Source organism: Miscanthus floridulus, chromosome 16 (genome assembly GCF_019320115.1).
Source record: "Miscanthus floridulus cultivar M001 chromosome 16, ASM1932011v1, whole genome shotgun sequence".
NCBI lineage: Eukaryota > Viridiplantae > Streptophyta > Magnoliopsida > Poales > Poaceae > Miscanthus > Miscanthus floridulus.
In genome coordinates, this window is record NC_089595.1 from 110,994,743 (window position 1) to 111,060,012 (window position 65,270).

Here is a 65,270-nt window from a genome sequence, read left to right on the forward strand (position 1 = left end):
TGTGCTTGGGAGTTGGTACTCTAGAAAATTATGGAGATGATTGTATTTTGTGTCGTTTTTTATTCTCTCTACTATTGACAATTTCTAAAAAGTTGTAGGTGTCCATGTGTTGACAGAATATCGTCGGCAGTCCTCCGAGGGGTATCCCACGAAGGTAGATTGATCGACAGAGGTGCGCGTAATCACGAACAAGAAGGCAACAGAGACATAAGAGTTAGATAGGTTCGGACTATGTACAGGATGTAATACCCTACTCCTGTAGTCGGTTGATTTGTATTGGCTATCGTATGATATTGTGTGTGATCAGATCTGCCGTCTAGGGGACCCCTACCCCTCCTTATATACTCTGTAGGGGTAGGGTTAAAAGGAAAAGAGGTATATGCATCGTAAGCCCTTGAACTTGTCTCGGGGTGCTATTTAGGTCCACAAACTCTCAAATCGTATTTCTGACACCCTAATGTTGTTTAAGTAAGCCACTTAGGTCCATAACTCATCGGATCAAGGTTTTGGCCGACGTGGCATGGACAGAGCACACGTGAGCTGCGCGTGAGCCTGGTTTGGGGCGTGCAAATAAGTAGAGAGCCCCCCAGTTCTTTTCATATCCTCTATTTCCCCTCATCTTACTCTTCCCTTCTCTGTCTATCTCTCTGCCCCAAACTCCAAGCCACCGCCGCCTTGTCGATCTACTCCATGGCGCCATCAGGGAGCACGTCGTGCTCCAATAGGCGCGACGGGTATAGCTAGAGGAAGTACAGGCAGAAGCAGGTGAAGCACAGTGAGTACCCGTGGAGCTACTTCAAGTGCACGCATCCCAGCTGCCAGGTGAAGAAGAAGGTCGAGCACTCGCTCGAGGGGCACATCACGGAGATCATCTACAAGGGCGCGCATAACCACCCGAAGCCCACGCCGAGCCGTCGGCCAGGCGTCCAGCAGCCCATGCACCCATTGGGCGACGGTGCATAGGCGGACGCAGCCTACAACAACCTGGGGTCCATCATCAAGGATGTCCACCTTGCTCGTCGTCTGGATCACCATGCGAGGCTCGCGAACAGCTGTCGACATAGAATTTTTGTCTCCGTGCCGAGGACACACGCAGCAAGCCGGAAGGGTCCGCTCGATGGAGCAGATCCGCCTAGCTTCAGCGCAAGGGTGGTAGATCCGTGCAATCCTCACGAGACGTGCCAGTCAATTTGACCCTGCAATTGACAAGGAGAGAAAGCTCATCAGTAATTAAGGGCGAAATATGCCGGTGTTGCCAGACAGCCCTGAATGTGCGGCTCTGAGAGCCGATATGAGAGGAGATCACTAAATAGTCGATTCCAGTATATTTATAAGAATAAATTGATTAAAGCTCATGGGTCGTATAAGAAGAATCGGTTATCATTCAGGATGAATATTATTTAAGTAAATATTAATCAATGACAATAAAATATCAATGATGATCTGTTTATCCTGAGCTAATGATTACAAGTAACCGAACTCCTTTCTATATAAAGAGACAATTCAACATCACTTAACCATTTAATAAAGAAAAATCTAATGAACATGTTAGATCTCATTCATCGCCATGACCAGTGGGGCATGAGGCAGAATCATGCAGGCCGTAGTAACAACAATAGACTCGACGACCCTAACTCATTACTAATATTAGTGGGGCATGAGGCAGAATCATGCAGGCCGTAATACAATAATAAGATCATGGGGCTAACATATCTTTCAACTTATCTTTATTTCAATGATCTCATAACGTAAACTATTCGTGAAAGCGCTCGATATCGGCTAAATAGCTGATTCAGGCATAGCGCATAGTTAATGTCATGCCTTCTCAGGAACGGGACTACCAGCTAACGATCCTCACTCCACGATGCCAACAGTGGGGTGAGAGGCAGAATCCCACAGGCCGTGATGACGGGCCATGGAATGGTTTTCATTAACTAATAGATCTACTCAAGATCGGACATGCCTTAACCGCACGCCATGTACGATTAAGATTGATGCAAAATAGCCTATAAAAACATAACTCATCGCTTAAGATGTAGATTAGATCAATTTTAAATTAGCAAACGATGAGTTAAATAAAATATAAGGCCGATCCAGATCAATCTCAATCGGGCAGAATGATATTATTGTAATTAGATAAACGATGAAAGCAATAAGCAATATCCGTAACTTAATGAATCTACCAAAGACACTCATACTAAGGTAGAGCCGATAACTTGACCTTGATCTAATTCAAGCAGGGGGTGTGAGGCAGAATCACACAGGCCATACTTGAATTAGACAAGAGTCGATAACTAGCCTATACTAGAGTCGTAGTGGGGGTCGACCGGATCGATGCAGCCATACGAACAGAGGTATAAACTATGACGGTACTTACAGACAAGTAGTGGAGGTCGACCAGATTAATGCAGCCATACTCGCTAAAGAACTCGCCGAGATCTACTCTACTCCTACTCCTAAGGGGTGGCCAGAGCTAAAAAAAGTAATTGACTTGTATTTGATTGATTGTTGTTTTTTACAATAGCCGGAATTTGATATTTATACCCGGAGTCTAAACATGAACCTTACTCGAGTACGACTCAATACAATCTTTGGCATAATGAAAACATTCCTAATTTAAGATAACTTAGACTCTAACCTTTCCCTTTTTGTAGAGTCCAGCATGTCTCGTCTCAGCGCCGATTGTAGCCTCTGTCGTCATTTGCAGGCGTTGTCTAAATAAAGCCGATTCTAGTGCGTCCGAATCAACTAGCTCCAATCTCCACGCAGCTGATTCCTTGATGATGACATGATTTTTGGGAGCTTCCAAATCCCTACAACTCTTCTTCCAAATTATGGTGTAAACACATGCCCCTCAATTTTGGAATAAAAGTAATTTTATTCCAAAATTATCACGTCTTCATCTTCGATGGGTCTGCAGTCACAGGTAGAGAATCTTGATCTGGGGTCTACTATTTATCGCTGCTTATGTCAGCTCATGAGCCCATGCTTCACAACCTTTACGAGAGCATCATCGCTTCATGGGCACTTGGATTCATCCTTCCAGACAGGCTATAAAATGCATATCCGCCTCCGGTGAGAGCAGCTTAACAATTTAGCTATGTTTCTCTTCTACCTGCCTTCTCGAGCTCTGACTTCGCTGAACCCTCCATGGTCCATCTTTTTTGCTATGAAGGTCTTGAGTGGCTAGAAGAATTCTTGTGTATAGGGTGATTGTGTTGCTCATTCTAGCGCCTTGTCGAGCAAGAGGATCAGCTATTGCGGCTAGAAGAAATCTTGTGATACCACCTAAGTCTTCTCTCCATGCTCGTAAAACTGTTCTAGTGTTTGCAAGGGCTAAAATGTGTGGATACCTTCCCCTTGTTTGCTTCATCAAACGCCCGCTGGGAGAGCCATAGGCTTCTTTCCCGCAGTTCCCGATCACCAAGAAACTAGTTATGCGTCTGCCAAGCGGGCGGCCCTTCCCCTTCTCCTGGTATAATTCCATTATTCGGCTGATGTAACCTGGTTCATGATGACCTTCAGCCTTGTGGGGGCCCAGACTCCCTTCAATCCAAAGAAGTTTTGGTGGGTTGATTTCTGGATAGTAGCAAGAGGCCTGCTGAGGAAGTTTTTAACGGGTCCGCATCATCACGCTAGCGTCTTCATTGCCGGGAAGGTGCTACTTGGGATGTCTCCACCATCCCAGAGCACAGGGTCGACTTGGTCCAACCTTTGAGATCGTCTTCAACACCGACTCATCGCCAGCTTCCCAGTTATCCGAGGAGGCAGATTGACAATGACGATCTAATCGCTTCCATTAATCAGACTGATCAAAGTTCAACCAACTGGCTTTCCCTCGCGGAGTCGGCTCTGGCCATGATTCAAATCTGATCATCCTTCGAGGCCGATCTGAGGGAACGATTGGCCAGGGCTGAAGTCAGAATCGCAGGTAAGACAGCTACCGCAATCTCTTTTGCTTTTTCTTAACTTTGCCTTCGAGACCTTCTAATCAATCCTTTCTTTGAATTTTTTCAGATCTAACTGCTCAGTTGGAAAGCCTTCGATCAGCCGTAGATCATGCAGTGGGATTTGTCAATGCCAGGGGCACCGTTCCGGTAGTCCGCTTGCATGAAATTCCAAACCGCGTCAGGGAGGTTGCTCTCCATGGCGTTCGTCATGGTGCTGCCACAGCGTTGGCTACTGCACAAGCCCGCTCAGGTCACAATCTTTGGCTTCTTCCTCATGGTTTCCCGGATGCAGTGCCTCCCAAGGATCATGAGCGTTTGACTGAGGAATTCTTTAGTGCCGCCAACTCTGTAGCTTTCAATACTTCGGCCGATGATGTAGTGAGCAAATTGTTTTCCGACCCATAGCTTGTAATAGGTGATTTTAGCAAACAATCCCTTCGTACGATTTTCCTTTGTCTCTTATTTCATATTATACATATCACTTCATTCATGTTTGCTTTCCCCCTATAAGTTATACGCATTGTACCGGCTTCTGTTCCTTTGGGTTCATTTTTTGTACTAGAGGCGATACCTTTTTGATATCGGCTATTAGATCTGTTGACCAAACAAATTAGCTACTTAAGTGTTAATCCAAACGCTGGGATAATATTTCTTTAGATATTTCCCATTTATTACTCGGTCAAACTCTTCTTCTCCTCCTAGTGTCTCCAAAATATAAGCATTATCGGGCGCACAATGTTTGATCTGATACGGCCCTTCCCAATTGGGTGATCATTTGTCGAACTTACTGTCCTTTGACCCGATCGGCAATTTCACTTTCCACACCAAATCTCCATAAAAATTGCTTATTCTTGACCCTTTTATTGTAATATTTTCCGACCCTCAGTTTATTGGTTTCAATATTTTCAAGAGCGCGCAGCCGAAGGCAACTTAAGTCTTCTAAGTCGTCCATCATAAGATTTTTATAGACTTTGGCTGTCAAATCATTCTGTAACATAACACGTCTCGATCCGGTCTGAACTTTCCAAGGAAGGACTGCGTTATGGCCATACACAAGCTCACAAGGTGATGTTTTAATTAATCCATGATAGGCCATCCTATATGCCCATAGTGCCTCATTAAGCATCGAATGCCACTTCCTGGGCTGTTCCTCAATTTTTTTTCTTGATCAGCTTAATCATATTCTGATTGGACGCCTCTGCCTAACCATTAGCCTGAGCATAGTAAGGAGATGAATTTAGCAGCTTGATCCCGATACTGGCAGCAAAATCTCCGAATTCCTCTGATGTGAACATGGTCCCTTGATCGGTAGTGATGGTTTGAGGAATCCCAAAATGATACACAATATGCCCCTTCATAAAATCAACCATGTTTTTTGAAGTTACCATTTTCAAGGGGACTGCTTCAACCTACTTGGTGAAGTAATTTGTTGCTACCAATATGAACTTATGTCCTTTCCTCGAGGGTGGAAAGATCTTGCCAATTAAATCAATTCCCCAACCTCGAAACGGCCATGGCTTGATTATTGGGTTCATGGCCGATGCAGGTGACTTCTGGATATTACCAAAACATTGACAATCTTTGCATCCCTTGTAATATTCAAAACAATCTTCTAATATTGTTGGCCAGAAATATACAGTTTTGCGGATAATCCATTTCATCTTATAAGCCGATTGATGAGCTTCACATATCCCTTCATCCACTTCGCCCATCAACACCTTAGCCTCTTCTTGATTCGGGCATTTGAGTAAGGCCCCGTCGATTGTTTTGTAATACAGCTGATCATCCAGCAAAACATATTTAGTCGATTTATACCTTACCTTTCTGGTAACTTTTCATGATGGATCTCTAAGGTAGTCGACTATCTCAACTCTCTAGTCATTATCCAAGGTTTCATAGCTCAAGATTTCTTGAATTACTCGATAACCTGATGCACTTTGAGCCAAACGGTTAGCTTCTTGATTTTGTGCCCTCGGAATGTGCTGAAATGAGACATGAGAAAACTCTTTGAGCAACCTCTGACACTTGTCATAATATCTCCTCAAAGTGTCTTCTTTGCACTCATATAGGCTGATCAACTGATTAATAATCAATAATGAGTCTCCAAATATTTCAATTGCTTCAGCCTTTACCTCATGAAGAAGTTGAATCCCTCTCAAAATAGCCTCATATTCTGCTTGATTGTTGGTAACCATTGGCTCGGTTGGAAAGGCAAACTCAAAATTTGCCCCCTGAGGCAAAATAATAACAATACCAATGCCATCACCTTGCTTGCAAGATGATCCATCGAATAATAACGTCCAAGGTACCGACTCTACATAATTCATGCTTGGTTTACGATGCTGGTGACAAAATCGGCTATTACCTGCCCTTTGACTGCTTTAGCCGATTCGTACCTCAAGTCAAACTCTGATAACATGAGAATCCATTTTCCCACTCTCCCATTTAGTATTGGCATTGATAACATGTGCTTGATTACGTCAGCCTCGGAAACAACCGTACATTCGGCCGATAATAAGTAATGCCTCAACTTGGTGCAAGAGAAATATAAGCACAAGCATAACTTTTCGGTGGGAGAATATCTTGTTTCTGGATCTAGAAGTCTCCTGCTTAGATAGAAAACCACTCGCTCCTTTCCTTCAAACTCTCGCATCTGGGCCAATCCAATTGTTTTGTCATCGGCCAATATGTACAACTTGTAAGGCTTACCCTGCTGAGGAGGAACTAGCATGGGTGGACGCTTCATATACTTTTTTATCTCTTCAAACGCCTTCTATTGTATGTCACCCCATCTGAATTCTTGATCATTCTTTAATTTCAACAAGGGAGAAAATGGAAGAATCCTTTTCGACAAATTTGAAATAAACCTTCTGATGAAATTAATCTTGCTAAGCAAAGATTGCAACTCTGTCTTAGTAGTCGGGGGCACCGCATTGTCAATTGCTTTCATGCTCTTCTGATCGACCTCAATCCCTCTCTCATGGACCATAAAACCCAAGAATTGCCCAGCTGATACCCCAAAGGCACACTTATTAGGATTCATCTTCAGACCATGTTTTCTCATGCATTCCAGAGTTTCCCACAAATCAGCTAGATGCTCTTTGTATCCTTTTGATTTTATCATCACATCATCAATGTAGATTTCAACAATCCTACCGATCAACTTATTAAAAATATAATTCATTGCCCTTTGATAAGTGGCACCAGCATTCTTCAGACCGAAGATCATCACAACCCACTCGAACAAGCCGATTGTGTCGGGGCACCTGAAAGTGGTCTTCGCTATGTCCTCTTTAGCCATGAAAATTTGGTTATACCCTGCATTGCCATTCATGAAGCTAATAACCTTATGCCCAGCTGCTGCATCTACTAACATACGGCTATCAGCATTGGATAACCATCCATGGGTGTCGCTTTGTTCAGATCCCTAAAATCAATGCAAACCCTTAATTTTCTATTCTTCTTGTATGCAGGGACAACATTCGATATCCACTCTGCATATCAGCATGGCCGGATGAACTTCGCCTCCAGTAGCCTTTCACTCTCTTTTTTAATATCATTAAGCACGTTTGGATTGAATTTCCTTGGAGCTTGCTTGAATGGCCGATATCCAGGTTTGATTGGCAACCGATGCTCAACAATTGACCGGTCCAAACTAGGTATCTCATAGTATTCCCAAGCAAAGCAGTCTTTAAATTCTTTCAATAAATTAATTAATTCCCGCTTATACTCTGGATCCAATTTAGCACTTACGTACGTCGGCCTAGGTCTGTCTCCAGAACCAATATCCACTTCTTCCAATTCATTAGCCGATGTGAAGCCGTGTCCTAGTTTACCATCTGTACCATCTATTGGATTATCCATTAAAACAAAATTTCAAAGCCGACTGCTTGGATCGGCTGTGGGCTTTCACCATTGACTCTGAATTCTGATGGCAATAGAAAAACCATTTGAATATTAGCCGATGGTTGCTTTCTATCGGCTATTTGCTTGGTACGCCACACTTGAGTTTTATCGAATGGCTGAGCCTATTCTATCTCCTTATTCCTTAGGCGTTGCACTCTTCTCTTCTGGCTTCGTGTTAAACCTCCGGGGCACCATTGGCCTTCCTACCAAACATGTTCCCTCTGGTTGCTTCCTTCTTCATGATCAGCCCAGTCTTGGTCAACAACTCTTTTTCCTAGCTGATCATGAATACTTTTATTTTTTAAGCGCCGATCCAAGTTATTATGATGATATGCATCCTGGGCATGGATAGACCGGCGATTGACTTGAGATTGTCTAAACTCCCAATATTGATTGCTGTATTCTAGACAGTTATGTCTGGTAGGCAATTTTAAACCTTCATTCCAATAGTATCTGAAGAAAGGACAATTCTAGTGTGATTTGGCTTGCTTCCTTTCATACCTCTCTTCTTCCAGTTGACGCTGGTATTCTTGATTCTCTAACCATCGCTGATAATCTTTTTCCTTCTGCCACTGCCACTTGTTTAACAGGATCTGAGATGTGACTCGTGGCTTTATCGCTCTATCCGTTGATGTTTCCCTCTGTTCATATTGGCTCCTCTACTGATTATGATGGTTTCTAATCTCTCTATATTCATCAGCCGATATTTGCATTTTGGGATCAACTATTCTAGCTTCTCTTGATTTGGCCGATGTTAGGACCTTAGTTTTTCCTTTGAATAGCCCAACATCAACCATATTTTGATCTCCTGGGAAAGGATTATCATCCACCTTCATCTTCCGAGGTGTATCAAACTTGAGCCTCCCTTGCTGAATAGCCCTCTGTATATACTGCCGGAAAATTCTGCATTCATTGGTGGAATGAGAAGTAGTATTATAGAACTTGCAGAACTTCTTATTCTTCAACTATTCAGGGGGCAACATAACATGATTGTTTGGCAATTTGATCTGGCCCTTCTCAAGTAAGAAGTCAAAGAGCTTGTCCGATTTCGTGACATCAAAGTCATAGCTCTCCTCGACTCCTCTTCCCCAAGGATTTGGCACCATTACTGTCTTCTTGCCCCAATTTCATTTAGCTGCAGCAACCTCCTCTTCTTCATCTTCATAGCCATCATCTGCTAAGTATGGATCGTAAGCTTCGGCTACGATGGTACTCTTCTAGAATCGGGTATCTCTGCGCATACTCTAGAATTGGCTATTGAGCGCTGCTACTCGTTGAGTCAATTGACCTAAGTTGTCAAATTTTTGTCCTAGCAGCTTTTCTTTCCACATTGGCAACATTCCTTGTACAGCTAAAGCAGCTAGCTGATCATTGGCCAAGTTCAATGAGAAGCACAAGTTTCTAGTCTCCCAGAATCTCTGAAGAAACTCACCGCCCGATTTATTAGTCCTCTGTCTCATGATTGTCAAATCGGTTATCTTCTTTTCTCCAGTCCTAGTGTAAAAATATGTATGAAACTTTTTTTCTAGGTCAGTCCAATTGGCAATGGAGTTGACTAGTAGTGATGAAAACCAAGTGAAGGCTGGCCCTGATAGGGATAAGGAGAAGAAACGAACTCGATAGGCATCCTCAACTGATGCTGCGCCTAATTATGTAAGATACCGACTGACATGTTCTATTGTGCTCGTACTGTCTTGACCGGTGAACCTAGTGAACTCTAGGAGCCTGTAATTTGTAGAAAGAGTGACCAAATCATACCATTCTGGATATGGGCGTTTGTATGAAAAGGTCAGTCCCTTTGGCTTTAGACTAAACTGATTCTTCATCATGTTGGTCACCTTCAGTAGCAACTCATTAGCTTGCAGATTTAGGTTTCTCGGTACTTGCTGACCCATCTGTGGATTGAAATCCCACGTGCCTTGACATCCTGGATTTGGCATCATGTGGAGGGTGTTATAATTCGTGTCATAGTGATAGCCTTGTGAAATCTCAATCTGTTGGGTCCTTTGCTGGCTCGCTGCTTAAAGTCTCTGATTATAGACATAAGGATCTATATCTCTACGGATCCTTTGAATTAATGGTGCTATTTTTTGAGCCGACAATGGTATGTGGCCTGATGTGCCAAAATTGATCACCTGATTCTGACCCTGCCCCATCGGCTGTTGCACATGCTATATTAACGGTCCAGGATTATACTGTATTTGATTCGTAGTAGTACCTGGAGTTTTTTTAGATGAACCTTGAAGTGTCTAGATGTCACTATTACCAGCTGGTGCTACTTCTTGATGGCTGGTACTGACTTGATTAGTTCCTTGAGTTGACGGATCTAGAATGTTGTAACAAGTCGATCCAACCTGACCAACTAGAATTCCATGAATCGCCTCTTTCATGGCATTGTGAAACACGTCAACGAAAGCTTAATTGCGGCTTGATATGGCATCACGAATAGATTTGTCTATGGCTTCCGTAAAGAAACGCCTATCTTAAGCTTCGACTATATCTATCTGCCCATACAGTAGAACTCTTGGTAGTGGAAATTTCTGAATAATTGTGTTGTCACGTGTTTTGGTGTAGGACAACAAACACTTCTTTTGAAATTCTTCTGTAGCTTTGTTGATGGTATCCTTATCTTCATCACGTAGGTCTTCATAATGTACTATAAGGATGTTGTCATTGTTGTGAGCTGCCATGATAATTGTGGTGTCCCACCGAGCATGCCAGAAATGTATGTCGACACAGAATTTTCGTCTCCATGCCGAGGACACACGTAGAAAGCCAGAAGGGTCCGCTCGATGGAGCAGATCCACCTAGCTTCAGCGCAAAGGTGGTTGATCATGCATAATCCTCACGAGATGTGCCAGTCAATTTGACCCTGTAATTAACAAGGAGAGAAAGCTCATCAGTAATTAAGGGCGGAACGTACCGGTGTTGCCAGACAGTCCTGAATGTATGGCTCTAAGAGCCGATATGAGAGGAGATCACTAAATAGTCGATTCCAACATATTTATAAGAATAAATTGATTAAAGCTCATGGGGTCGTATAAGAAGAATCGGTTATCATTCAGGATAAATATTATTTAAGTAAATATTAATCAATGGCAATAAGATATCAATGATGATCGGTTTATACTAAGCCAATGATTACAAGTAACCGAACTCATTTCTATATAAAGAGACAATTCAACACCACTTAACCATTTAATAAAGAAAAATCTAATGAACATGTTAGATCTCATCCATTGCCATGACCAGTGGGGCATGAGGCAGAATCATACAGGCCGTAGAAACAACAATAGACTCGATGACCCTAACTCATTACTAATATCAGTGGGGCATGAGGCAGAATCATGTAGGCCATAATACAATAATAAGATCATGGGGCTAACATATCTTTCAACTTATCTTTACTTCAATGATCTCGTAATGTAAATTGTTCGTGAAAGCGCTCGATATCAGCTAAATAGCCGATTTAGGCATAGCGCACAGTTAAGGTCATGCCTTCTTAGGAACGGGTCTACCAGCTAACGATCCGCACTCCATGGTGCCAACAGTGGGGTGAGAGGTAGATCCCACTAGCCATGATGATGGGCTGTGGAACGGTTTTCATTAACTAATAGATCTACTCAAGATCGGACATGCCTTAACCACATGCCATGCACGATTATGATTGACGCAAAACAGCCTATAAAACATAACTCATCGCTTAAGATGTAGATTAGATCAATTTTAAATTAGCAAACAATGAGTTAAACAAGATATAAGGCCGATCCAAATCAATCTCAATCGGGCATAGTGATATTGCTATAATTAGATAAACGATGAAAGCAATAAGCAATATCAGTAACTTAATGAATCTACCAAAGACTGCCATACTAAGGTAGAGCCGATAACTTGACCTTGATCTAATTCAAGCAGTGGGGTGTGAGGCAGAATCACACATGCCATACTTGAATTAGACAAGAGTCGATAACTAGCCTATACCAGAGTCACAGTGGGGGTCGACCGGATCAATGCAGCCATATGAACAGAGGTATAAACCATGACGGTACTTACAGACAAGCAGTGGAGGTCGATCGGATCGATGTAGCCGTACTCACTGAAGAACTCGCTGAGATCTACTCTACTCCTACTCCTAAGGGGTGGCTGGAGCCGAAAAAAGTAATTGACTTGTATTTGATTGATTATTGTTTTTTACAATAGTCGGGGTTTGATATTTATACCCGGAGTCTAAACATGGACCTTACTCGAGTATGACTCAATACAATCTTTGGCATAATGAAAACATTCCTACTTTAAGATAACTTAGACTCTAATCTTTCCCTTTTTGTAGAGTCCAGCATGTCTTGTCCCAGCGCCAATCGTAGCCTCTGTCATCATTTGCTGACGATGTTTGAAGAAAGTCGATTCTAGTGCATCCAAATCAACTAGCTCCGATCTCCTCGTAGCCGATTCCTTGATGATGACATGATTTTCAGGAGCTTCCAAATCCCTGCAACTCTTCTTCCAAATTCTAGTGTAAACAACAGCTCTCGACGTAGTGCTCAGATCAATGGCATATGACTCTAGCTTCCTGAAATAATCAAATGGTCAGCTCTAGATTAAGCATGAGTGGTAAGCAAGCTACAATGCACAGATACTATAACTACTGACCTTTGTTTAGATTCCAGTTCATCACCCTCAACGTCGGCACCGCCTTAGACATGCTGCCAAGAGTCACCCTATCGTCCCCGTCCACCTCATTAGTCATAGCAGACGTCACATCTGCGCCCTCCGGGGACCCAAACCCACAGGGTGTTTACTCCCTAGTGGCGCCATGGAGTAGATCGACAAGGCGGCAGCGGCTTGGAGTTTTAGCAGAGAGACCGATAGAGAAGGGAAGAGTAAGAGGAGGGGAAAGGGAGGATACGAAAAGAACTAGGGGTCTCTCTACTTATTTGCACACCCCAAACTAGGCTCACGCGTGGCTCACATGCACTCTATCCATGCCACGTCGGCCTAAACCTTGATCTGATGAGTTATGGACCTAAGTGGCATACTTAAACAACATTAGGGTGCTAGAAGTACGATTTGAGTGTTTGTGGACCTAAGTGGCACCCCGAGATAAGTTCAAGGGCCAACGATGCATATACCTCAAATGAAAATATCATATTTGGTATTACGATATCTTATTGTAGCCTTGCGGTGCACGTCGATAAGTGTCGTGCACCACACGCCTTGATCTTATGGGCTAGGCCACCTCTGATGGTGCAGCTTATGTCTTGTCCTATGGGTTCCATGGGGTATATGCCCCATAGCTAGTCCCCGAGCGCCTTGTATCCTTTGAGCAACGCTATCTTGAACAAGTTCAGATAGTTTGACGTGAAAGCCAACCAGTTTAACTAGTGATCCGAGCGGTGGAAGTCGAAGCAGACCAGTTTAACTGGTGACCTGAGCGGTGAAAGTCGAAGTCAACCAGTTTAACTGGTACATAGATCTCAGACTTAGCCAAGTAAGGCTTGCTAGAAGGATGTAAGGGGCTCAAGAAAAAAATTTGGAAATTCTCCACCTTAGGCGAAGTGTAGCCACTTAGACTCCGTTTGCGAGATTGGACTATAAATTAGGAAAAAATGCACTACATTCACCGCCAGGTGAAGTGTAGCCACTTAGTCCCTGAGCCTACTAGAAGATGAAGAATGAATCTTGTAGCAGGGTCAAAGAAAAAAGTCTAAAAGCTTGCCGACGTCATCTGACATGCGCGTATCCAGACCTCAGACATGCTGCCCAAGATCAGCACCCTGATCTGAATAGCATGGAGCAGCTTGATAGCACGCTAATGAGACATAGCAAGACCCAGCCGCCAAAGGAGTCCCCAGCTTAGCTAGCAACGCTTGCACGAAGAATCCAAACACCGAGGAGTCCTAGCGTAGCTGACGATGAAGCCCATGCGATGAGCAGTCCAACCAACTAGTTGGCAGCGAAGTGAACACCGAGCAGTCCGACCAGTTGGTTAGCAGTGAAGTCTATCCGATAGGTGGTCCGACCACCTAGACGATGATCATCTTGTCCAGTCCCTAAGTGTAAGCTCATTGATCGAGCCATGCCCCTACAAAACAAATGTGTAGAATAGGTAGTATATGATGTAAAAATAAAATATATGAACTGCGGAGAAGAATCAGCAATGGTGATGAAATAGAGTATGTAGCATGGTGATCAGCTAGTGTGAATACTTAGTGTTATTCTGAAGATGTATTTATATTTAATATAAACCGTCTGACCAGTTAGTGTGTAGCTGAGTCTCCAGCCCTAACTAGCCTATTAACCATAACACGGAACCACTCGGAGGATGAAGCAACATGGGAGCAAGAAAGTTACATCCTAGAGCATTATCCCCATTTTCTCTCTAGTAACTGAGGTAGTTGCTTGCATTGAAATGTATTCCTTATCTCTTTTCCCATACTAGGCACATGAAATCTTAGGACGAGATTTTGTTTTAGGGGGGTGGATTTCTAACACCCACGGTGTTACACTATAAATGTTTGCAAAAACACTGCATGGGCATCATGTTTATGTGATAGTGTATGTAAAATAGTGTGTAAATCAATTTCTGTAACTCAAAATGACTAACGGAAACGTGAAACAAAGGTTACATTTCATAGTCAAGTTATATTACTTAGGGTTTTAAATTAATTTTTATTAAGTAAAAATGCTATAGAACGTATATACAAAATTTTAGTAAAGTTAGAAATACAAACCGTATCGGTGACGATGAAATACTTGAGCTTGCGAAAGGAATTCACTAGCTAGCCTACCTAATAGCATGGAAATCGAATTCGACGTAAATCCGATCGAGACTTAGTCGAATTCCCTAAGTTGGTAAGCGGTTTGACAAGGCCAAGTTTGGCCATTTTTGTAGAGCAATTAGGATAAAGGGTGGTGTGGTTTCATGGCTAGTTTTAGTAGCTTGATATGCCCTCTTGACAATGGTATAGGTGGTTTGGTGATTAGATCAATGTTTTAGGGTTTTTTGAACGCTTTAAAAAGCATGCGCACAACATTCCTAGCCGATTCCTCACGTTGACGCGGCCACCGTGTCCCTGTGCCGTCGGCGGCGCGTCGGCCATGCGCGCACGTGTCTAGCCACGCCTAGCTAGTCACGGTGGTCGGCTATCAGGCGTGCAGCTGCTCCTCCCCACTGCCACGACGTGTGCTGCTGTCCATGTCGCTGTCGGTGCCTTGGGACCGCCCGCATCACTCCGTGCCGGCTCTGCTCCGCCAGTCGCCATTGCCGATCCGCTCGGGTGTAGTGGCGATTCTAGGGCCGTAGCTGTCATTGCCAGCACGCACGTTTCCTCTACGTCGTGTTGTCACTTTATGTGCACCCACGCTGATTGCGTCGCATCACCACTGCCACTGCTACGCGCGCCTGCGGCACCGGCACATGGCCGTGTCGCCGTCGGCTTGCAAATTAAGGCGCTACGGCCACGCGAGCCACGTCGACTCCGTATGCGCACGTGTAGCCTCTTGTGTGTGGCCTTGTCCTCATCTACTAAGTGGCAAGCGCCACGCTGCCTTCCTGGGTCACCTCCACCTTTAATGGTGTCGCACCGGAGTCATCGAGACGCGCCAAGGCTAGCTCACAGTGCCGATCTAATCTAGGCAATTGAGTGCGCTAGGCGGTTGAGTGGGAACCTAGCTACACGTTGAGCCCACCCTTGGTCATAGCCGTGTGCCATAGTGCTTTAATTTGGAGTCTTCTCCCCCATCGGCCATCTTAAGGTCGAACGGCGGCGCTCACCCAATTCACCTCGCACTGTTCACCTTCATTCAATTCATTGGCACTGTGTCTTCGCCCTATTCCCCTCCATTCTGTGTGCGCCCCATTTCCACCATCACTGCCTTCCCAACGGCGCTGGCTCGGTCGTGCCACCGCCACCGTCATGAAGCTTACCATGCACGTGTGGCCGGATGCACCCGGTCCGTCCCCGGTCAAGCCACCATGTCTGGTAGGTTCTGGGTGAGTCACTGATGCCCATTCTTTGGTTTGTTTCCATCGTTTGTGCTTTGGCTCATGGGAACGTGTCCACCGCCACTGTAGGAGGTCCGTCGCTATGGAGGGAGCTAAGGACCCCTGTCTTTGTCCGTTGCTTCGCTACCCATCGCTTCGAGTTTGCATCTAGGTGAGCATCGGCTCGCATTTGGGGGCGGGAAGGGGCTGGTCTGGCCGGCGTAAACGCTCTATGCCAGTGCCACCGCACTGGTGCGCGCGCGGATGCCCGAGGGACTCGGTCATGGTAAAGAAGGAAAGGGGAGGGGCGTATTTGTAAAATAGCTGACTAAAGGAATAGTTCTGTGGACCTCGGTTGGATTTGATACTATCGCGAGGATGTTTTAGCAAATGTACCAGCGCGCGCGGGCCTCCCCAACGTAGGTCGTCGTCACGCGGTTGGGCCGCGCCCACGTGGGCCACGCTGGTGGGTCACGTGCGCGCGTGCGATGCGTGGGAGTGGGTCACGCTGCTCGCTCGCGGGCCACGCGGTGGATGTAGTTTCCTTTTCCCAGTGAATTAATAAATGTTTATTCAATTAGTTTTGAGCTGGTCTTTGTAAAATTATAGTAAATTTTGTAGGCGTCCAAAAATAGTGAAATAAAATTTGTTAGGTTCACAAAAATGCTATCTATCTGTTGATGTAGTTATTTTATAGTTATCTGTGATAATGATAGATTCATTAATTCATTTAGGAAAGCTTAGTATTATTTAGCTTAATATTTGTAGGAATTTTGGTGGCAAATTGGTGATAGATTTAGCCATGAAATTTTGATAGTAGGTTCATTAGATTATTATGTGCTCACTATAATTTTTGTAGCCCTTGAGTAGGTTGATAAATAGAGTAGTTAGTACTCCTTATTTTAGTGTACATATATAGTAAATCGGTATTAAGAGTAAGAATACCTTTAGCTGTTAAGATAATACATGTCATGTTTCATACCTGTTAGTGGTAACAATAGGTAACTTAGCACCTTAATTGGTAGAACTAGCTTAGTAGCTTGATAGGTGTATTCATATTTTAAGAGTTGCTGTCGTCGTATTACTAAGTGTTGCATCATCATTTCATGCATGTAGATAACGAGTTGGTAGAGTTCGTGCCTGTGGATGAATGGGACTCTGAGGAGATCATTGAGGAGTATAAGGAGGAGATTCTTGTACAGGAGGGAGCCCCGAAGCCATTTATTGTTGACTTTGTTGACACCCCGTCTGCCCATGGTAAGCCTCGGTGCATAACCCTTATTTTGAATGATCACTAAATATATATATGATGTGCATTTATGTTACTGTCATTTTATGGAAACTACATGCATAGATATATCTACCTAAGAGTCCTACTAGTAAAGATCAAGTGGCTGCTATGCTTAGGATTTTGGTAGCATGAGTAACCTACCGTTACTCACAATAGGTGATTACTAAGATCACTCATGATAAAATAGTGTAAAGGAAAATGGAGACCGGGCAGGGATATGGTTTGGGTATTAGTGGGTGTAAGAGGTTGTGTCTTACGGCCAATGGGGCATAGCTTGGTTACACTTTTTCCCTGTCTGTGTCGGTTAAGGACTGGCCATTGTGATGGACTCTAGGCAAGTCACAGATTTATTATCACGAGCACATACTTAGGTATGGGCGCAGGGAAGACTTGTTGCTCTCTTGTTGTGGGTTCCGCCTCTTTCCAGACCGACTAATTGGAGGCGGGGATGATGGAGGTCTAAGCACCACACTAAGTCTAGGACTCAGGAGCAGGGGCTTGGAGTCGAAGTTTGGACGAGGACCCAGACCCCTTGACAGGAGAGTGGTGGGTTGGTCCTGCTTGTGCCTGGGGTACAAGCGGGGCATGTGTTTCGAGGTACCTAGCTAGGCACATTGATTCATGAATCGCCGCCGTGTTGGTATGACTTGTCTACACTCTAGCACCGTAGTAAGAACTGGAAGAGGAAATGTGATGAAATAGAACTGTTTGCTCAACCCTTGCTTGAAAGTAGAACAGATGCTTACATAGAATGACTAGGTAATGAATTAACCATGACTACTAATAATAACATAAATAAGGATTCACTATTAGTATTGCTTTCTACAAAAAGGAAACTAGCAAACCATAAAGCTGATCTAACCCCTTGGAGTTAGGAAATTATTCCCACTAGTCAAATAAGTCTGACGAGTACTTTGTGTACTCAGGCTTTATTTACCCCTATTGTAGGTACTGCTTGAGGAGTAGCCATTGTGTGAAGGATTCTTCTGCTAGGCACAGACGGATCCTTGCTTATTATCGATAGATGTTTATTTTCATTCCACTGTTTAATATTCCGCACTTTGAATTTAGTAATGTAATAATACAATTTTTAAGAACTCTGGATGTATAAAATGGACTAAGTTTGTAACTCGTTCTCATTATTGGATCCTTGAGAAAAATGTGGATTATTCGGGGTCTCCCTCGGGTTGTGCTCGATGGAATCCGCCCGATGTAGCTTGCTCTCAGGGCGCATAGTGTCAGTGGAAGACAAGCGCCTCCGTAAGTGCGTTATTTCGAGGGGTTCTACCACAGATGGTACCAGAGCCAATAATGAGTCTACGAGTTTCATCACTCTTTTACAAAACCTAAAATTTGACTAACAAAAGTTTGTGAAAAATAGGATGCGATAAAAATATGTAAATAAGTATAAGCCCTAGCAATATGGTCTATCTAGGTTAGCGACACTAGTTTTATCTAATCAGTTTTCTACAGGTACGCTAACTTACGCTGCGTAAGAATCATTTAGCATACGGAAAGTGAATGTACGATGTGCTGAAAATTCTTCTGAATGCCATTATATTCCAGCTTGAGTGAACGTATAGGCCGATGCATGCATCATGATAAGAGAATCTTGCTAAAACTAAATTCCCCCAACATGTATAATTTGAATTAGTAAATTGATAGGATAAATTAAAAGAATGCTTTAATAAACGTCTTATCATTTCTCTAATCCATTATTTCTGATCTAGAGGGTTGTCCTAAATGGTTGGTTCCTATCTGTTATAGATGAACCTGATGTCTGGTTGTGGGAGCACCAGTGCCAGGGCAGGCCAAGGTCTTGGCGAAGGCCAAGGTGAAAGTGGCCGGGGCAATGAGCACGGCAACGGGGAGAGCCATAAGGCTCCACTTCTAGCTCCTCCTCCTCCTCCACCACCACCGCCACCTCCGATGACTCATGTGGAGATGATGGCGGAGATGTTGGTTGCTCGTCGCGAGTTAGCCCGTGCCATGGAGCAGCTAGCACAGGCTATCAGTGGCTTCGCCCGTGGAGGCCACAGGGGCAATGGTGGGAACAAGGGTGGAGCCCGTGGTCCTGAGGGACCCTACTCTTATTAGGATTTCTTAAAGATGCACCCACCCATGTTCACACTGATGGCTTAGCTTCTAGATGTAGAGATTAGCTTTGTATTCTAGAGCAAAAGTTTCTGCTGGTCACCGTAATTGATGAGCAGAAGGTGCGCTTTGCAGCGCAATAGTTGTTGGGATCTGCGAGTGCATGGTGGGATACATTCAATGCCATGCAGCAGGTGGATCATCGGGTGACCTGGTGTGAAGTTGACAGAGTTTCTGAACCTTTGGTAAGGGGGCATGTCCATGATAGACTATGTCAACAAGTTTAACCACTTGTCATAGTATGTTGGGATTCATGTTGATACAGATGAGAAGAAGAGGGACCGCTTCTATCACGGCCTCTCTTATAGCCTACAGAAGAAGTTGTATACTAGGAACTATCAGACCTTTGGGGCGATGATGAATGTTGCTATTGCCATGGAGGGCTTGCAGCATGACTCTTAGGCAGAATGGAAGTGCAAGCAGGTGGCTGCTAGGTCTTCTAGTCACCCCCATGCTCAGAAAGTATAGGTTGTCAGGCGTGTGCCCTATTAGTCATCGGGTGGGCATTCATTTCGACAGCCTCAATAGACCTTTCAGGCTCCTTCCAGTCAGTATCGTGCACCGACTCAGCAGGTGCAACCTTAGCATCCCTAGGGACAATAGGTCCCACCTCATCTAGGACAAGGGAACAAGCCTGGTGCTTGTTTCAAGTGTGTCAAGGAAGGCCACTATGCCTGGGAGTGTCCACAAAACTAGTTGGCCCAGTCTGCTCAGCCTTCAGCTAACCTAGGCTAATCAAGTGAACAGTTATCAAGAAGAAAGTGCTAGTGAGCCGGTCTGGATAGGTTAATTTCATGGAGGCTAAGGAAATATTGCAAAATGAACCAGTGATGGCTGGTATGTTCACCATTGATTCCCATTTAGCTTATGTGTTGTTTGATTCTGGTGCGTCACATTCATTTATGAGCATGGGATTTGCACACCAGCACAATATACCTCTTATGGCTATACCTTTTGCCTATAGAATCAGTACTACGGGTGCGCAGTTGTGCGTTAATACTCGGATGGATACAGTAAGCTTAGTGCTAGCCACTCACACTTACCGTCTCCAGTTCATGGTACTGCCTGGGCAAGGCATTGATGTAATTCTAGGAATAAACTGGTTGCGTGTATATGGGGTAGTTTTAGATCTGAAGTAGAGAGTTGTTGAGTTACGACTTCCTTCTTCTGAGGATAGGATGCCTCTTCTTATGCCCTCAAATCTAGTCTTACCTGTTGCTGCTCATGCTGAAGCTTCTCTTGATCTTGCCTCTATTCCTGTGGTATGTGAGTTCCATGATGTTTTTTCTGAAGATCTACCTAGGTTGCAACTAGACAAAGATGTGAAGTACTCCATTGAGTTAGAGCCTAGTACTGATCCTATCTCTTGACCCCTATATCGCATGGCCTAGAAGGAATTGGCTAAAATGAAGAAATAGTTGGAAGAATTGTTGGAAAAGGAATTCATCCGTCCTAGCTCTTAACCATGGGGTTGTCTAGCCATTTTTGTGAAGAAAAAGGATGGTACTCTTTGGATGTGTGGATTACCGCCCTCTTAATGTGGTAGCCATTAAGAACAAGTATCCTTTACCTCGTATTGATACTTTGTTCGATCAACTAGCTGATGCCAAGGTGTTCTCCAAGATTGATCTCCGTTTACGCTATCATCAGATCAAGATTAGACCACAAGATATACCAAAGATAGCTTTTTCTACTAAGTATGGGTTGTATGAATACCTAGTCATGTCTTTTGGTCTCACCAATGCTTCTGTATTCTTCATGTATCTTATAAATTCAGTCTTTATGTCGGAGTTGGACAAGTTTGTGATGGTATTCATTGATGATATCTTGATATATTCCAAGAACAAGGAAGAGCATGCCTGACACCTTCGGATAGTACTGACTTGATTGAGGGAACATGAGTTGTATGCTAAATTCAGTAAGTGTGAATTTTGGTTAGATCGAGTACAGTTTTTGGGATATGTTCTGACATCAAAAGGTATATCTATAGACCCCAACAAGATGCAAGATGTGCTAAATTAGAAGTCTCCCAAGTTAGTACACTAGATTCATCAGTTCCTTGGTCTTGCTGGATACTATCGGTGTTTCATTACTGACTTCTCCAAGATAGCTCAGCCGATGACCAAGCTGCTCTAAAAAGAAGCCAAGTTTATTTGGAGCCCGGCCTGTGAAGAAGCCTTCCAAGCTTTGAAGAACTTTCTTGCCACTGTTCCTGTCTTGGCCCAACCAGATATTGATAGACCTTTTGATGGATATTGTGATGCCTCAAAGACGAGGTTGGGATGTGTGCTTATGCAGGATGGGCGTGTGATAGCTTATGCTTTGCGCCAACTGAAAAAGCACGAAGTGAATTACCCCACCCATGATTTAGAGCTAGCTGATATGGTCCATGCTCTAAAAATTTAGAGGCATTATTTGTTGGGCAACAAAGTACACATTTTTACAGATCATAAGAGCCTCAAATATATTTTTACTCAGTCTGAGTTAAATATGAGGCAAAGAAGATGGTTGGAATTGATCAAGGATTATAACTTGGAGATACATTACCACCAGGAAAGGCCAATGTGGTAGCTAATGCTTTGAGCTAGAAGTCATATCAGGTTGAAGAAACACCTTTGTCTCTTAACCATGCAGAGGTGCTGGCTCACATTGCCTTAGTCTCATAATTACTTGAGCAGATTATTACGGAGCAAAGGTAAGACACTTTAGAAATTTCTCACATCAAGAAATTGATTGCCGAAGGGCGTGGTCCTCAGTTTAGCATTGATAAGCAAGGTGTAGTGAGATACAAGGACAAATTGGTGGTTCCATCAAATGAGGAGCTGAGAAGGAAGATTTTGAATGAAGCTCACTATTCCAAATTGTCTATCCATCCTGGCAGCAACAAGATGTACCATGATTTACGCCACTTGTATTGGTGGTCCAACATGAAGCAGGACATTACCAAGTATGTCACAAAATGTGACACTTGTGGGACAGTTAAGGCTGACCACATGCATACCCTAGGATATTTGCAGCCCTTGCCTGTTCTTGTGTTGAAATAGGAAGATATTTCCATGGATTTCATTGTGGGTTTACCCCGCACATCCAAGAGCTACAACTCTATCTGGGTCATTGTGGATCGTCTTACCAAGTCAGCTCATTTTCTCCCAGTGGATTCCAAATATTCTGACAGAAAGTATGTCGAGTTGTATTTGGACTGGATTATGACCCTACATGGAGTCCCCCTTACTATTGTCTCTAATAGAGGGTCAGTTTTTATCTCTCGCTTCTAGGAGCAACTCCGAGAGTGTCTTGGTACTAGTCTCCTCCATAGTTTAGCCTATCACCCACAGACTGATGGCCAAATAGAAAGGGTAAACTAGGTACTGGAAGATATATTGAGAGCTTATGCCATTTCTTTTCTAGAGAAGTGGGATGGATGTTTGAACTTAGCTGAGTTTTCCTACAACAATAGCTATCAAGAAAGCATTCATATGGCACCCTTTGAAGCTTTATATGGGAAGAAATATAAAACACCACTCAACTGGATTGAAGTGGGAGACCGTGGATACTTTGGGCCTGACTTCATCAAAGAAGCTCGAGAGCAAGTCAGCATTATTTAGAGTCATTTGAAGGCAGCTCAGAGCTGATAGAAAGCTTATGCGGACCAACATAGAAGGCCTTTGCAGTTTGCAGTTGGGGATTATGTGTATCTCAAGTTGTCTCCTATGAGAGGGGTGCATCGGTTTGGAGTTCAGGGCAAGCTAGCCCCTCGATATGTGGGTCCTTACAAGGTTGTGAGACAGTGTGGCCTAGTTGCTTATCATCTTCAACTGCTAGATATTTTATCGGCGGTACATGATGTGTTCCACGTATCTCAGCTAAAGAAATGTTTGCGGGTACCTAATGAAGATGTAGAAATTAAAGGACTTCCTCTCTAGCATGACTTGACGTATATTGAGCACCCTATCAAGATCTTGGACGAAAAGGAAAGGGTGACGAGGAATAATGTGGTGAAGTTCTACAAGGTTCAGTGGCAGAACCACTCAGAGGATGAAGCAACATGGGAGCAAGAAAGTTACATCCTAGAGCATTATCCTGATCTTCTCTCTGGTCACTGAGGTAGTTGCTTGCATTGAAATGTATTCCTGATCTCTTTTTCCACACTAGGCACATGAAATCTCGAGACGAGATTTTGTTTTAGGAGGGTAGATTTGTAACACCCTCGGTGTTACACTATAAATGTTTACAAAAACACTGCATGGGCATCATGTTTATGTGATAGTGTAAGTAAAATAGTGTGTAAAACAATTTCTGTAACTCAAAACGACTAACAAAAACGCAAAACAAAGGTTATATTTCATAGTCGAGTTATATTACTTAGGGTTTTAAATCAATTTTTATTAAGCGAAAATGCTATAGAACGTATATACAAAATTTTAGTAAAGTTAGAAATACAAACCGTGTTGGTGACGATGAAATACTTGAGGTTGTGAAAGGAATTCACTAGCTAGCCTACCGAATAGCATGAAAATCGAATTCGACACAAATCTGATCGAGACTTAGTCGAATTTCCTAAGTCGGGAAGCGGTTTGATAAGGCCAAGTTTGGCAATTTTTGTAGAGCAATTAGGTTAAAGGGTGGTGTGGTTTCATGGCTGCTTTTAGTAGCTTGATATGCCCTCTTGAGAATGGTATAGGTGGTTTGGTGATTAGATCAATGTTTTAGGGTTTTTTGAATGCTTTAAAAAGCGTGCGCACAATGTTTTCGGTCGATTCCTCGCGTTGACGCGATCATCGTGTCCCTGTTCCATCGTTGGCGCACCGGCCGCGTGCGCGCGAGTGTCTGGCCGTGCTTGGCTGGTCATTGTGGTCGGCTGTCGGGCATGTAGCTGCTGCTCCCCACTGCCACGACGTGCGCTGTTGTCCACATCGCTGTCGGTGCCTTGGGACCGTCCGTGTCACTCCATGCTAGCTCTGCTCCGCCAGTCGCCATTGTCGGTCCGCTTGGGTGTAGTGGCGATTCTCGGGCCACAGCCGTCATTGCCAGCACGCACGTTTCCCCTGTGTCATGTTGTCACTTCGCGTGCACCCACGCTGATTACATCGCATCGCCACTGTCGCTACTACGCGCGCCTACGGCATCGGCCATGTCGCTGTCGGCTATGCAGACACGTGAGCCATGTCGACTCCATACGTGCACATGTAGCCTCCTGTGTGTGACCTCGTCCTCGTCTATTGAGTGGTAGGCGCCACGCTGCCTTCTCAGGTCACCTCCACCTTTAATGGCATCACGCTGGAGTCACCGAGCCGCACCAAGGCTAGCTCATAGTGCTAGTCTAATCTAGACAATTGAGTGTGCCAGGCGGTTGAGTGGGAACCTAGCTACACGCCAAGCCCACCCTTGGTCGTAGCCGTGCGCCATAGTGCTTTAATTTGGAGTCTTCTCCCTCATCGGCCATCTTAAGGCCGAACGACGATGCTCACCCAATTCACCTTGCACCGTTCAATTCATTGGCACTGTGTCTTCGCCCTATTGCCCTCCATTCCATGCGCACCCCATTTCTACCATGACTACCTTCCCGGCGCTACTGGCTCAGTCGCGCCATCGTCGCCGTTGCAAAGCTTGCTATGCGCATGTGGCCGGACGCACCCGGTCCATCCCCGGTCAAGCCACCATGTCTAGTAGGTTCTAGGTGAGTCGTTGATGCCCATTCTTTGGTTCATTTCTGTTGTTTGTGCTTTGGCTCACGGGAACGTGGCCGCCGCCACTGCAGGAGGTCCACCACCGTGGAGGGAGCTGAGGACCCCATCTCCGTTCGTCACATCACCGCCCACCGCTTCAAGTTTCTGTCTAGGTGAGCATCGACTCACATTTGGGGGCGGGGAGGGGCTGGTCTGGCTGGCATAACCGCTTTGTGCCAGCGCCACCACATCGGTGTGCGCGTGGATGCCTGGGGGACCCGACCATGGTAAAGAAGGAAAGGGGGAGGGGCGTATTTGTAAAATAGCTGACTGAAGGAATAGTTCTGTGGACCTCAGTTGGATTAGGTACTAGTGCGAGGATATTTTAGCAAATGTACCGGCGCGCGCAGGCCTCCCTGTTGTGGGCCGTCGTCGCGCAGTTGGGCTGCGCCCGCATGGGCCGCACTGCTCGCTCGCGTGCCGCGCGGTGGATGTAGTTTTCCTTTTCCTAGTGAATTAATAAATGTTTATTCAATTTAGTTTTGAGCTGATCTTTGTAAAATTGTAGTAAATTCTATAGGTGTCCAAAAATAGTGAAACAAAATTTGTTAGGTTCACAAAAATGTTATCTATCTGTTAGTGTAGTTATTTTACAGTTATCTATGATAATGATAGATTCATTAATTTATTTAGGAAAGCTTAGTATTATTTAGCTTAATATTTGTAGGAATTTTGGTGGCAAATTGGTGATAGCTTTAGCTATGAAATTTTTATAGTAGGTTCATTAGATTATTATGTGCTCACTGTAATTTTTGTAGCCCTTGAGTAGGTTGATAAATAGAGTATGTAGTACTCCTTGTTTTAGTATATATATAGTAAATCGATATTAAGAGTAAGAATGCCTTTAGTTGTTAAGATAATACATGTCATGTGTTCATACCTGTTAGTGGTAATAATAGGTAACTTAGCACCTTAGTCGGTAGAACTAGCTTAGTAGCTTAATAGGTGTATTCATATTTTTAAGAGTTGTTATTGCCGTATTACTAAGTGTTGCGTCATTATTTCATGCATGTAGATAACGAGTTGGTAGAGTTCGTGCCTACGGACGAACAGGACTACAAGGAAATCATTGAGGAGTATGAGGAGGAGATTCTCATACAGGAGGGAGCCTCGGAGCCTTTTGTTGCTGACTTTGTTAACACCCCGCTTGCCCAAGGCAAGTTCCGATGCATAACCCTTATTTTGAATGATCATTGAATATATATATGATGTGCATTTACGTTACAGGTATTTTATGAAAACTACATGTATAGATATATCTACCTATGAGTCCTACTAGTATAGGTCGAGTAGCTGCTATGCTCAGTATTTCGGTAGCGTGAGTAACCTGTCGTTACTCACAATAGGTGATTACTAAGATCACTCATGATAAAATGGTGGCAAGGAAAATAGAGACCGGGTAGGGATATGGTTTGGATATTGGTGGGTGTAAGAGGTTGTGTCCTACGGCCAACGGGGCATAGCTTGGTTACACTTTTTCTCTGTCTATATCGATTAAGGACCGGCCATTGCAATGGACTCTAGACAAGTCACAGATTTATTATCCTGAGCACATACTTGGGTATGGGCACAGGAAAGACTTATTGCTCTTTTATCGTGGGTTCCGACTCTTTCCGGATCGACTGATTAGAGGCGGGGATGGTGGAGGTCTAAGCACGGCACTGAGTCCGGGACTCAGGAACGGGGGCTTGGAGTCCAAGTTTAGACAGGGATCTGGACCCCTTGACAGGAGAGTGGTGGGTTGGTCCTTCTTGTGCCTAGGGTATAAGCAGGGTGTGTGTTTTGAGATACCCAGCTAGGCACATTGATTCACGAATCGCCACTGTGTCGGTACGGCTTGTCTAAACTCTAGCATCGTAGTAAGAACTGAAAGAGGAAATATGATAAAATAGAACTGTTTGCTCAACCCTTGCTTGAAAGTAGAACAGATGCTTACATAGAATGGCTAGGTAATGAATTAACCATGACTACTAATAATAATATAAATAAGAATTCACTATTAGTATTGCTTTCTGCAAAAAGAAAATCAGCAAACCATAAAGCTTATCATAACCCCTTGGAGTCAGGAAATTATTCCCACTAGTCGGATAAGTCTCGTGAGTACATTGTGTACTCAGAGTTTATTTACCCTTGTTGCAGGTACTGTTTGAGGAGTAGCCATTGTGTGAAGGATTTTTTTGGTAGGCATAGACGGATCCTTGCTTATTATCGATAGATGTTTATTTTCATTCTGTTGTTTAATATTCTGCACTCTAAATTTAGTAATGTAATAATACAATTTTTAAGAACTCTAGATGTATGAAATGGACTAAGTTTGTAACTTGTTCTCATTATTGGATCCTTAGAGAAAATGTGGATTATTAGGGCTCTCCCTTGGGGTGTGCTCGACGGAATCCGCCCGATGTAGCTCGCTCTTGGGGCACTTAGTGTCAATGGAAGACAAGCATCTTCGTAAGTATGTTATTTCAGGCGGTTTTGCCACACTCATGCACATGTAGGGAGAAGCCGGAGATAGGGCTATCTCTGGGAACATCCAAACATCAACATGACTGTTCGGGGATTTGTCTTAGACTTTGTTGTATGTCATCTTTAAGATGGTATACATGAAAGAAAATCGTTTAAAGAACAAATATGAAGAAAACAGCTCAGAGAAACATTGGGAGATATATGAAATATTTAGAAAATAATAAAGCGTGACTTAGCTTTAGACAGAACGCTTGGTCTGCGGTGTCTGTCGTTATCTGGTCGGCGTTGACGAAATTGCCTGGCCCTCGAGCTTTCCAGCCTATCGTCCTGGTGGTGGTCGTAGTCATCATAGGGCTGTTCTTCGTGGCGATCATCATTGCGACGCGGCAGGTGATTGGAGTGAGTAGTCTGGGCGATGTCGTCCTAATATTACTGATCGACGAATTTGTCCCTTAGGGCATCATGATGGATGGTGGCCGTAACCCCTGGAGTTTTCCGATCGGCCTCCGAGAGATCGGAACTGAAGGGTGGTCGGCGCCAAACCAGAGTGGTCAGAGCCGATTCCGCGAGGGAGAGGCAGTCGGTGAGCTTCTGGCCAACCTGCTTTCTCGAATAACGAGGCAACAGGCGACGAGTTGTTGGTGAAAACGACCTTGGAGGCGGTTCCGAGATTGGATCTACCATTGCAGGTGTTGGTGTGGTTGGCACAGAATCGATCTGCACCAGCTCAAAGATCCCTTTGTCTTCATCAGCATTGATGACCCAAGAGATTGATCCGACCGTAAAGATCTAGCTAGGCTCTGGAGAGGACGAAGAGCTTGAAAAGTATACCATCTTGTTTGTCATGGAAACAGCACGCACACCCATACCTGGCACGCCAACTATCGACAGAATATCATCGACAGTCCTTCGAGGGGTATCCCACAAAGGTAGATTGATCGACAGAGGTGCACGTAATCAAGAACAAAAAGACAACAAAGACACAAGAGTTAGACAGGTTCGGATCATCTGCACGACGTAATACCCTACTCCTATGGTCTGTTGATTTGTATTGGCTATCGTATGATATTGCGTGTGATCAGATCTGCCGTCTAGAGGACCCCTACCCCTCTTTATATACTCTGAAGGACAGGGTTAAAAGAAAAATATCATATTTAGTATTACAATATCTTATTGTAGCCTTGCAGTGCACGCCGACCAGTACCGTGCGCCGATCTTATGAGCTAGGCCACCTTTGATGGTGTGACCTATGTCTTGTCCTGTGGGTACCGTGGGGTATATCCCCCACACCATGCCAAAGTTTTTTTTATTTTTCTTAGATTTGAGGCCTTTTCATGATCTTGTTACTTATGAATTGTAACAGGTAGAATCATACGAGTAGAGGAGACACATGCCCGTTCGGCTTACCTTATAATCCGTACTATTCAGCTTGTTTTTTCAACCGGAACAATATTTTTCTTTCACAATAATTCAACAAGAACAGTGTTTTTAGCCAATTCAGCCAAGTTTCAGCAAGTCAAACGGGGCCACAATAGACAAGATCATATGTACGTCACTCGTAAGGCTCCCAGATGAATGCTTCAGTAATCATGGTTTATTATCAGATAGGTGTATTAAAAGAGAAATTAAGCAAGAGAAAAGAATCATTAGTCTTGAAGAGGATGTTCAAACTCCGAAAGATGAACTAATATTATAAACTGTAAGCTTGAATTTTTTCAAAGTCGATATCAGGAGTTTAGAAATATGCTTGGAGTTGTGCGTGTATGCAAACTCTTTGTTTCACATTCTTCTTAGGAGTGGATTACTCGGAGTAAGTACGTGCAAGGATAGACCCGCAACTGCCATGGTACAAGGATAAATAACCCATCTCCTCGATATAGGGTTAAATAGACGAGCAAGGTAAGTGCTCGTTGCAAGGATAAATAATCAGAGAATCATTCTCTTTATTTGTTGGTGGCACTATTTATACTTTTTTTTACAACAGGTAGACCATAATACCCCTTACTAACCTTGGGTACCTAGAATATTCCTATGTTACTAGGGACATCATGGTCCATTTCGCTACAACCGAGTCCAAGTCAGGTTCGATCGCCTAGAAGTGAATCCCCTCCGCACGACCTCTCGCTAAGTGGGCCCTCCTATCCCTAAAAAAGTGGGCCCTCCGATGCTTCGCGCGAGTTCTATCTCCCATGACCTTCGCCTATAATCTCGTAGCTAGCGCCTTTCACTCGAGTCTTCTAGGCTTCGCTCCACTTCCTGCGTCTTGAGCAAAAGGTTTCTTGGACGCCTTTGGGGCACGCAGCTTGCAGTTCCCTGCGAAATGACATGTTTAAAAGTTTTTGGCAATGCTTGTTGGACAAGGCTTGCGAAGGTTGTTGCCTCCAACATGTAGGTTTTGGCAGGAGGTAGTGCGTGTTTGGTTGGACGCCTAGGTATCTGTCCTAGCAAATAAATATTGCCTATATCCAGCCAGGTAAGTAAAAAAAATGTTGGTTGGTACCTAAGGCGTAGAAAACTAATATGATGTTAAATTATGCTTTTTGGTATTGATTAAATAATACGAGGACAAAGAATTTTAAATAAAGAATATAAAAATCATACTCCAGATCCCAAAATAAACTTTCATACCGATGAACAGCGAAATATCATCTCCATGCCTTGGTGAATAGTAACGTGGCTGTAAATTTCTTTTAGCAGTAACCTGTACTCCCTCTGTCTATTTAATTGTGTCATTTTAGCTTCGTAGCAAGGCCCAGTTTAGTTCCCCAAAAATTTTGCAAAATTTTTCACATTCCCCGTCACATCGAATCTTTGGACGCATGCATGAAGCATTAAATATAAATAAAAAATAAAACTAATTACACAGTTTAGACGAAATCCACGAGACGAATCTTTTAAGTCTAATTAGACTATGATTGGACACTAATTGTCAAATAACAACGAAACTGCTACAGTGCTTCATTTTGCAAAATGAAGTCATCTAAACGAGGCCCAAGTACAACAAAGATTTCGTGAACCTGGACATTCGACATTTGGTGCGTCCACGTATATGGGACATGCTGTGAATGCAGACATTCAAATGCACTGCCACAACAATACTTATAGCGGGACAGAGGGAGTACTCCTTTGTGGGCATTAAAAAATAGAACAGTAGTGATTAAATAATAGTACAAAATCACATAGTATGACAGTACATCATAGTATCATACATCATTATATGCTCAGACAACCTTGACAACATCTAGGCTATCGTTTTTGCTTGCCGGTTGTGCTATTGCCTTGTGTCAGGTGTATGCATACGCCTGGCATGTTTGGATGCAACCTGAACTATTTGCTTGGGCATTCCACCTGCCTGCCTTGTGTCAGGTGTATGCATACGCCCGGCATGTTTGGATGCAACCTAAACTATTTGCCTGGGCATTCCACCTGCCTGCGAGCTGCCTGCCACCGGTTATAAAAATGACTGGTCAGGCAGACGAAGAAACTGTTGTACCATTTAGTTGAAGTCCTAGATATTTGCTTGAGTGGATAGAAGAACCGGGCAATGTTTGGTTCATTGGTTGCTTGGAGATAAGACAACAGTGTTTTACGGTGATTAAAAAACCAGGTAGTTGGACGGACTCTCAGACGATCAATTTCATGCGCCTGGCCACAGGCAACTATCATAGGCATTCATACCAGGCAAAGAAACTCAGGGCTCCAACCAAATGACGTTCAAGCAAGGGGTCAGTCCAGGCAATTTTGGCCAGAGTTGCATCCAAACAGCCCCAAAGTCGGCAACCAAACGTGCCAGTCAGCATCCAGGCGTGACCTGCCGCCCAGGCAAAGGAGAGCCACAATCATGTGGTTAGTTCAGGGCGAAAGGGTATTGTGCTAGATTTGAAAACGTTCAACCAGAAGATCACCTTGTTGCGGTGGACAACAAGAATGTTGCGTTGCGGACTTGCGGTTCTATCCTTTGAGCAGGAGGAGTATGTCATGGAAATTCTCTCACTTATCATGCTCATTGTAGGGTTGTAACTTTTGGTATGGCCAAGTAATTATGGATCTGTTTGTTTGCGTGCATGACTATAACTATAATAACTACATAGAAATCATGACTTCGATTCTATCTAATATCATACTCCATCAGTTCTAAATTATAATACATTTTAACTTTTTCTAGATATATACAGTTTTATACATCTAAATATACACTATATTTAGGTATATAGTAAAAACAATATATATAAAAAATCGAAACATCTCAAAATTTGAGACGAAAAGAGTGGAATTTATTGTGTATAATAAGTCATGCAAAAGTCACGATGGTAGATACTACTAGCAAATTGCAAGCTCATAGTTTGTGGGCTTGGAGCCTCCTGTATGAGCCTTTCGACCGATAACCAGCCTATTCGCTCGTTGATTTTAGCTAGCCCAAATCAGCTTATCAATAGTGTTTTTCTCTCATAATAAACCAACATCAGCTAGGTCAAACCAGCTTAGAAACCAACCAGCGAACATCACATGCCTCTCCACGTCCATGTCATCATGTAAGATAAGATGAGTTAGAATATTTTATTTGTATAAAACTGAATACATGTAGAAGAGGTATGAATAACTCATACCCATTTTACTTGGATGGATCATAAAAAAGGAAACAAAAGGTTGAAGAAAATAGAGGCAAAGTCCTAAACTGAAAGAATTCGCGTAGTGTCAAATCAGATTTTGAAACGAACATGAAGCGAGACCCAAAATGAAATCTCTGGAACCAAGCGGTGCCCGAAGCGTTGATCTCGCGGTGGAGCCGAAGACGAAGCTTCCGGGACCCCAAACCCCTGTTCATCTAAAACCCTCCTCCCGACCCGGCGGCAAAAGCAATTCGAGTGCGCACACGAGCAGCCGCAGGCAGCCAGGCACACTCGCGCGACCATGTACCGGGCGGCGGCGGCGGCCATCTCGAGGTCCTCCTCAGCGCTGCGGAGGCAGCTCGCGCGGGGCGCGGCCGGGGAGCCGCCGCGTCTGTTGGCGCGGGGGTATGCGGCCACGGCGAAGGAGGTGTCCTTCGGCGTTGGCGCCCGCGCCGCCATGCTGCAGGGCGTCAACGACCTCGCCGACGCCGTCAAGGTCACCATGGGCCCCAAGGTTCGCGCTCCCTGCTTTGCCTCTGGGAAGCTTTGCGTTGGTCGGGGGCGGGGCGTGATGCAGCGGCGACCGGCGTGGATCTAGTGGGCTGATTGCTTGTGTTGCAGGGGCGCACTGTGATCATCGAGGGGTTCCGTAAAGGTCCCAAGGTCACGAAGGATGGGGTCACTGTTGCCAAGAGCGTGGAGTTCGAGGATAGCGCGAAGAATGTTGGGGCGAATCTGGTGAAGCAAGTTGCTGATGCTACGAACAAGGCTGCAGGGGATGGTAGGTACCAGGGCTTCGGGAAATTACTGTGCTTTTTCGTGAATCAGCATCTGAACTACCTGCCAGCTGCTATACAGCAATACAACATCCATCTTAGTCTCTTATTTCTCATCTGACTTTGATGTCAACATCATGATGCTTTTATCTTCTCCATCTTGTTTGTGCTGTTTGAACAGGGAAATTCTGATGGTATGGATCAATTCGAATTTATCTTCGGATTAATTTTGTCTCTGCTAGTTAGAATTCTATGTTTAGTGCCTGAGAGGCTCACACAGTCACAGTGGACTTACATTGCCATAGTTTGAGGCCTTAGATTTGCCTTCTTTCTTAATAATTCTTATTATGTTTTATGCACTAAAATCACTATGCCAAACAAGTACTGTTTCACACACTTCCAACCTCCAGTCTAGGCCCATGTTAAATTGTGTTTTGAGTTTTTTCTCAATATATTCTGATGCTGATGGATCTTAATTGAACATAGATTTTCTTTTGACGGAGCAGATAGGTAGTCTAGATACTGAAAACACAGTTAGTTTCTGATATATTTCGCCAATACACATTTCACGCAACATAAAATTTGAGGGCCCTGCCAAAATTTCTATCGGCCGTCTTGCAATACATCCAACAGCTTTTGAAACCAATTTTACTTGTCTCAATGGAGTGTAGTTCCACTCGCTTTTTTTCTGATTTGTTCTGGAAATAGGTACCACTTGTGCAACTGTACTTACACAGGCAATTCTTACGGAAGGATGCAAGGCCGTGGCAGCCGGTGTCAACGTTATGGACTTGCGGAATGGTATAAACAAGGCCATAAATGCTATCACTGCTCACCTCAAAAGTAAAGCGTGGAAGATTAATTCTCCGGAGGAAATCAACCAGGTTAGATACTTTGGTCAATAGAGGTAGCTTGCTATGTTTGCTCCCTTCAACTCCATCATGAGCCATTTATTGAAGTTTATTGTGTACCTTTTGCTATGATTGTTACTAGCATCTGCTGTAGTAAACAACCACTAATCATCATTGCGATTCTGTACTAGTATGCTCTCATGTAACATCTTTTTGCATTTTACTTGAAAAAACTCTACTAAGCATGCCTAGTTTCATTTTTCTCTTGTAATCCAGGTAGCAACCATTTCTGCAAATGGTGAAAAGGAAATTGGAGATCTGATATCAAAAGCTATGGAAAAAGTTGGAAAGGACGGAGTCATTACTATTGTTGTGAGTGTTGAGTGTTTCTTTTTGCTGTTAGGCTCTTTGTGTATAGGCATTTTACTATACTGCAACTTACCATTTGGAAATTGGCAGGATGGCAAAACATTGGACAATGAGCTTGAAGCAGTACAGGGAGTGAAGCTGTCCAGAGGATACATATCTCCTTACTTTGTGACTGATCAGAAGACTCAGAAATGTGTAAGTCTGCATTTCTTAGTTGAGCCAATTAATTCAGCACAAATGATTTCCTAACTATTTTTTTTTGGGAAATCTTAGGTACCCTTGCCCATCTTTGTTTTTTGCCCACCCCTTTTTTTCGTGGTTATGGTAAAGTTGGCAAGGAAATAAACGTGCCCTTAGTTTCTTTTTTTCTTTTGTTTTGGAAACGAGAAGTTCTCTGCTTTTATTGAAAGCATATAGGAGTTCTCATGCCCTTAGTTTCTATTCTTGCTTCAGTTTTGTGATTGTGATACTGACATGTATGCTGGTAGAAATGTGTGTGCACTACTAGGGAAGTCAAAGGCTGTAGTTTCTTCAGGAGCTTCTGTATAATCACTAATGTTTGGCTATTTGGAAATGTTCCATATGTGTTTAGTAGGCCCATAAAAGTGGGGTATCTGGAATAGTTTGTTGCTTAGTAAAGGGTTTATGGGCAGATGAAAACATTGACGAGATGCACATCAAGTCATCAACATACAGGAAGATTCCATGTGAATAGTCCGAGATTACTATTAATTTCACAACTATTTATTTTATACCCGCAGGAGATGGAGAACCCTCTGATTCTTATCCATGACAAGAAAATCTCAAATATGGATTCTCTCCTTCCAGCATTAGAAATGTCTATCAAGGTAACTTTGTCCATTTATGTCTAAGTTTTTGGTGCTATGACATCTGATGGGTGGTATTTGGCCTATGTAGAATCGCAAGCCTCTTCTCATTGTTGCTGAGGATGTTGAAGGAGATGCTCTTTCAATGCTTGTACTTAACAAGCATCGTGTTGGACTCAAGGTGACATTAACAAATTTCCTAAGGGCCTGATATATACTGTACTGAAATGTTTATATAAGCTACTGGACTTTCTGTACTTTTTCATGAAAGCATGCCCTTTTCCTTGTCTTCGTTATTCTTCTTTTATCAAAGACCAGCCGCATGTAGTGCTTCTTCCCTTCACAAGTCATGGGGCTATGCCTTAACTCACTGTTATCATTGTGAAGCTTATTCATGTAAATTTCAACTAATTACCTGTCGTCAAATGTAGGTATGTGCTGTCAAAGCTCCTGGATTTGGTGAAAACAGAAGGCACAATCTTGATGACATGGCTGTGATGACTGGAGGAGAGGTTAGCTAATCTAGAGTTTCTTAACATGAATTACGATTATGACTCAATTTGACTTCTACACATCATTTTGCTTTCAAGGTTATTAGCGAGGAACGAGGTCTTGATCTTGGCAAAGTTCAATTACAAATGCTTGGCACTGCTAAAAAGGTTTGTCAGCTTTCATAATTTATTGCGCCTGAGATCCATACAGTGACATCCTTCTTCACAGGTAACTGTATCTCTTGATGATACTATCATCCTAGATGGTGGAGGTGACAAACAGCGGATAGAGGAGAGGTGCCAACAGGTACTGAGAATTGTCACATTTTGACTCATCAGATGTCAAGAAGATCTCGATAATACTAGAAAGAAGCTCTTTCAATTGGAATTACATTGTTCTGATGACCTTGACAGCTTAGAGAATCAATTGACACAAGCACTGCTGTATTTGACAAAGAAAAGGCCCAAGAGCGTTTATCAAAGTTATCTGGAGGTGTTGCTGTCCTCAAGGTTTGTTAAAATTTTAGAAAGTGATGTTTGTGTGAAGTTTCTTTTCCAGTCTTCTTCAGTATGTCCTTGTAAATTGTAGATTGGTGGAGCTAGTGAAGCTGAAGTTGGTGAGAAAAAAGATAGGGTAACAGATGCTCTAAATGCTGCGAGGGCTGCTGTGGAGGAGGGCATCGTGCCAGGTTGCAAAACTTTCTCGAAGGAGCATCTCCACCAGATCTCCTATATCTAAAAAACTAGTATTTTAGGAGATAGAGGTGCTGCAGCAGATCTATCTCATCTCCTATACCTATAATTTTTAAATCTCCTAAAACCAGCCCCCTCTCCCCTAAAGAAAGGAGAGAACCCCCTCTCCTCTATCCCTAAAGAAATAGGAGACAAATTTTAGGTAATCTGCAGCAGTAGTGCTCTCCTATATGCTGAAATGGTTTTAGGGCACTCTCCTATAACAACTTATAGGAAATTATAAGAGATCTGGTGGAGTTGCTGTATTCCATTTACTAATTTCATTTCATGACTTGCTTATTATTTTAACCTATGCAAACTGACCATATGCTGTATGTGTTCTTCGGTTCATGTCTCTTCACAGGTGGTGGAGTCGCCCTTCTTTATGCCACCAAGGAGCTCGACAAGATTAGCACAGCAAATGAGGATGAAAAGATTGGAGTTCAAATTATCAAGAATTCTTTGAAGGTGGGTCTCTTCTAGCTAACTATGTAGCTTCACGCATTTAGGTTATCTGTCTCCTGAATCTAAAATAATTTATGGATTTCTCCAGGCTCCCTTGATGACCATAGCTGCAAATGCTGGCATTGATGGAGCTATAGTCGTAGGGAAGCTAATTGAACAAGAGGACCTCAGTTTGGGCTATGATGCAGCGAAAGGTTTGTTCTGTTTAACTATGAACATTCTGAAATTGTGTGGCTCCGACAAATACCACATTCTGTCGCGCACATCACCATTGCCAAGATACTCCTAAAGGCTATATCCAAATTTCTAAAGCAGCACAACAACCCTCAGTACATCAGTAATTAATTCATGCATTTTTGCCAACTGCAGGGGAGTATGTTGACATGATCAAGGCCGGCATCATCGATCCTGTGAAGGTGATCCGCACTGCACTTCAAGATGCTGCAAGGTACATTTCAAGAGAAATGCCTGCGTTCCTTTTGTATGACTAATTGATCAAGCTTGTTTACAAAACTGTGATGCTGTTGGTCAGTGTTTCCCTGCTGGTGACAACCACGGAGGCTGCTGTTTCCGAGCTCCCGGCAACGAAGGCCAGGATAGCCAGCCGTATGCCACAGATGAGTGGAATGGATTTTTGAGGAAAATTAGGCGTCGTTTATGATCTGACTTGTAAGACTAGTAATTTGGTAGTTGGGGACGAACTTTGTTTTCCCTAGCGGATACGTCTACAGAGTTTATTCGAAACGAGGTGCAAAACTGTCACCGAGTTGCAATTTTTGATGCAGTGCAGCGTTCGATGGTGATGTAAGCTGTACTGATAGCGGCTTCCATTTTGTATACTCTTATCTGAAGCATAACTAGCTGCAGTCGAAGCAGCTGAATTTTACTGTGCCCTTCTACGAGCTGAGCTGAGTTTATTTTTGTCACCACCTTGAGTTCTCGACCTTAACATGACCGACACTTTCCCGTCTGATTTTCCGTAGCTCAGCACAGGGGCACAGGGCAATAGCACATGGCAGCAAATTTGAGACCTGCTATCCCCGAAAGGATGCCAGGACGCCTATCACAAAAAAAAAAAAAAGATGCCAGGACGAGAAAACGGCTATAATAACATGAACAAAAGGTAACTTCGTTTGCTTAGACTAAACGCACAGACAGTTTATTCACCATAACCATGCCGTCGTCTAATCAGTAAACCATAACCATGCCGTCGTCTAATCAGTAATCACCCAACGAGGAAATCACAGGAGATGCAGTACTGTAACACTCATCAGTAGTTTTTCGATGCTTTTTTTCTATCGAGACCAGATACAAGCATCTTCTGAAAAGGTAGCTTGATGCTTGCTTGAAGCTCCTACGCCGGCTTGGCCTCGTCGGGCGGCTGGATGAAGCGGGGAACTTCTCCGTTCATCACCCTCCATGGCCCCCAGTAGAACTTGGGCGGCATGATCGGCACCGCCTCGCCGGGGTGATCCTCCCAGTACTTCTCCTGCTATTTGGAAAAAAAAATGGGGAGCCAGTTTAGCTTGCATAGTGAGCTCAATGCAGCATCCCGATTTCTCGAACAAATTTGATGCTTTTCAGTGCAATCACGACAGAAGATCTGCAGATGCAATGAGCAGACGAATTCGGGCACCGAATGCCGCGAAATCATGCGAAGGAGCTGGAAAATTTCAACTATCACACAGGGTCCCTATGCGCGAGTCACCACGCCACTCGAGCTGCCCGGAGATCCGCGCGGCTGACGCAGTTTCTCGGGCAAGCATTCCAACGAGCACCTGATGGGCGCTGCAGTGCCTGTGGCCGGCGGGGCAGGAACAACGGCAAGGGGGGAATGGAAATCCCAGGCGCTGAGGTTGTCTGACCTTGTAGAGCTGCTCGGTGACGGCGGCCCCGACGACGCCGGTGTAGAAGGCGGCGACGTAGGTGCCGACGAGTGGCGCGAAGGAGCGCGGCGGGCGGTAGGGCTCCACCATGTCCCACAGCACCGTCTTCTCCCACTTGTGGAACTGCCGGTCCGCGTACCACCTCCAGAACCGGCTCGACATCGCCTTCACCTCCTCCTCGGCTCCTCCTCCCCTGTCCCCTCCCAGTCCCACGCCTGCCCGCGCTCGCGCGACCTCGCCGCCGGTGGCCCGGTGCTGGCGGAGTCGGCGACGTGAGGCTTCGCGATGGGCCGACGCGTTAGTTCGTTGTGTTGAATAGTTGGGCCGATCGGGCCCACACGGCCCGTTACAGCCCATGTGTGCAGTCTCCGCCGCGCCGCGAAAACACAAAACCGGTTGGTAAGGAAAGAGAAAAAAACAGAAATAGTTCGCGGTCTCTTGTGCCACTCCGGCTCCGCCGCCGCCCGCCACAGCCGCCGCAGACGAGATGGGCATCAAGGTGAGTGCGGGGGGATCCCGTCCTCCCTCTACCTTCTTTGGATTTCGGGGTTGGTGCCGTCTGGTGGCGAATCGGTTGACGGTTTCTGACTCGGTTCGCGCCTTCGGCGTGTGTAGGGTTTGACGAAACTGCTGGCGGACAATGCACCCAAGGCGATGAAGGAGCAGAAGTTCGAGAGCTACTTCGGCCGCAAAATCGCCGTCGACGCCAGCATGAGCATCTACCAGTTCCTGGTGTGTTCCGCTCCAACACCACTAGTCCTCATTTCTTTTCCTCGCCGTCCTGTGCTTAAGATGGAACTGGCTGTTTTATTGCTTGTTTTGTGGCCAGGATTGTGCATTTTTTCCCTATGTTGTTGTTTTCTGTTTGTGCGCATTACAGGAGTTGCTCCGAACTGTTGCTCTTCAAACTGAACCGGGTCTAGGGTTTAGGATTGTTAAACCTTGGAACGTTTTTTTTTTTGGGGGGGTGGGGGGGGGGGGGGGGGGGTACGATGAGGAATCTACATCCTCGTTCGTTTGCTTAGTGTCCGAATGAACTGACAGAGTTATCAAATCAAAGCAGATCACTTGCATTGCTTTTTTTATGTAAATGGTAGGAGCTTTGCCTTTCAATTAAGACGGGAAAGAACTTTTACATTATACCGATAGAGGATGCAGCCTCATAAAAAAAAAGGCCTGAACACTCAAGGCACTCTAGGAGCAACCTATTGGCACCACCGCACCATGGGCCACACAAACATGAAAACTAGAACTTAATTAGGATACAAATCCGAATGCCCTCTTATGGTCAATGTCATCCTTCACCCTCCAGGCCACTTGCATTGATTTTAGTTCAACTGGATTGACCTTCAAGATTGGCTCGCTTGGTTTGTTCAAGTAAAATAAAAGATGAAAGCAAATTGTATTAGTTGCATGTATTCTGTGCGTCTTGAGATGCTACTACTGTGCTAGTTACCTACTGCCATGAAAGAGTTGGAATGTGTTTCTTATACTTTCTTGAACAGATTGTAGTTGGAAGGACAGGTGTGGAAACTCTCACAAATGAAGCTGGTGAAGTCACTAGGTACAGATAAATATATCCTTTCCAGCAAGTTTAATATCTGAAGCTGCATTCACTATATTCCTAGTGCTGGTATTTTTTTTTCTAATTATTGTTTGTTTTGCAGTCATTTACAAGGAATGTTCAACCGGACAATAAGGTTACTGGAAGCGGGAATCAAGCCAGTGTAAACATGACTTCCTTTCATTTATTGCCACTGTAAGATATAAATACGTGTAGACAAATATATTGCCTTCTAAATGGTTTGCTTCATTGTTTGTGCAGTTATGTTTTTGATGGCAAGCCTCCTGATATGAAGAAACAAGAACTTGCTAAAAGGCATGATATATTTGAATATTTCTTTCATTATTCCTATGTTATTTGACACACTTATATAATATCTGTACTTCAAAGTCTTCTCTCATTGCTAGAGTGTACTATTATTTTCAGATTCTCAAAAAGAGAAGATGCAACCGAAGATCTGAAAGAGGCAGTAGAGGTAATTGTCTTGCTCCAAGTTTGCTCACTCTTTGGTATCATAATTATTTGTCAATTCTTCTATTTCTGAATCCTAAAGGAAAATGGTCCCTGATGTTTCAGGATGGAGATAAAGATGCGATTGAAAAATTGAGCAAGAGGACTGTAAAGGTAATTTCTTCATTTTCCAGTCGATAGCTTATGGTTTACTTGAAAATTTCATGAGTACCACAACAGCAAAAATTGAGGTGATTTAGAATGTTTCTGAAGCCCCATTAGTTTCATGCACGGCATAAATGTCAAAAAATATATGTAAGATGCAAGATTTATTGTTCTGAGTAAGCTACGGCTTCATCTTGTTTCCCCTTTTATGAACAGGTCACAAGGCAACATAACGATGACTGTAAACGACTACTAAGACTTATGGGGGTTCCTGTTGTAGAGGTGAATTCAGTTTACCATGTTATTATGCTACCGATAATGCGACGAGTCAGATTGTTCTTTAGGATCTTTTTTTTTCCTGCTAGCATAAAGGCTATGATTTATCTTGTCTTGTGTCAGTGCTAATTCATGGATTTGTCTTGTTGGACAAATAGGCACCTTCTGAAGCAGAAGCAGAATGTGCAGCCCTTTGCAAAAACGATAAGGTACTCTTAACGAAGACCTTCACCTTCTTGTTTCCAGTCATTCATTCCATTTTTTCCTTATATGCTATCTATTTTGTAGGTGTTCGCTGTTGCTTCAGAAGATATGGATTCCCTTACTTTTGGGGCTCCAACGTTCCTTCGTCATTTAATGGATCCAAGTTCCAAGAAAATACCTGTGATGGAATTTGACGTTGCCAAGGTGTGCATTTTTGTTATGTGCTCAGTAATTACCTTGATGTTGCATATATGTCATCACTTTTGTCGCAGGTTTTGGAGGAGCTTGAACTCACCATGGACCAGTTCATCGATTTGTGCATCCTGTGTGGATGTGACTATTGTGATAGCATCAAAGGTATCCTAATCAATTCTATATCATATTATACTCCACAATTGTCTGCGTTTCTAAAATGCTTTACCTCGTGCCTCTATTTTTCTAACTCGGTGTCTTTGCTTGTTCGTTAGGTATCGGGGGGCAAACAGCTCTGAAACTTATTCGTCAACATGGGTCCATAGAAAGCATTTTGGAGAATCTTAATAAAGACAGGTTAGTCCATTTAAAATAGTCTGAGTTTTGTCTGTTCACCTAATAGTCATAGGAGCAGTCTATTTTCCATCATGGCCCTATACTTTACATTATCAAGCAATGATGTGTTCTTTTCTTTTTTTTATTGGCATTCCTTGTGTTGGATGTTTTAGTGGTGAAATGAAAGGAAACTGTTTGCTGTTTGATTCTGCCTAATTTTGTACATGTGTGCTACAGATATCAAATTCCTGAGGACTGGCCTTACCAAGAAGCTCGACGCTTGTTCAAGGAGCCTAATGTTACATTGGATATTCCTGAGCTGAAATGGACTCCACCTGATGAGGAGGTACACGCATTGACCTTGCTTGCTTACCTTCAAACTCTATTTAGTACATCCTGAATGTAACTCATTGTTCTTGGCCTCTTTCCAGGGTCTCATAAGTTTCCTGGTAAAAGATAATGGCTTCAATGAAGATCGGGTGACAAAGGTATGTACCTTTCTTTTGGTTCTCACTGTTTAGTTCTCCAATCATTTCTTCTCATCTGTGATTCTCATGTTCTTTTGTGCAGGCCATAGAGAAGATCAAATCTGCCAAGAATAAATCATCGCAAGGAAGGTGAGTATCTCTTGGCATCTTGTACAAACTACAAAGTGCATGCGAGTTTATTTGCCTGTTTAAATTAATCTTACTGTCCGAAAACTATTGATTCTTGATTTCATGTGACCAGACTCGAGTCCTTTTTCAAGCCAGTTGCCACCACATCAGCACCGCTGAAACGGAAGGTACTTGAAAAAATGCCACCCCATCTTTCATGCGTATCTGTGATTCTTAGCCTTCTCCGTAGTCATCAATTCTGGATAGGGCATGTCAATTTATGCAGGCCAGGTAGCAATTAGTCAATTGAAGCTGTATCTTGCAAGCCTGACGTCAAGACTCATGGCAGCATATTTTCATGCAAAATCATATGTTACTCATAACTGCAATATAGGATGGTTCTTCCTTGGTTTTTAGCTAATGAATCGTTTCACCACAAAAATGCAGGAGACTTCGGATAAAACAAGCAAGGCAGCTGCGAACAAGAAAACAAAGGCCGGTGGGAAGAAGAAATAAGCTTGAATGCTTAATGTGCAGCTACGATGTGGTTGCGTCATCACTTAGATTATTTGACTCCCTGTTGTAACTCAAACCTGTGGTCAAAAGCTAGGGTAAATTAGTTGTGTTTGAAGAGAGATTGATGTACCCAGTAACAAAACTTATCACGGTGGCTAGTTCTTCCGTTCATGCGTGTTCATCTTCCTCTTGTCCTTTGAAGTATCTATGTTGCAAGTTTTAAGGCGGTTATGTTGCTGTTCTGTACTTCGTCCGATAATTTGCTTGATCCAGCGATCGAGCTCATTGCCCGTGGAGAAATGTGCAAGCGGTTGCAAGTGGAAACCGGAGATGAGGTGAACTGGTCAAAGTCGAACACGGCGAGCGAGGATTACCAGAATTGAAATGGCAAAAACATTGACACGGTCGCAGCAGCTGAAGTCGTGCTCATCTCGGAAACCAAAGATTCAGAAAGTCCTCATTAGACTGAAATAATAAACACTACGAGCTGTAAAAAAAAAATTGCTAGCCCAATCTTGAAGGAAGACATGTACACAAATTACAGAGATAAGGGAACCGAACAATCTGAACTTCCCACCCACTATGCAGTTTCCAAATTCCCTCTTTGCCTTTCACAATTCACATACACTTGATTGCCTTCGGTCTATTTCAACATTAACTTCAGGTCTATTTCAGCATTAACTTCAAAAACTTTTGAACAATGGTCTATCCTGATCAGGTCTAAGCTTCTAGCCAGAATCTAATAGGTACATCACAAACCAGGGGCACTTCTGCCCAAAGGACCTATAACTTCACCGTTCACCCCAAGCTACAAAACTTTCCAGGGGATTAATAAAAAAAGGTTTCACCAGCATGAGTTTGTCCGTTGTACCACCATTGCCATCCTATTTGTCCCAATGATCTTTACGCATGTCGAACTCCCACTTCTGAGGGAGGGGACCATATATGGAGGAAAACTTTGCCAAGCAATTTGTTCTAATATCATAGTGCTTCTGAGTGTTCCGGCTAATAGCAACAGAAGAAAGCTTGGATGTATCGATAGCCCATGCGGGGTGGACATACTCCACGGTCCTTGTGGAGCTTGCATTCGCATACAGAAAATTCATGAGCAAGTCCTCACAGTTGAAGTTCTTGTGCACATAGTCCCTCCCTTCACGAGCTTTCTCGCTCCAGTAAGTCTTGAAAGCAAACTCACTGTCCATGAAGGCAGCACCTGTGAGTATCAGATTGTAGCCATTCTTACCCCTAGCATATCTCTCGTTCCTGTATTGCATAGGGTTGCCATCTATCATCCGGGGGTAAAAGCCCACCATCCGCTCAGGGTGTTCTCTCCAGACCCTAAATCCTTTCTCTAAGTCAGTGCAAGTCATCATGATATCATCATCCAGTTCAAAAACAGCTCGGGTCTTTATCAGAGGATCAACCCTAAATCTGTTGTTAAGTGAATTGATCTCCTCAACTCGTATCCTCACAGGCACAGTAGAGTCAAATGCGTCACTACTTGGATAGTTACCTTTGTTCCAGACAACAACTATCTCCCTAACTGATTCACATCTGGAGTAGTGTTCAATGAATACTTTCAAATTCCAGAGACGAGCTTCATATGTCATTGTGACCATGGTGAATTGAGAGTGTTGCCCTTGATATGTGTATGCCTCTTCAGCACCATTGCCACCACATAAGAAATGCACAGCAATGCAGACATTCACAATACCAAATAGAGCAACTACACAGAAGAAAAGCATGTTGGACCAAGTCTTTTCACTGAGCTTAGTTTTAGTAGCAGAGATATATCTGCTAATATTGGTAGAATATCTGCGGACTTTCTGGTTGAAGCGGTGCACAGAGAAGACACGGGATAATTCTGTTCTCCTTGTAAGAGGAACCCATGAACTGGGAGGAATGTAGCAACTGATTGCACCTTTCATAAAACCCACAAAAATGACAAGGGCACTGGCCAACAGGAAAGCTATGTAACCAATGAGAGAACGTCTGGTTGAATCGCCTGAAGGGACTCGATCACCATCCATTACAGCAATCCATCCACCAGATGCAAGTTGTTGTGCATCCATGTGATGGTACCTCATGCCATTCCATGCATTTCTCCCTTTCTTTGGCTCCTCTATCCCAAGATTTACAGGGACCTCTTTGTATTCTTCCTTGCTTAGCTTTTCAACTTTGTACAACTTAACCCTCCGACCATAAGTACCACTGCAATCCTGACCAGGGCGATATAATGACCCTTCAAAAACGAAGAGCCTCCCGCCATTTCGAGCTCCCAAACTTTTGTCCGATTTGTAGATAGGATTTTGCTTGTGCTCAGTCCAAGGACCAAGAGGAGAGTTACTGTACCAAATCTCAAGCTCTGCATTCTTCTCAACGCCATACCGTGTAAAATCAGAGGCAAATAGCCACCAGTATCCCTCAAATTGGACTAATGAGGCATCAATAAGTGGCTTATTGACAAGAACCTTCTCCAATGTCCATTCAAGGGGAAACTTAGTAGCACGATAAAGGCGCAGCTCCTTCTTTTTGTTTCCCTCTGGCATCATATAAATCTGAGAGAGAGAGAGTTATTGTTTTGTCATCATAAATGGTTATTGTTTTGTCAAGTAATAGATATGAAGTTAAAGAATCTACCTCATTCTCATACTTGAACACAAAAGGATATGACAGATGCCATGCCTCATCTAGAGCAATGCCAAGAAATTCCCATGTTGCACCTTGGTCGAAGCTTCTTGCAACTCCAATATCACCTTGCATTGAGGTTGTTGTTTTTGTTTCAAAGAAAAGATATAGTGTATCCCCCTAGGAGATGCATAGTACCATATCAGAGTGAGAGAGCTAGCAGGTGAAAATGCAAGCCTGGAAAGTAGTATCTTAACTTAAGAATGCTACTCATTGGATGAATACTAGCAAATAATAATCAATAATGCATTCAGGTTGACAAATAGCATTAGTAAAAACTTTCTCCTCCTGCTTAGTTATACATATTCAAACAAGGAGAAATGTCACTGAGAAGTAGACAGCGGCAGTGGGACGTATTTACAGATCAACTTCTAGATTAATGGTTTCAAACTTGCAATGTACCTAAGCAAAGCACATTTCGGTGTCTATCTCAACTGGATCTGAATCCTTTCCTCAACTAAAACTCCCTAGGTACTATCTCATCATAGGCTATTAATTCATCACAAACCATGCTTACATGCTACTAGTATGCGCATCATGGAGTAGCAGCCACTACATGCTGGACCTAACTTTGTATGCCTTGACTGAGACAAGACAGTTACACATTTTTTTTCACACGCTAGTAAGACACTGTCAACATTACGGTATTCAGCCAATCAGCCAAACAGTATTATCTATTATGTGCCTGAGTAAGTTAGTCTCCTCTAAGCATCCAAAAGCCAAACATCAAACCCTCACAGGCACCCCTGCGTGGGTGTTGAATTCTGTAATGCAGCCAAATCACCAGTTCAGTCAGCGACCCTGAATTTTACTTTGCTCAACGATTTGCTCCCACCTCCCATAGCTTAGCTAATTTGCAAATAATCCCTACATCCACGAGAAGCAGAATTCCACCCCGGGAAGAGCGGCAGAACAAAACAAGCAGCAGCAGTGCCTCACCTCGACGTAGAGGAACGGGTCGGCAACGAAGTTGCTCGGGTACCCCGCCTCCGTGGCGGTCGCGCAGGTCAGCACGGGGTTCGCCACCGGCCACGCCGAGCTGTTGCCATTGCTTCTCCCTTCCTGCCCACCAAAATTACACCTCAGACAGAGTAACGGAAGCGCTTCAGGCGTCAACCTACCCACAACGCTCGCACGAGAGGAGCTGCTTTTAAGCTGAGTGCGGCCGCAGGCCACTCACCAGCTCGATGGGACCGAGCGCGAGGGGGCTGCTGCCGTAGAACATCCCGACCGCCCACGACCCCTCGCCGTCGGGGCGGCACCCGGCGGCGCCCGAGTCGGGGAGCCGGAACGACGAGACCACCAACCAGAAGTAGAACCCGCCGACGAACGACGCCGCGGCCGCAGCGGCCAGCAGGAACGAGGCGGCCGGCGACCGCGCGGCCGCCGCCCGCATGCCGCTGCTCGGTCGCCTCATCTCTCCTCCTCGCCGCGCAGCCTGCCCAGCCATGCCCCGACGACACCCACCACCGGCCGTAGCATCGACCGCCCGATCGGATCCCGGGCTGCCTCTGCTTCTGCCTCTCTCTCTCTCTCTCTCTCTCGCTCGCTCGCTCGCTCGCTCTCTCCAAGTCCGCCCGCCGAGCTGGATCAACTTCACTAGCCAATTAATTAAGCGAGGAAATGTGCGGAAGCGGTGGCGGCAGGCAGGGGATTAGCGGGCAATCAATCAACCGGGCAGCTTAGCTTGCAATAAGCCAGAGCTGCTTCGCTGTCTTAGCGGCGAGCTGCTTTGTTGGGGTGGGCTGTGACGACTGACGACCAAAGCGGACGGACGGCACGGGGTGATCTGGATGCCGCGCTAGTCCTTGGACTTCTTATAGGTTGGACCGAGGAGTGAGGGGTTTTCCAACAGGGACGGCGGCGACGGCATGTTTGACCGGAAGCAGCCCGGACATCGATTTCCCTTTTTCTCTTCGCGGTTTCAAACATTGTTCAAGGCCTTTTTTATTCCATGAATTAAAATTATAATTATAATATCTAGAAAATGCTTCTTATTTTATCATTAAATTACTTTTCAATTTCTTTCAGTTTCTGGAAACCAAACATAACCTGAGAGAAAACAGTGGAGTATCTTTCAGGCCACGTTTAGTTCCGCCGATTCAGCGTCGCCAGAAGCACTGTAGCTGTTGCTACAGTGTTGTTTTGTTTTATTTGGTGTCAATTGTCCGATCGTTGACTAATTAGATTCAAAACGTTCGTCTCGTAAAGTACAACCAAATTGTGCAATTAGTTTTTGATTTCGTCAACATTTAGTACTCCATGCATGTACCGTAAGTTTGATGTGACGGTGAATCTTCTTTTTATATAGTGTCAAATTTAGGAATTTAGTGGAACTAGGCCCTGATTTCCTTTTCAGATTTTGAGATTTTTTCTGTCACGGACAGGAACGTACCAGTCACGGACAGCAGCGAATTGAGAATGGCTTTTGTCCCAGTCCCACAGTGTGACTGCTCTATTTCGTACAGAAATGGAAGCATCCACCATTTACAAAGGCAAGAGCCGAAAGACAAAGGGGAACCTGTATACCCTGTGAGACCATATACCACCATCTAAAAACCTTCCATGCTCCACACTTTGCCATGCTACGATAGATCAGGTTGTCCACATAATGCATCAGGCTCAAATGACCTCGCGGCGGTGTCACTGTACACTCCAGGGATAACCCTTCCACCGGTATTTCCATCAGGTTCCTTTGGGTTTTCGGTGTTCACATAAAGAAGTATGCAAAGGATCAGGGAGCCTGCCAGACCCACCAAGGTGAACTTCACTCTGTTTAGCACAGGCTTGACCTGGAGCATAAAAAGAAAAACAGTGCTTAGCAGCCATGCATAAGATTCTTCGCAATGATGCTATGATGTTTTTTTTGGTATTGCAATTTCTAATGTTTCAGAAAACTAATGCACCAGATAACACCCGTACTCAGATGTAGATCCAGAGCACAGCCAGGTTCATAAAATGGTCATATTCCCTGAGGGATATCACAGCTCATGCCATGTGCATGTACAGTTCAGTTTTCATTCAATAAGCTTTATGGCATGGAGTTGATACTCAGTAGAAAACAAAGAGCTAACTGATCATAAAAGAATGTGACATTTAAAGAAGTCAATAAGAACAACTTACAGAAAATGAGCCTAGAAGCCGATCACGAGCTAAAACTTCTGGAGTTTTAACCCATATCTGCCAAGGTACGAAATGATCTTAGCATCAAGAGTTAATTCTGGTGCCGAATGATGAGCCAAGTATAATGAATTCCATGCATACAAAATTTTATTCAGAAGAATACAAACACTTGCCAAGAATCAGATCAAACAAAGTGGAAAACCACAAACCATCTTGACTAACACAATTATAACAAGTTTATAGAAGCATCATAAGAATGTGTGTACATGTTTTTCTCCTCCTTTTTGAGACGAATGTCTGCATGTTACAATAACTTACAAGGACTAAAATAACTCAGCAATTCTACATCAATGCTTAATTTACAAGGAAGCGCTTGCTAATATGGAACAGCGGCAGATTAACACCTCACCATTTTCTATGGCATGGATATCAATAATGTCAGGCTTGATCAAGATAAGCAACAGAGAACAACCGCAAAAGTTTTTTCAGTGGCTGAATGTTGACTTTGCCCTTAAGGGCATATGCCTAATGTGTGTCACCATTGGATGACGTGGGGATGCGCGTATAGAAGGAGAGAGGTGCCCTCAATATTTCTCTTTCCTGCTCACACGCATCATCGTATGCATCCAAGTATCCAACAGTGGATGCACACGAGGCATATAACCTTAGAGGCAAATTTTTGTTATCTGTTTTGGTGGCACTAAGTGTATTGATGATTGAATGATTCTTGTAGCTTTCTAGATCATATTCCTTTTGTCCAATTGTTTGTTTCACTAAAACATTTCAAGGCCTAAACAAGCAGCAAGTCAGCTATAGATAAGATCCCTGTTCTACTTAACACGGAGTACCTCAAAGTAATACAATCTCAGCAGAAATGACGCGATCAACAGAAACGTCTCACCTGCCCATCATACCATCCCGTCTCCTCATCTGAATCAAATACGACACAGACTTCAGACTAACACAATGCAGACCAGCAGAAAGGAGAACAAAATTAATTTGGATTCCTCACACTCCACTGTGGCGCTGAGCAAGCGGTTGCCGACGTAAGCCCACCCGAGGTACATCCGCACGACCGCGAGCGTGACGGCGAGGATCCCGGACCCCGTGGGGCCGAGCGCGAGGTGCAGAGCGTCGGCGCCAGCCCCGCCGCGTCCCCCGAAGGCGGCGACGGGGAGCCCGACGAAGAGCGCGACGGCGGCGCCCGTGAGCGCGAGCCGGGAGCAGTAGACGCGGAGGTCCCCCGCCGCCCAGGAGAAGGGGAGGGACGCCGCGAGCGCCTCGTACTCGTTCACGGGGCGCTGCTCCGGCGGCACCGGGCACCACTCGGTCTCCGGCGAGGAGGAGCTCCCGTTCCGCGACGGCGGCGTCGCGAGGCAGCGGCGGTGGCGGTGGCGTCGCGGGGGCCGGGGGCCGGGGCACCCGACGCGCGCCGGGACCGGGGCTAGGGTTCGGGGGCAAGGGGAGCGGGAGGAGGCGCGTGTGGAGAGGAGCGGCCATGTGGAAGCGGAAGGGAAGGCGAGCGAGCGAGGTGTTGTGACCCGCGAAGCAACGGTTCGCCGGCTCGGCGTCGGTTTCGTTCCCTTCGTGGCGCTTGCGTGGCCGCCTCCTGCTCTCGCTCGCAGACTACGGACGGACTGTATTGATCTGTGTGCAGCCGGTCCAATAACCCGTGAGATTTTTTTTGGCTCTATCTACGTGGGCCGACGGCCCACTAACATGTAATGCAATGCCCTCACCTCTTTTAGCCCATTTAAAGACAGCACAGGCCCAGCTTCGAGACTGTCTAAAAGTTAACAGTCATTTGATTGAAATTGAAATAATTTGTTGTTCATGCAGGAGAAAAATTATACCCCTGAATAAAATTAAAGCGTCTTAGTTTATTAAAAATAAATATCTTAATAAAATTATTAATAGTCAGCTTGATTTCAACCTTGTCTAGAACAACAAGAATTATATTCGCGGACAATAGGACATAGAAGTTCTGGTTTGGGAATGTGCTTTCCCTTTGAAGCTGAGCATAGAGAACGAAGGGTTATTCTCTCAAGGGGGCGAAAAATCTGCTCATCAGTGGTATTGTACATCGACATCGCACTGAACATCTTTTGAAAAGAAAGCTAAAGCTGAACGTTAATCTTCAAATCAGAAGCAAAAGGTGACAAACTTTATCTCTAGACGGACGGTATGCTGCCACGCCGCCTCTCCCGTTCCGCTAGCCGGGCTACTTTTCCAAGTTCCAAAATTAATTTGCTATACGTGGGAGGTCAAATTGCTTTTGAAGATCAAAGTTTTCAAATATTGTGGGCGGTTGGAAACTAGAGATCATCTATTCTTTAACTGCCATATAACCCAGGTTATTTGGGTTTGGATTAGAGTTAGTTTAAGATGGGGGCAAAGACCTATTTCAATGACTAACTTTCAGGATATGCTTAACTTGGGAGAGGTTGAGATATCTAAGAGCGTGAATCTCTTCATTTTGGTTAGTGTTGCCTGTGCATCTGGAAAACCAAAAATGACTGGGTATTCAATAGCAAGTTAATCAAATCTCCCAAATCCATTGCTTACAAAGTTCTGGCCCTTCTGAAACAGTGGAAGAAGATGCTCAAGGTGAAGGACCAGATGGAGTTGGAGGACACGCTGCCGAAGCTCCAGGACCAGGAGGGACTACGAGCGTGGTGATCAAGAGCTACTAATTATGCCGTTCCATGTTAGGCGAGCATGGCAGGCTCCCATTTTATATTTTGCTTTTTAGCTTTTTCTGGCGTTTTGTTTTTCTGAGAGTTTGAGAGGTTGCTTGGGTGGACTTTGTAGTTCAACCTGGTATTGTAAGAATCTCCAGCAGTACCCTTTGCTTTCAATATAAGCAGGGCCAAAGTGCTTTGGTAAAAAAAAACGTCTAGCTACGGAATCACACGGTCTTCACCACCCATTTGATGCGATTTGCTGGGAGTGGGAGGTTTTTGCCCATAAGCCAGTCTCAGAGGACAGAGGAGGCGTACGGCACGCATTAGTATAGTGCTTCTCTCTAATTAAGCTGCTGCAGAAGATGGCCCCGTGTGACGAGCCTCTGTCCAATGATGCTTCCACTATGCAACTTCAGATTCAGATGTCGGATGACAAATATCTAGCAATCGCAATGTGCAGCAAACGAGTCAAATTCTAGCAACAGACTAATTCTTCATTCTAAAATTTAAAGTGTTTTTATTTTATCCTAAGACAAAGTATACTAAGTCCAATTGCTTTTTTAAATCAGACTATTTTAAGTTCAATTGGTTTGTAGAGAAGAATGTTAATATTTACTGCACCAAAAAAACTATATAAAAATATATATTTTATAACAATCTAACAATACACATTTAATATTAGAAGTAGTACTTTTCTATAGACTTATTAAAAGCTCAAACGGTTTGACTTAGAAAAAAAAGTTTTTATACCTTTTTATAGCTAAAGTGTTTGTACTTGAAATGGAAATAGTAGAATGATCGAACTCTGAAAGGATCAAGATGCCCAAGAGGGGGGTGAATTGGGCTAATTCGAAATTCTCTTGCAATAAACAAATCCTACGGATAGCCCAATTAACCCCTTGTGCCTAGAAAAGTGTTTCTATCAAACTAATGCACAACGAACTCACCACCTATGTTCCAACCTTACTCAAGCAAGCAATTCTATGGATGTAAAACAAGTATTGAATTGCTCAAAGTAAATACTCAAAGTAAGTGCTCAAAGTAAATAGGGAGAGAGAGGAACGCGGCGATGTTTTGCCGAGGTATCGAAGAGTCGCCACTCTCCACTAGTCCTCGTTGGAGCACCCGCGCAAGGGTGTAGCTCCCCCTTGATCCGCGCAAGGATCAAGTGCTCTTTACGGGTTGATTCTTCGACACTCCGTCGCGGCGAATCACCCAAAGCCGCTCACAACTTGAGTTGGGTCACCCACAAGCTCCGCCGGGTGAACACCAAACTCCCAATCACCACCAAGCCGTCTAGGTGATGGCGATCACCAAGAGTAACAAGCACGAACTCTCACTTGACCACGCGAAGCCTAATGAGAAGATGGATGCACACTTTGCTACTCTTGATTTGCTAGTGAGGCTACTCTCTTGGATTCTCAAATCACAAACACCTCACTAGGACCTTGCTCTTCTTGGCACTCACAAACGTGTTTCTCAGCTGTTGGAATGAGCAAAAGTTACTCCACTCACGAGTGGAGCTTCTATTTATAAGGCAGCCTGAAAAACTATCCGTTATGAGCTTCTGCGGGGTGACCGGACGCTCCGGTCGTGATGACCGGACGCTCCGGTCAGTTCAACCCGCGAACCAGTTTTCAAGTGATGACCGGACGCTGCCAGGGTCCGGTCAGTACCGACCGGACGCGTCCGGTCGCTCTTGGATGCTTACTGTAAACGACCGGACGCTGGATACACAGGGTCCGGTCACACTGACCGGACGCGTCCGGTCACTCTTTTCCAAGTCTGGACCCTTACTGGAGTCGACCGGACGCTAGCCCTCAGCGTCCGATCACACAACCTTCCAGCGTCCGGTCACAACAGACTTAACCACCTCAGTCAAACGAACTGACCGGACCCTGCGGCCAGCGTCCGGTCGCACCGGAGCCAGCGTCCGGTCAGTGTTTGACCCTCCATTCACTTTCAACTTTCGAACATATGTGAATGAAGTTTGCTCCAAAGGATCTTAGGCATTCATAGGAGCTACCTAGAGCTAGTTTTAACAAGTGTGCACCACACCTAACTCACTAGACTTAACTAGGTCAAGCTACTCGTTCATACCCCCCTTCATAGTACGGTCAAAGGAAAAACAAAGTCCTAAACTACTCTAAGTGTCTCTCCAACTCCAATCGACACTTAGAACTAGTTATCCTTAACCTTGTCGTCCATCCTTTGAAAACCGAAACGATTTCCATCGTAGGGGCATGACAACCTCGATTGCCCAATCGATCTCCATTACCATGACCTAACTAAATTGCCTCTGCAAAACACACGTTAGTCATAGTAATCTTGTATTGACATTAATCACCGAAATCCAACTAGGGGCCTAGATGCTTTCAATCTCCCCCTTTTTGGTGATTGATGACAATACCACCTCGAGTATGTTATGGAGTGAGGTTTTTGACGGGCTTGGTTCATATAAGCTTTTGTCAATAAGAAAAAAAGAGTTAGTCAAGCTTATATGACCCAAGCCAACACAATGTACTCAAAGGATATGAATTAAGCATGAGTACTAATAACAAAGCTCATTTGCTTCGAAGTATAAACGCGGAAGCAAACGCAAATGAGCATAACACAAGTGATATGACATATAGAAAATGCGAAGTAGAAATCACACACGTCAAATATCACAACCACGTAGATAGCACTATCACATATATATAATAGTAAGCATGAAAGTAAACACACGAATGCATAAGTAATAGTGTATCACACAAATGAAACTCCAAATGTATATAATAAGCTAATACTAGAAAACTAGCCCCCCTAAAACTCGCTCCCCCTGAGTCTACATACTCAAACCCTCTCCCCCTTTGGCGTCAAACACCAAAACCTAAGGGTCGGACGGCGGGGCTGCAGCGGACGAGTCGGGCGCTGAAGTACGTGGAGCAAGATGGAACTAGGCGGCATCATCATCTGATCCTGAGCTCTGAACTGACTGACCCTCTGAAGCAGGAAGTGTCGCTGAAGCGGTCTGGGTCTGAGCTGGGGCTGGTGCTGCCTGTGACGCTGCAAGTAAGTCTGTCGTAGGATCTGACGAGGCGACAGACGAGGGGAGCCTCTGAGTGGTCATGATAGCTGGAGCTGCTGTAGACGGTCCGGCAGTATGCATGTGAGGCGGAGTAGGCATGCCGGTCAACTCGCTGAATGATGCTCCAAGACTCCTGGAGACTGACGACTCAGGCACGAACAGCGAGGAAGACTGCTCTGGTGTAAAGCCCGTCTGAAAAGGCGTGAACTGCGGGGCAACACCCGGTGAGGCTAACCACTGGGACACCTATACTGGAGGTGACGTGAACTGAACTGGAGGCTGTCCCTGACTCTGAAGCCCGATGGGCTGTACTGCTGGAGTCGTCGAAGTGGTAGGAGGCTGTGCAAGCTGGGGTGAAGGCTGTGGCATTGGGACCCCAATAGCTGTCACTACATGCTGCATGAATCCCATGAGCTGCTGCTGCATTAGTAGCTGCTGGTGCTGAAGGAGCTGCTGCTGCCGCTAGAACTCGTCCTGACGAGCCTGAAACTGTGCGAAGTTGGCAGCTGTCTCCTGTGCCTGTCGTGTCTGATCCTGCTGCATCCGCTCAAGAATAGCAATGAGAGCGGGGTCTGTCTGTGGAGCAGGTGGAGCAGAACTGGAGCTACCGGCCTCTGCATCGTGTCTGCGTGGAGGCATCTGAGGTATAGGCTGGTAGTCGTCGTCGGAGCTATCACTGTACTCGCTCACCTCCTGCTGTGCCTCTAGCTCCTCCTCCTCAGTAGCTGCAATCCCTCTGATGATCTCATCCTGCTGAGCTGCAGACTCTGGCACGTCGGGGCGACGGCTAGGCTGACTGGGTGCCTGAGGAGTGGCGTGTCTGATCCGCTGTGACAGGTTGTAAGCTGGGAACTCTGTGGTGGCACCTGTATACTCATCCATCATGCCAGGGGGCTTATCCATCACAACTCTGCGAATGAGGAAGGTGATCCAGTGAGCATAGGGAAGCTGCCTGCGACCCTTGAATCCCTCAGCTATAGTATCCTCCATCTCAGAAAGAAGGAGGTCCCAGATGTCAAACACTGTCATCTGCATGATGGCATTGAGAAGCCAGAGCTGTAAGCGAGTCAGGCCCTCCCTGTATCCCAACCTGGGAAGCAGTGTCCTCCTGATGATGGCCTCTAGTATCCTCGCTGTAGGAGTTAAGTCACTGGGGTTCCTGCTCGACCCCTCACCAAATGGCTCCTTGAAGCAATGCCGCACTAAGTCTGTAGGGGGTACCAACCCTCCATGGGGACGCCTGGGAGGTCCCTGCTGTCCATAGCAAACCTCATGCATCTTTATAGGTTGCTCCTATAGTCTCAGTATCTCCCTGGCTCTGCCACTAGTCACTCTGTGGTCTTTGCCGTTGAAAGCAAAGTGAATGAATCTGTGATGAGGATCGATGTAGAGTGAGGCATAAAACTGATGGACCCAAGATGGTACATATATCCCCGTCCGTCCAATCAGATCTGACAATCCTGGCAAATATGACAAGTATTGCCGAATGCCCTCTCCGGCTGCTGCCACAATGGACTCTATCTGACAGACCCTCTGTGATCTGAACACTGCCCCACTGTTAAGATATGCATTGTAGAAATCCTCATGCAGTGGCGTGTAGAACCCCTCAGCTGCTCTCTCATCCCTCCTCGGAGGAAACCAGATCTCAAACTCAACAAAACGCAGCTGCTGAACCTGCCTGGCTGTAGCGGCCCTCAAGTCGAGGTGTACCACTGGAGGCGGACCCTGTGGAGGACGTGAACCCCTGCGCCGTGTAACTGGCCTCGGTGGAACTGCAGCACTGGTACGACTCGAGCGGCGTAGCTAAGGTGCCGGCTCGGTCTCCTGACTCTCCTGAGTCTCCTGGGCTGGCTGAGGCTCTGCTGGTAGGGGCTGCTGCTGTGCCGACGGACCCTCCTCAATGGCAACCCGTCGTCCTGCCAACGTGGCAGTCCCAGCTGGACTACCATGACGACGCTCAGCCTCCTCAATCGCAGCTCTGACTGCGGGTGAAACTGGCTGATCTGCAATGACAACTCCGCTGCGGGTACCACCTCTCTCTGCACGCTCTGCGGCCTCTGCAACAGCTGCTGCTCTCGCTGTCTTGGCGTCGGGGTACTTGCGCTTCTTGGATGTTACTTGCTTGGTTGACTTGCCTTTGGATCCGGCTGGCTGTCGAGGCGGGGGCCTCCGATCATCATCACCTGGACCACCACCAACATTCTTGGTGCGAGCCATCTGAACTGACAAGATGGTGAACTGTCGCTGATGAAGATCAACTGTCAAACTGCTGCTTTCGAGGCTTGGCCTCGATCCTTACTCGCGAGCTTGGCTCCGAGTTTACTGCCAACTGCCAGACGAAACACAACGGAACCGACTCGCTGCACGATAGAATAGATGGATATACAAATAAATACCATATATCTAATAGATGCGAAATCCTAATAGAGAAAGCAATGTAGATGCGAAATTGAATCGTATGGCTTTCTACCTGACGAAACGCGAACCGAGAAGAGGTAAGATACCACGCGGGGGATTCTCGGAACCGGGCTAGGGTTAGGTCAAACGCCCTGAATGCAATGGGGAATCAGTGAAACACAAAGATTTCCATACCAATCACTGGGAGAATAGGGCAAGAACACTTGGCGAAGATCGGCAGCCTTGGCACGATTGACCGGCGAGCTTTGGTCGAGAGGAGGCCGGCGAGGAGCTGAGCAGGCGAGGTGGCGCGGGCGGTGCTCCGAGATGAGCTGGCGCGGGGCTCGGTAGCGCGTGGCTGGGCTGCAGCGGCGCGTGGCTGGTAAGGGGGCCGAGCGCGGTGGCGCAAAGGATGGCGGCGTCTTGGGCGCGGCGGCGGCTTGGCGAGGCAGCGGCGGCGTGGCTTGGTGGCGCGTGGGCTAGGGCACGGCGGCGGCTCGGGCTGAGGTCAAGGAAGAAAGAGAGATCCGAATATATAACCCCCAACGCGCGACAGAGAAGGAAACGGGAAAAGAGTCCTTAAGACGCGCGAGATCTACTGACCGGACGCTCCGGTGGTAGCGACCGGACGCTACCACCCAGCGTCCGGTCGATTCCAGAGAGGTCCAAATCCTCTGAAATCGCGACCGGACGCGTCCGGTGGTCCATGACCGGACGCAGGCAGGGTCCGGTCAGTACAGTTTGTCCTTCCTTCATCGACCGGACGCTGGACCCTTTCTGACCGGACGCACAGACGCAGCGTCCGATCACTCCTTCAACAGCAGTTCACCTCCTGTGAACTGACCGGACGCTGGACAGCAGCGTCCGGTGCAGCGTCCGGTGCACCTTTTCCAGCAATTCTTCAACATACCTTCGCGCTACCTGTTCCCAATCAAGTCCCAACTTGAATAAGATCCAAATAAACACCAATTGGGACTGATGTGAGTGACCTCTCTCAAACCCTCATATTTTTCAAAATATTTTGCCTTAGGCTATAATTCTTTTTAAGAAAATAGGCAACAAGAGGGCAAATGGAACAAAATGACAAAACAACATTCATGCATATGTAATACTTGTAAGTAAATCTAGTTGCTTGTCAAGTTTGATCCAAGGTTAAGCTTCTTCACACGCTCTTCGGCGGTTATCTTAACCATGTTAGACAAGCCCTATATGCATTGCCACAAATTAAACATGTTGTATTTTACAATGAATGCAAGGGACAACACAAGCTCAATTTTTTGTGAAGTTACTAAAATCAAGTACATTGAGCTCGTTCCGCAATCTACAAAATGTAGCTTCATCTAGCGGTTTAGTGAAGATATCCGCTAATTGATCTTCGGATCTTACACCTTCTAGTGATATATCATTTTTAGCTACATGATCTCTTAGAAAGTGATGGCGGATATCTATATGCTTGGTGCGAGAGTGTTGAACCGGATTATTTGCAAGTTTTACCGCACTTTCATTGTCGCACAAAAGAGGTACTTTCACTAGAACTACTCCATAGTCTAGTAAAGTTTGTTTCATGTATAATATTTGTGCACAACAAGCACCCGCGGCAATGTATTCCGCTTCGGCGGTGGACAAAGCCACACTATTTTGTTTCTTGGAGGACCAAGACACAAGTGATCTACCAAGCAAATGGCACCCTCCGGATGTGCTCTTTCTATCAACTTTGCATCCGGCGTAGTCCGAATCGGAATAGCCAATTAATTCAAATGAAGCTCCTTTGGGATAGCAAAGGCCAATGCTTGGTGTGTGCTTAAGATACCTAAGGATTCTTTTTACGGCAATTAAATGTGTCTCCTTAGGACTAGCTTGAAATCTAGCACACATACACACACTAAACATGATGTCGGGCCTAGATGCGGTTAAATATAACAAGCTACCAATCATAGAACGGTAGAGAGTTTGATCAACCGAGTTACCTCCCTCATCTAGGTCGAGATGTCCATTGGTAGGCATTGGGGTCTTGATTGGCTTACATTCATCCATCTTGAATCTCTTGAGAAGATCTTTTGTGTATTTCTCTTGAGAGATGAATATGCCTTCTTTCATTTGCTTGACTTGAAAACCAAGAAAGAATGTAAGCTCACCAATCATTGACATCTCGAACTCCTTAGACATCAATTCACCAAATTCTTTGCATGAGTCTTCATTTGATGATCCAAAGATGATATCATCAACATATACTTGACAAATGAAGATATACCCATCAAGCTTCTTGGTGAATAGTGTGGTGTCGACCTTCCCAATGGTGAAGCCCTTCTCAATGAGGAAGTCCCGAAGGCGCTCATACCAAGCTCTTGGGGCTTGCTTAAGCCCATATAGTGCCTTGGACAACCTATAAACATGATTAGGATATCTAGGGTCTTCAAACCCGGGAGGTTGATCAACATAGACTAGTTCATTAATAAAGCCATTTAAGAATGCACTTTTCACATCCATTTGATATAGTTTCATTTCATGATGTGATGCATATGCAAGAAAGATACGGATGGCTTCTAATCTTGCAACCGGTGCAAAGGTTTCTCCAAAATCTAAACCTTCAACTTGAGAGAACCCCTTTGCAACTAGTCTTGCCTTGTTCCTCACAACAACACCTTGATCATCTTGCTTGTTGCGGAACACCCACTTCGTTCCAATGACTCTTGCACCTTTTGGTCGCTCTTCAAGATTCCAAACTTCATTGCGAGTGAAGTTGTTCAACTCTTCATGCATGGCATTGATCCAATCCGGATCTTTAAGAGCATCTTCTACCTTGGTAGGCTCATAGCAAGAGACAAAAGAGTGATGAGCAATAAATGAAGTAAGTTTTTGAGATCGAGTCATCACCCCCTTTGTTGGACTCCCTATGATGAGATCTTGTGGATGATCTTGTAGGAGAGGTGTATTTCTTCTATTGACCACTTGAGGAGGAGGTTGTGGAGCATCAACATCTTGTGCTTGTACCACCATTTGCTCATGGGAGATATGAGTATCTTCATTTTCTACTCTCCCAACTTTTTCACCATCTTGTGGTACATTTGATGAAGAGGGTTGATTAATGACTTGTACATCATCTTCATCATCTTTTGGCTTGATGTCTCCCACCGGAATATTCTTCATAGCCTCCCTCAATGGTTCATCACCTACATCATCAAGATTCTCATGTGCTCCTTGGGAGCCGTTAGATTCATCAAATTCCACATCATATGTTTCTTCAACCAAGCCGGTGGCATGATTAAATACTCTATATGCTTTGGACTTCAATAAGTAACCAACAAGAAAACCTATATCACAACGCCTTTGAAACTTCCCTAGGTGTTGCCGCTTCTTGTAGATGTAGCACTTGCAACCAAACACCCTAAAGAAGGAGACGTCCGGCTTCTTCCCATTGAGCAACTCATATGGTGTCTTGACAAGGAACTTTTGAAGAAATAGGCGGTTGGGTGCATAACATGCGGTGTTGATTGCTTCCGCCCATAGAGCTTCGGGGGTGTTGTACTCATCTAGCATTGTCCTTGCAAGAGTGATCAAAGTCCGGTTCTTCCTCTCAACTACACCATTTTGTTGAGGAGTATAGGTTGCGGAGACTTCATGTTTGATTCCAACTTCATCACAATAAGCTTCTATGTTTGTGTTGTCAAATTCTTTGCCATTGTCACTTCTTATCTTCTTGAGCTTTACTTCAAATTCATTTTGAGCTCTCTTGGCAAACTTCTTGAAACAAGATGCAACTTCGGATTTGTCATGAAGGAAGAATACCCATGTATATCTTGAATAGTCATCCACAATCACAAGACAATAGAGATTTCCTCCCAAACTCTTGTATGTTGTTGGTCCAAATAAATCCATGTGTAGAAGTTCTAGCACTCTTGTGGTTGACATGAAGGCTTTGGTTGGATGAGTGTTTGCAACTTGCTTGCCGGCTTGACATGCACTACAAAGCTTGTCCTTCTCAAATTTCACATCCTTCAACCCTCTCACCAAATCATTCTTCATAAGCTTCTTGAGTGAGCTCATCCCAACATGAGCAAGTCTTCTATGCCATAGCCACCCAAGTGTTGTTTTGGTGAATAGGCAAGTCTTCAAGTTTGCATCTTCGGAGGTGAAGTCAACTAGATATAAGTTGTTGTATCTAAATCCATTGAATATCACTTGATTGTCATCTACCTTGGATACAACAACCTCCTTCTCGGTGAATGAGCATTGAAAGCCAAGATCACACAATTGCCCAACGGATAGCAAGTTGAAGCTCAATGAAGCAACATAGAGCACATTAGAGATGGAATGATCATTTGATATTGCCACTTTGCCCAATCCTTTGACCTTGCCCTTAGAATTATCTCCAAATGTTATTTTCTCTTGTCCATATACCTCTTCATCTAGTGAGGTGAACATACGTGGATCACCGGTCATATGTTGAGTGCAACCACTATCAATAACCCAATGACTTCCACCGGTCTTGTAGTTCACCTACACACAAGAGATTCAAGCTTTAGGGATCCAAGCTTGTTGAGGGCCCTTCACCTTCTCAACAAGTGACTTAGCCACCCAAATTTTCTTAGGCCTACTCTTGTTGGGGGGACCTAAGAACATGACTTTCATCTTTCCACTCGAATCTTTTCTAAGCATGTAGTGGGCATTGAAAGCAAAGGGTCTAGCATGCTTGGGCAAGGGTTGTGGTGGTGGAGTTTGACACTCATGAGCAAAGTGGCCTTCTTGTCCACACTCAAAACATCTCTTTGGCTTTGGCTTTGGCTTTGATTGTTGGTGTTGAGCTTGAGCCTTCTTCTTCTCTACACTTGCCATGTATCCAATGCCACTTCTATCCATCTTCATGACGGTATTCATGAGTAGCTCACTTTGGAGATGCTTGCCTCTAGCAAACTTGCTCAATCCCACCTTGAGATGCTCTTTCTCCATCTTGAGCTTCTTGTTCTCTTCTTTGAGAATATCATTGTTCTTTTCCTCCTTGAGTTTCTTGATTTCTTCTTTTAGCTTCTCATTCTCAAGGATCACCTCTTTGTCATGATCAAGAGTTTCTAGCACAATGGTGTTGTGACTTTTTATTTCTTCAAGATCTTTCATGAGCTTCTCATTGTCACTCTTGAGCTTGACAAACTCATCATAGTCATTGCACTCAACCACTTGCTTGCCCTTGCTACTAGATCCATGCTCAATGCTTTCATCAATTAAATCATCACATGAGGTAGCTATATCAATCTTAACAACATGGTTAGTAGCATCATGTGGCTCATTTGGTAAGAATTCTTGTGCAATAATAAGGGTATCATAATTGATCTTTAGAGTTGTATATTCATCTTTTAGCTTATGGTGACTAGTGACAAGCTCATTGTGCACCCACTCAAGTTTATCATTTTTATCTTTAAGCTCTTTCTTAGAAGATTTGAGCTCCTTGAGTTTGGATGATATAGAATCATTTGTTTCTTTGAGCTCATCATTAGCCTTTTCTAATGTATCACACTTAGCTAAGAGAGAATCATTTTTAGCATCAAGTTTTTCATTTGTGGCTCTACTCTTTCTAATGATCTTAGTATATTTTCTTAGTATTTTGACAAGATCATCATATGTAGGTGAGTCATCATCATCGCTATCACTATCATCATTACTAGCATGTTCATCATCACTACTATCATCACTCTTAGTTACCTTGCGTTCACCTTTGGCCATAAGGCATAGGTGTGTAGAGGATGATGGCGATGGTGGCGGTGAAGATGCAAGATCAATAGCAATGGCGGCCACCTTTTCATCGTCACTCTCATCATCGGATGATCCACTTGATGAATCAATGTCCGTGAGCCAATCACCGACAATGTAGGCCTTGCCACTCTTCTTCTTCTTGTAGAAGTCCCTCTTTTTGCCATCTCTCTTCTTGTATGGCTTGTTCTTCTTCTTTTCATCTTCATCACTTGAATCATCTTTCTTGCCCTTGTTCTTGAACTTGTCTTTCTTGGGCTTTGTGCATTGATGAGCTAGATGGCCAAGTTCGCCACAATTGTAGCAATCCATCTCGGAGATTGGCTTTCTTCTTGAGCTTGTGAAGAACTTCTTCTTCTTGCCATCAAACTTGATGCCACTCTTATTTAGCCTTTTTAGCATCTTGGTGGTCTTCTTCACCATGAGGGCAAGACTTTCTTCATCATCTTCATCACTTGAGCTCTCATACTCAAGTTTTGCTTTGCCCTTGTCTTGGCTAGCTTTGAATGCTAAGTCCTTCTCTTTCTTCTTTGTAGAGGATGAGCCATCTTGTGGTGTGATGTGCATGTACATCTCATGAGCATTGATCTTTCCCAAGATTTGTGTCGGTGTAGCGGTGGAAAGATCACCTTGATGTAGCACGGTCACAATGTGCCCATATTTATCAATGGGGAGGACACTCAAGATTTTTCTCACAACATCGGATGGTGACATTTGAGTAAGTCCAAGCCCATTGACTTCCTCTACAAGAACATTTAATCGAGAATACATCTCATTAGCACTTTCTTTGGGAAACATCTCAAAAGAATTTAGCTTTTTAATCACAAGATGATAGCGTTCCTCACGCTCACTCTTGGTTCCCTCATGGAGCGCACAAACGTCCGACCATAGAGCATGGGCGTCTTTGTGGTTCCTTACACGATTGAACACCTCTTTGCAAAGGCCTCTAAAAATGGTGTTGCGAGCCTTTGCATTCCATTTCTCATAATTTACTTCATCGCCTTGAAGTTGTGCGGCATTCCTAGGTGCGGGGAACCCTTGAGAGGCGGCTCTAAGAATTCCAACATCTAGAGCTTCTAAGTATGCCTCCATGCGGATTTTCCAATATGGAAAATCATCTCCCTCAAAGATAGGAGGAGGTCCATCCCCGTGAGACATCTTGCTCTAAGCGATTAAGCTTAAAAACGTGAGCACGAGGCTTTGATACCAATTGAAAGGATCAAGATGCCCAAGAGGGGGGTGAATTGGGCTAATTCGAAATTCTCTTGCAATAAACAAATCCTACGGATAGCCCAATTAACCCCTTGTGCCTAGAAAAGTGTTTCTATCAAACTAATGCACAACGAACTCACCACCTATGTTCCAACCTTACTCAAGCAAGCAATTCTATGGATGTAAAACAAGTATTGAATTGCTCAAAGTAAATACTCAAAGTAAGTGCTCAAAGTAAATAGGGAGAGAGAGGAACGCGGCGATGTTTTGCCGAGGTATCGAAGAGTCGCCACTCTCCACTAGTCCTCGTTGGAGCACCCGCGCAAGGGTGTAGCTCCCCCTTGATCCGCGCAAGGATCAAGTGCTCTTTACGGGTTGATTCTTCGACACTCCGTCGCGGCGAATCACCCAAAGCCGCTCACAACTTGAGTTGGGTCACCCACAAGCTCCGCCGGGTGAACACCAAACTCCCAATCACCACCAAGCCGTCTAGGTGATGGCGATCACCAAGAGTAACAAGCACGAACTCTCACTTGACCACGCGAAGCCTAATGAGAAGATGGATGCACACTTTGCTACTCTTGATTTGCTAGTGAGGCTACTCTCTTGGATTCTCAAATCACAAACACCTCACTAGGACCTTGCTCTTCTTGGCACTCACAAACGTGTTTCTCAGCTGTTGGAATGAGCAAAAGTTACTCCACTCACGAGTGGAGCTTCTATTTATAAGGCAGCCTGAAAAACTATCCGTTATGAGCTTCTGCGGGGTGACCGGACGCTCCGGTCGTGATGACCGGACGCTCCGGTCAGTTCAACCCGTGAACCAGTTTTCAAGTGATGACCGGACGCTGCCAGGGTCCGGTCAGTACCGACCGGACGCGTCCGGTCGCTCTTGGATGCTTACTGTAAACGACCGGACGCTGGATACACAGGGTCCGGTCACACTGACCGGACGCGTCCGGTCACTCTTTTCCAAGTCTAGACCCTTACTGGAGTCGACCGGACGCTAGCCCTCAGCGTCCGATCACACAACCTTCCAGCGTCCGGTCACAACAGACTTAACCACCTCAGTCAAACGAACTGACCGGACCCTGCGGCCAGCGTCCGGTCGCACCGGAGCCAGCGTCCGGTCAGTGTTTGACCCTCCATTCACTTTCAACTTTCGAACATATGTGAATGAAGTTTGCTCCAAAGGATCTTAGGCATTCATAGGAGCTACCTAGAGCTAGTTTTAACAAGTGTGCACCACACCTAACTCACTAGACTCAACTAGGTCAAGCTACTCGTTCATACCCCCCTTCATAGTACGGTCAAAGGAAAAACAAAGTCCTAAACTACTCTAAGTGTCTCTCCAACTCCAATCGACACTTAGAACTAGTTATCCTTAACCTTGTCGTCCATCCTTTGAAAACCGAAACGATTTCCATCGTAGGGGCATGACAACCTCGATTGCCCAATCGATCTCCATTACCATGACCTAACTAAATTGCCTCTGCAAAACACACGTTAGTCATAGTAATCTTGTATTGACATTAATCACCGAAATCCAACTAGGGGCCTAGATGCTTTTC

The 65,270-nt window shown here is 44.7% G+C and overlaps 4 protein-coding genes and 1 pseudogene across 5 annotated transcripts; 2 read left to right on the forward strand and 3 right to left on the reverse strand.

The window, feature by feature from the left end:
- The first annotated feature begins 32,191 nt into the window (after window positions 1-32,191).
- Window positions 32,192-37,484, forward strand: LOC136511611 (chaperonin CPN60-like 2, mitochondrial). Its single transcript, XM_066505653.1, has 16 exons — window positions 32,192-32,601; window positions 32,709-32,868; window positions 33,572-33,747; window positions 33,991-34,086; window positions 34,174-34,278; window positions 34,845-34,931; window positions 35,002-35,091; window positions 35,342-35,422; window positions 35,501-35,569; window positions 35,631-35,708; window positions 35,816-35,911; window positions 35,991-36,090; window positions 36,498-36,601; window positions 36,687-36,792; window positions 36,968-37,046; window positions 37,131-37,484. Exons 1-16 carry the CDS (start codon window positions 32,389-32,391, stop codon window positions 37,234-37,236), a joined length of 1,746 nt encoding a protein of 581 aa, XP_066361750.1. The 5' UTR covers window positions 32,192-32,388; the 3' UTR covers window positions 37,237-37,484.
- A 77-nt stretch (window positions 37,485-37,561) lies between these two features.
- Window positions 37,562-38,959, reverse strand: LOC136511613 (uncharacterized protein At4g29660-like). Of its 2 annotated transcripts, none has more exons than XM_066505655.1 (2): window positions 38,464-38,959; window positions 37,562-38,090 (listed from the first exon to the last, which is right to left on the reverse strand). In XM_066505655.1, exons 1-2 carry the CDS (start codon window positions 38,839-38,841, stop codon window positions 37,953-37,955), a joined length of 516 nt encoding a protein of 171 aa, XP_066361752.1. In that variant the 5' UTR covers window positions 38,842-38,959; the 3' UTR covers window positions 37,562-37,952. The 2 variants fall into 2 exon arrangements, with proteins under 2 accessions (XP_066361752.1, XP_066361753.1); XM_066505656.1 differs by having other exon boundaries at window positions 37,562-38,087; window positions 38,464-38,949.
- LOC136511612 (flap endonuclease 1-A) lies at window positions 38,858-43,077 on the forward strand. The gene is made up of 17 exons (XM_066505654.1): window positions 38,858-38,983; window positions 39,100-39,216; window positions 39,990-40,048; window positions 40,152-40,211; window positions 40,310-40,363; window positions 40,475-40,523; window positions 40,625-40,672; window positions 40,880-40,945; window positions 41,098-41,148; window positions 41,228-41,347; window positions 41,416-41,500; window positions 41,611-41,692; window positions 41,909-42,017; window positions 42,103-42,159; window positions 42,242-42,288; window positions 42,401-42,455; window positions 42,715-43,077. Exons 1-17 carry the CDS (start codon window positions 38,972-38,974, stop codon window positions 42,781-42,783), a joined length of 1,140 nt encoding a protein of 379 aa, XP_066361751.1. The 5' UTR covers window positions 38,858-38,971; the 3' UTR covers window positions 42,784-43,077.
- Window positions 43,078-43,234: 157 nt separating this feature from the next.
- LOC136512616 (glucosamine inositolphosphorylceramide transferase 1) lies at window positions 43,235-47,234 on the reverse strand. Its single transcript, XM_066506580.1, has 4 exons — window positions 46,652-47,234; window positions 46,411-46,533; window positions 45,424-45,591; window positions 43,235-45,341 (listed from the first exon to the last, which is right to left on the reverse strand). The coding sequence occupies exons 1-4, from the start codon at window positions 46,919-46,921 to the stop codon at window positions 43,668-43,670; spliced, it is 2,235 nt and encodes a 744-aa protein (XP_066362677.1). The 5' UTR covers window positions 46,922-47,234; the 3' UTR covers window positions 43,235-43,667.
- A 591-nt stretch (window positions 47,235-47,825) lies between these two features.
- On the reverse strand, window positions 47,826-50,127 carry LOC136513284 (uncharacterized protein ycf36-like; annotated as a pseudogene).
- Window positions 50,128-65,270: the final 15,143 nt, after the last annotated feature.

Coding starts and splice junctions, on each gene's coding strand:
- LOC136511611 (XM_066505653.1), top strand. CDS start 32,389: ATGTACCGGGCGGCGGCGGCGGCCATCTCGAGGTCCTCCTCAGCGCTG. Junction 35,423..35,500: donor CTGTGATGACTGGAGGAGAG/GTTAGCTAATCT, acceptor TTTGCTTTCAAG/GTTATTAGCGAGGAACGAGG. Junction 37,047..37,130: donor GCACTTCAAGATGCTGCAAG/GTACATTTCAAG, acceptor GCTGTTGGTCAG/TGTTTCCCTGCTGGTGACAA.
- LOC136511613 (XM_066505655.1), bottom strand. CDS start 38,841: ATGGGCTGTAACGGGCCGTGTGGGCCCGATCGGCCCAACTATTCAACA. Junction 38,091..38,463: donor TCACCGAGCAGCTCTACAAG/GTCAGACAACCT, acceptor TTTTCCAAATAG/CAGGAGAAGTACTGGGAGGA.
- LOC136511612 (XM_066505654.1), top strand. Junction 40,364..40,474: donor AAACAAGAACTTGCTAAAAG/GCATGATATATT, acceptor TATTATTTTCAG/ATTCTCAAAAAGAGAAGATG. Junction 41,149..41,227: donor CCCTTTGCAAAAACGATAAG/GTACTCTTAACG, acceptor TCTATTTTGTAG/GTGTTCGCTGTTGCTTCAGA.
- LOC136512616 (XM_066506580.1), bottom strand. CDS start 46,921: ATGGCTGGGCAGGCTGCGCGGCGAGGAGGAGAGATGAGGCGACCGAGC. Junction 46,534..46,651: donor CGCTCGGTCCCATCGAGCTG/GTGAGTGGCCTG, acceptor TTTGGTGGGCAG/GAAGGGAGAAGCAATGGCAA. Junction 45,592..46,410: donor ACCCGTTCCTCTACGTCGAG/GTGAGGCACTGC, acceptor TGCATCTCCTAG/GGGGATACACTATATCTTTT.